This window comes from Loxodonta africana, chromosome 22 (assembly GCF_030014295.1).
Source record: "Loxodonta africana isolate mLoxAfr1 chromosome 22, mLoxAfr1.hap2, whole genome shotgun sequence".
Taxonomy (NCBI): domain Eukaryota; kingdom Metazoa; phylum Chordata; class Mammalia; order Proboscidea; family Elephantidae; genus Loxodonta; species Loxodonta africana.
This window is the reverse complement of record NC_087363.1, coordinates 310,298-382,386: the sequence shown is the minus strand read 5'-3', so window position 1 is coordinate 382,386 and position 72,089 is coordinate 310,298. Positions and strand designations below refer to the sequence as shown.

The 72,089-nt window shown below is 37.0% G+C and overlaps 3 protein-coding genes and 1 pseudogene across 3 annotated transcripts; 1 reads left to right on the top strand and 3 right to left on the bottom strand.

Annotated features, from left to right (window-relative positions):
* Positions 1-5,862: 5,862 nt before the first annotated feature.
* Positions 5,863-6,747, bottom strand: LOC135228509 (olfactory receptor 10AG1-like). The gene has a single exon (XM_064275146.1). The coding sequence runs from the start codon at positions 6,745-6,747 to the stop codon at positions 5,863-5,865; it is 885 nt and encodes a 294-aa protein (XP_064131216.1).
* Positions 6,748-26,139: 19,392 nt separating this feature from the next.
* On the bottom strand, positions 26,140-27,138 carry LOC100674209 (olfactory receptor 10AG1-like). Its single transcript, XM_003423132.2, has one exon. The coding sequence runs from the start codon at positions 27,136-27,138 to the stop codon at positions 26,140-26,142; it is 999 nt and encodes a 332-aa protein (XP_003423180.2).
* Positions 27,139-44,807: 17,669 nt separating this feature from the next.
* LOC100657890 (olfactory receptor 10AG1-like) lies at positions 44,808-47,490 on the bottom strand. The gene has a single exon (XM_023542149.2). The coding sequence runs from the start codon at positions 46,072-46,074 to the stop codon at positions 45,055-45,057; it is 1,020 nt and encodes a 339-aa protein (XP_023397917.2). The 5' UTR covers positions 46,075-47,490; the 3' UTR covers positions 44,808-45,054.
* Positions 47,491-63,610: 16,120 nt separating this feature from the next.
* LOC135228459 (olfactory receptor 5F1-like) lies at positions 63,611-65,002 on the top strand (annotated as a pseudogene).
* Positions 65,003-72,089: the final 7,087 nt, after the last annotated feature.

Sequence of the window (72,089 nt, the reverse complement as noted above, 5' to 3'; positions counted from 1 at the left end):
TGAATGCTGACCAATTCTTTTTGATATAATGACTCTGTGTGTTCCTTCCATCTTCTTTTAATGTTTCCTGCATCGTTTAATATTTTCCCCATAGAATCCTACACTATTGCAACTCGAGGCTTGAATTTTTCTTCTGTTCTTGCAACTTGAGAAACCCCAAGTGTGTTTTTCCCTTTTGGTTTTCTATTTCCAGCTCTTTGCACATATTATTATAATACTTTGTCTTCTCGAGCTGTCCTTTGAAATCTTCTGTTCAGTTCTTTTACTTCATCATTTCTTCCTTTTGCTTTAGCTGCTTTATGTTCAAAAGCAAGGTTCAGAGTCTCTTCTGACATCCACTTTGGTATTTTCTTTCTCTCCTGTCTTTTCAATTACCTCTTGCTTTCTTCATATATGATGTGTTTGATGTCATTCCACAGCTTATCTGGTCTTTAATCATTAGTGTTCAAAACATCAATCTATTCTTGAGATGATTTCTAAATTCAGGTGGGATATACCTCAAGGTCATACTTTGGCTCTTGTGGACTTGTTCTAATTTTCTTCAGTTTCCACTTGAACTATCATATAAGCAATTGAAGGTCTGTTCCACAGTCTGTCCCTGACCTTGTTTTGACTGACGGTGTGGAGCTTTTCCATCGTCTGACGGTGTGGAGCTTTTCCATCGTCTTTTTCCACAGATGTAGTCAATCTGATTCCTGTGTGTCCTATCTGGCAAGGTCCTCCTGTATAGTCATCATTTATGTTGGTGAAAATGTATTTGCAATGAAGAATCTGTTGTTCTTGTAAAATTCTACCATGCAATCTCCGGCATCGTTTCTATCACTAAGGCCATATTTTTACAACTGTGAGTCCCTCTTCTTTGTTTCCAGCTTTTGCATTCCAATCAGCAGTAATTATCAATGCATTCTGATTGTATGTTTGATCAATTTCAGACAGCAAAAGTTGTTAAAAATCTTCAGTTTCTTCATCTTTGGCCTTAGTGTTTGGTGCACAAGTTTGAAGGGTTTTATTAACTGGTCTTCTTTGTAGGTGTGTGGGTATTATCTTACTGTGTGTGGATACCTATCCTATTGTACTTCAGGATAGATCTTAAAATGTTCTTTTTGAGGATGAATGCAATGCCACTCCTCTTGAAGTTTTCATTCCCAACATAGTAGACCATATGATTGTGCAATTCAAAGTGGCCAGTAGCAGTTCCATTTCAGCTCACTAATGCCTAGGATATTGTTGTTTATGCATTCCATTTCATTTGTAATGATTTCCAATTTTCATAGATTCATACTTCGCACATTCTGCATTCCAGTTATTAATGGATGTTTGCAGCTGTTTCTTCTCATTTTCAGCCATGCCACATCACCACATCTTTTCACCACATCTATTCAATCTGTAGTCTGAGCAAAAAGAATATTTCAAGATCTATCCTGAAGTACAACGCTGTCAGTGATGGGATAATATCCATATGCCTACAAGGAAGACCAGTTAATACGACTATTATTCAAATTTATGCACCAACCACTAGGGCTGAAGATGAAGAAATAGAAGATTTTTATCAGCTGCTGAAGTCTGAAATTGATCAAACATGTAATCAAGATGCATTGATAATTACTAGCAATTGGAATGCGAAATTTGGAAACAAAGAAGAAGGATCAGTCGTTGGAAAATATGGCCTTGGTGACAGAAACAATGCCAAAGATTGAATGATAGAATTTTGCGAAACCAATGACTTCTTCGTTGGAAATACCTTTTTTCACCAACATAAATGGGAACTATACACATGGACCTCACCAGATAGAACACACAGAAATCAAATTGACTACATCTGTGGAAAGAGATGATAGAGAAGCTCAATATCATCAGTCAGAACAAGGCCAGGAGCCCACTGTGAAAGACCATCAATTGCTCATATGTAAGTTCAAGCTGAAACTGAAGAAAATCAGAGCAAGTCCACAAGAGCCAAAATATGACATAAAAAAATATACATACATATGTATAAATATGCAGTAAATGTGTATCTTGATATTGGGGCCTTCAAAGTGTCATCTTTCTTTCTCATCATCTTAAAGAGTTCTTTTGCAGCAGATTTGCCCATTACACTATATCATTTGATTTCTTGAGTGCTGCTTCTATGTGTGTTGATTGTTGGCCCGAGTAAAATGAAATCCTTGACAACTTCAGTCTTTTCTGTTTATCATGATGGTGTTTATTGGTCCAGTTGTGAGGATTTTGATTTCTTTATGTTGATGTGCAATCCACACTGAAAGATGTAATCTTTGATGTTCATCAGTAAGTGCTTCAAGTCCTCTTCACTTTCAGCAAGCAAGGTAGTGTCATCTTCATAATGCAGGTTGTTTATGAGTCTTTCTCCAATCTCGATGCCCCATTCTTCTCCATATAGTCCAGCTTTCAGATTATTTGTTCAGTATACAGATTGAATAAGTATGGTGAAATAATACAACCCTGACATATACCTTTCCTGACTTTAAATCATGCAGTATCCCATTGTTCTCTTTGAACCACAGCAGCATTGTGGTATCTAAACAGTTTTCTCATGAGCACAACTAAGTACTCTGGAATTCCCATTCTTCACAGTACATACAACCAAACCCAGTGCCATCGAGTCAATTCCAACTCATAGTGACCCTATAGGACAGAGTAGAACTGCCCCATATGGTTTCCAAGGAGCGCCTGGCAGATTCGAACTGCCAGCCCTTTGGTTAGCAGCCGTAGCACTTAACCACTACACCACCAGGGTTTCCATCACAGTACATATGCATATATAAGCCCAAAATTATATATGCATATATACATATAAACATATCTTTTTTTATACACATGTATATATGTGTGTGTGTATATATATATATACCAAAACCAAACCCATAGCCAGTGAGTCTATTCCAACTCATAGAGACCATATAGAACAAAGTAGAATTGCTCCATAGGGTTTCCAAGGCTGTAAATCTTTACAGATTGCCACATCATTCTCCTGCAGAGTGGTTGGTGGGTTTGAACTGTTGACCATTTTTTGTTATCTGCAGAGTCCTTTAACCACTGTACTACCAGGGCAAATAGATAGATAGATACCTAGATAGATACACATATGTACACAAACATACATACACAATAAATATATATAATTACCATTTTTAATAAATAATACAAAGTATATATATATATATATATATATATATATACACTAGTTGACCCTCTGTGTCTGTGAATTCTGCATCCACGGATTCAACTTTCTGAGATTAAATACACTCAGAAGAGAGAGAAAAAAAAAAACAAAGTTCCAGAAAGCAAAATTTGAATTTGCCACACTCAGAGCACCATGCTAAATTCATGCAAGTGAATTTATATGTAGGCATTCCCTGACATGGCCTCTCAGAATTTCACAGATTCTTAGTCTATCTCTCCAGGACTCATTGTTTGAGCAGTTTGCCCCTTGTCTTGGCATTAATCCCTAAACAATACAGTACTGTATACCAACTATTTACATTGACGTTACATTGTATTAGGTATTATAGGTAATCTAGAGATGGCTTAAAGTATATTGGAGGATATGTATATATTATATGAAAAACTACGCCATTTTGTAAAATGTATTTGAGCATCTTCAGATTTTGGTATCAGCAAGGGTCCTGAAAAAAATCTACCTCTGATACCAAGGGACAAATGCAGTTCAAATCCACCAGACACTTCTTGGAAACTCTATGGGGTAGTTCTACTCTGTCCCACAGGGTCACTATGAGTCGGAATCGACTTGACGGCACTGGGTTTGGTTTATATATATATATATATACACACACACACACATATACATGTATATAGAATATCAAATACCATCCCAGAATGCAGTAGACATCTACTTAATATGCTTCCATCTCATCTGATTCTTGTTTCAAGGCTGGGTTTACAGCCTTAAGTGATTTAAAGACTTGAAAGATTCGTTAGTACACTCACCAACCTCTACGCTGTTTTTCTACGATATTTGCATTTCTAATTATTCCTTGATTGTTTTCTAGTAAAACAAATAAACCAACCAACAAACAAAAAGCATTAAACCAAACCCCTTGCCTTTGAATCGATTCCTGCTCATAGTAACCCTGTAGGCAATAGTAGAACTGTCTCAAGTAGTGGCTGGTAGATTCTACCAGCCAAAGTGTTCTCTGCAGAAAATATAAAGCACTTGCATGGATTCCCATAGTATTTTGGATAATTCAGATTTCTTACCAGGGATTGAAAACTGCTATATAACTCAGCTGCTACCTTTATTTCTATGTTCATCTGCTAACACATTTTTTTTTTCCCCAGACTATTTGTTCTTTAGGACTCTAAGAGTGTAAAACTTAACACTCTTCCTTTGCTTTTGCATCTGCTTAAAATGTTCTTTAGTTACTCCTTCTATTTAGGACTCAGTTCAAATGTTACTTCTTCAGAGAGGCTTTTCCAGGTTTATCATAGAGACTATATTATTATTGTTATTGTGCCAGGACTACACTGAATCCATGCAAATGAAACGATGTGTAGGCATACCCAGCTAGCTGTAGCCTTCCACCACGTCACAGATCCTCAGTCTCTCTCTTCAGCACTTGTTGTCTGAGCATCGTTCACCTCGTGTCTTGTCACTATTCCCTAAACAACACTGTATAACAAATATTTACATAGCATTTGCATTGTATTAGGCATTATAAGCAGCCTAGAAATGATTTAAAGTATATAGAAGTTTCTGCATAGGTTATATGCAAATATTGTATCATTTTATATAATGGGCTTGAGCATCCATGGATTCTGGTATTTGTGGGGGCCCTGTAACCAACCCCCATGGATACCTAAGAAACACTTTATAGTTTTAATTAATGCATATTTCAAATCTAGTTTTTAAAATGGGTGTCACAACTGTATGGACACTCATGGAAATGAATAAGTTTTATGCTAAGTGATATAATAGATTATAAATTACAACTCACTAAAATAAATCAGCCTGAGCAAAAATTCTTATTGAGAAAGGACATTGAACAATGAAATTATAGAATTACCAATATAATGATTTGGTTTTGTTTTTTTTTTAACATATATACTACTTATATAATTTGACCAGAAAGTTCTGACAACATTACAAGAGATTTTTAACTTGGGAATGATTGTTTGGAAAGACAAGAAGTCTTAGTAATCTAGTGCTGCTATAACAGAAATACCCCAAGTATGTAGCTTAACAAAGAGAAATTTGTTCTCTCACAGTCAAGGAGGCTAGAACTCCAAATTCAGAGATGCAGCTCTAGGGGAAGATTTCCCTCTCTGCTGTCTTTGGGGTAAAGTCCTTGTCATCAATTTTCCCCTGGTCTAGAAGCTTCTCAGTGCAGGGACCCCAGGTCCAAAGAATACGTTCCCCTACTCGTTTTTCAATCTTGGTGGTAGGAAGTCCCCTGTCTCTATGCTAGCTTCTCTTATTTCAAAAGAGATTGACTCAAGGTGTAACCTAATGTTGTAGATTGAGCCCTGCCTCATTAACATTATTGCCTCTAATCCTGCCTCGTTAACATCGTAGAGGTAGGATTTACAACACGGGAAAATCACCAAAACAAACAAATAGCCTTCTAGAAGTTTCTGACTCATAAAACAAAGTGGTGGACTATCACACAACACTGAGAATCATAGCCTAGCTAAGTTGACACACATTTTTTCGGTGGCACAATTCAATCCATAACACAAGATATGTTAAAAGTATACATTTTTTGAAATTTAATTAAAAATACATAAGAAAGCAATTCTTATACATTTCACTCATTCTTTAATGAAGTGAATTACTTACATAGCAATTTTCTCAGTGCCATTATGACATCCTGTTCCTTAGAATATATATCATGGGATTAAACATAGAGGAGTTAGGATAGTATAGAAAAGAGAAAGTATTTTGTCAATTCCCTCTGAGTGTCTAGTGTTGGGTCTTAAGTAGGCAATAATCCCTGATACAAAGAATAACACCACAACCATTAGATGAGACAAGCAGGTAGAGAAGGCTTTGGCTTGACTTGTGGCTGATGGCAACTTCAGGATGATGGAGATGATTTTACTGTAGGAGCCCAGTATCAACAGAAATGGAACCACAGCAAATAACACAGCAACTACGTACACCAACATCTCATTTACAAAGGTGTCCCCACAAGTCAGTTTGAGTATTGGGGGAATGTCACAGAAGAAGTGGTTAATTAGTTTAGATCCACAAAATGGAAGAGAGAAAGTTTGATATGTATGCCCGATAGTGAGAGGGATTCCAGTGGTCCAGCAGCCAGTCACCAACTGAATGCAGACCCTGTGGTTCACGACTCGAGGATAGTGCAGAGGGTTACAAATGGCCACATAGCGGTCATAGGCCATCACTGCCAGGAGCAAACATTCTATGCCTCCGAACAGAAGGAAAAAGCTCATCTGTGTAGCACAGGCAACTAAGGGAATTCTTCTTCTCTGAGTCCCAATATTAATTAGCATTCTAGGGAGAGTAGTTGATACATAGCACATTTCCAAGAAGGAAAAGTTTGCCAGGAAAAAATACATATGGCTCTGGAGAGCAGGATCCATTTTTGTTATTAGAAATATGGTGCCATTGCTCATCAGGATAATGATACAGATGATTAAAAACAATCCAAAAAGAAGCCCCTGGAGATGGGGCATGTCAGCAAAGCCCAAGAGAACAAATTCAATGATTTCAGTTAGATTATCTTGTGGTGGTTTTCCTTGATGATTCATCTGTAGAAAAGGTAACTTTACGTGGGTATTTCCTTTGCCTACCTGTATCCCTTTGCCTCTTCTCTAAGGTGTACTGAGGAGTCTGGGTTGGATTTTATGATCACCGCAATGGTTTGCACTTTAAGAATGATACTATTTATGTATGTCCCACGTCCTCCTATTAAATCACAGTAAACAGTCCCCTCACATTTATTTTAAGATCACTTCCTTATACTTTGGAAGCACAGCCCAGGATAGATCAAGCTATACCTGACTCAGCACAGGCACTGGAGCAATTGGTAACTGCTGAAAATGGACCCTCAGCTTTACCATCTCACCTCACTTTAATTAATTACACATCTTGACAATCCTATTGTACTTCTCTATGCATTTTCTCAGTCAAGCTTCTCAAAGACTATGTCATAAGCCAACTTCTAACACACATTTTCAACTGCCTGTTTCAACATTCCCTTCTCCCATCCCTGATGATTTTAAGCATATACCCATACCATTGCCATTGAGTCAATTCTGCCTCACAGCTACTCTATAGGGACAAGTAGAATTACCACATAGGGTTTCCAAGGAGCCACTGGTAGTCTTGAACTATCAATCTTTTGGTTAGCAGCTGGACACTTAACTACTGTGCCACCAAGCCACCTTTAAGCATATAAGTTCTTATAATACAGTTCACATTAGGTCGTTTAGAAAGAAAAGTGTGAGAGTATTTCATTTTGCATATGGGAATAAAACAATTATCTTTCAGTAGGATGTTAAGTGGGCAAGATAAGAGGATTTTATTCAGGGAAATTGTCCAGGAACATTGATTCATATACTACTAATAAAAGTGGTCTCCCTGGAAAAGCAGGGGTAGTAGGAGGATATTCGTTACCTGTGTTATATGTGGGACAGTAGGAGGAATGATGTTGGCTGTTGTTATACCCATTGTGGTCTGTGAACCCGAGATTATGTTTGTTGCTTCTCAAAAAACAATTTAGGTAACTGTTTCTAAACTCACTTTTCTTTACATATAAAGATACTGAGACTCACTAAGTGTGGATAATTTGACCAATTGCATATAGATTTTGTGACTCCAAATCAGCATCTTTTTTTTTTAATGGATGAGTTTGACCCCTTTCTCAATGATTTATTATCTTTGCGATATCAAGCTATTATTTAAAGTTTCTGTTACCTCTTTGTGAGAATTAAATGAGATAATATTGGTAAAATGTATCTCCTACTTACCAATTTTAAGCTGATTTCTTTTTAGTTATGCGTCTATAATTATTATTATGATAATATGTTCTTTAAGCCTGTAGCCCTAGGATTTAACAGATTGCCTAGTTAAGTACTTGATAGCGATTTTGAGTTCCATTGTTGGATATTGTTTTCCCACCATTGTCTTTAGTCAGGGCCAAGATAAGGACTAATTAGTGAAGCTCCTAAGGTGCAAAATTTAAGGAGGCTTAGTCTCTCTTGCACTTGCACAATCCTGAAAGTAAATGCCTCCTTAAATTTTGCAAGAGGCAAGGTGCCTCTTGTCTCACCCTGATTTACATCTCTCCACCCTAACGGGTTTGCATCTTGTAAACCAAGTAGAGAAGAAGCATGGTGCCATGGTTAAAAAAAAAAACATTGCTAAGGAGTCAATTCTAACTCATAGCTACACTATAGGTCACAGTAGAACTGCCCCATAGGGTTTTTAAGGCTCTAAATCTTTAGGGAAGACTACTGCCATATCTTTATTCCACTGAGTAGACGGAGAGTTTGAACTGTTGGCCTTCTTATTACAGCCAAGTGCTTAAACACTGTGCCACCACTACTCTGTGCCATGGTTATAGATCAATATCTCCCAGATGGACTAAAATTGAATTGTAGCTCCAACATCTAGCTGTGTGATGACATCTTGTATGTTTATTAATCTTTCCATGTCACATTTTCTCTGCTGTAAAATGACTAGTGACTATATCAACATTAAGTGTTGTTAAGTAAAAGAAATCATTTAATATAAGTAAAAAATCTTGAAGAAGTTCTGGCATTTATAAAGCCTCTTACTATTGTTATCTATTATTGCTATTGTTATCAATACTTATTATTATCATCCATTTATTCTAATTATTATTAAAACTAAAGTTTTACTAGCACAGTGTAGAAAAGAGAAAGTATTTTGTCAGTTCCCTCTGAGTGTCTAGTGTTGGGTCTTAAGTAGCAATAACACCTGATCCAAAGAATAATACCACAACCATAAGATGAGACGAGCAGGCAGAGAAGGCTTTGGCTTGACCTGAGGCCGATGGCAACTTCAGGATGATGATGATTTTACTGTCGTTATACAACATGTACAATACTCTCTAACATATTTTCCTTTTCTATCACAGGATTACTAAGGGAATGAAGTGAGATCTTAAAAGGAATTATCAAAATGTTACAAACTCCAAAACTTTCAACTCAAAAGGTGCAATTTCTCCATGAATTCTCTGCCAATATTTGGATTTATATCATTATCTCTGCTTTGTGGACATGTAGCACCTATAGTACTCATCACTGCTCAGCACTTAGAATTGCAATTAGGGTAATAGCCTTTGCATGCATTTTCTTTTACTGGTACTAAACGATCTGAGTGGTAAAGGTTGTGACTATTGTACTACTTGAAATCAATACAGATCCCACAAAATGGGTGTATACCTAATGGGGTACTCAGGATTTGATTCTGAACTAAGATAAAGGAATAAAACCCAGTGCCGTCAAGTCAATTCCGACTCATAGCGACGCTATAGGACAGAGTAGAACTGCCCCATAGAGTTTCCAAGAAGCGCCTGGCGGATTCGAACTGCCAACTCTTTGGTTAGCAGCCGTAGCACTTAACCACTACACCATCAGGGTTTCCATTATTAAAATGAAAGCATCACCCTTAAGAGGGAGAGAAGAATTAAGATCAAAAGAAACAAATCTTTATGTATTTTGAATGATAGCATTTAATAAAAAATAATCCTTGTTAATTAAATAAAATGACTGTGAGTGCTAAAAGAAACAACATTTTTAATTGTACAAACTCAACTTTTTGGTGATGAAATTATCCATGTGTAATATTATATAAGATTTGTCTGTGTTTTCCTCAAGAGAACAGGGTAGAAAGAGCAGAGATTTACCCTGTATGTTCTCCCAAAACTATCTATGTTACTATTCTTGCTTGAAAATGTTTAAGTTGTTATTTAAAGGGAAATAAAACTTGATGCTATCATGTTTTTACTTGAAATCTGAGCATCCATTCCCTAGAAAAAAATCCAAATGATTAAGGAATACGTAACAAAACTGAAGGAGTCCCGGTTGTGCAGTGGCTAAGTGCTCAGCTGCTAATCAAAAGGTCGTTGGTTCAAATCCACCAGCCACTCTGTGGGAGGCAGATGTGACAGTCTGCTTCTGTAAAGATTTACAGCCTTGGGAACCCCGTGAGGCAGTTCTACTCTATCCTGGAGGGTGGTTATGAGTCAGAATCCACTTGAAGGCAGTGAGTTTGGCTTTGGTTAACAAGAGTCTGATTCAGTTAAGTATTAGTCATTGTCAATGCCCCCAATCTACCTAAACCTCAGCTGTGTTTGTATTTTTGACATAAATTAGAAATGTAAACCTTAAAATTAACTTGAAAAACAATATGAACTTAAAACTTTATATTATTTTATGAATTCTTTAACATAAAAATATTATTTTCTTTAAAATAAATGTTTCTTGGATTCCTCAATGTTTGTAGATTTATTTCATAGATTGTTTTATTTTAAATGTCTTATTAAAATATCAGAACTAAAATGCATAAATATAATGCTTATTTGCTACAAAGTCTTTGCTAGAAATGAAGTTTTCCTATAATATTATTTAGTATTCTTACAAAAACATAGCAATTTTTCAAATTGGCAGAGTTTCAAAGTTATTAATATCACTATTTAAAATCATTGTTTAAGGTAAATTATATTTAATAGAGTCAGAAATATAAATGAGCTGCTTTAGTAAAACAGTACATTTGCTACTGCATGTTAAACATTAATTTTAATAATATCATGAACTAAAGTTGAATACTAATTAAATATTACATATTTACCTTTCTTATTTTGGATAATAGGAGACCTGAAGGTGCTGTGGTTAAAGTGCTTGTCTGCTACCCAAAAGGTCTGCAGTTAGAGCCCACCATCTGCTCCATATGAGAAAGTTGTGGCCGTCAGCTTCCTTAAAGATTTATAGCCTTGGAAGCATGATAGGGCAGTTTTACTCCGTCCTGAAGGGTCCCTTTGGATAGTAATCTACTTGAGTGCAGTGGATTTGTGTTTTGGTTTGTGATAACCTTGTTTCTTCCTCACTGAAGAGAGTTTACATTTTATGTATTTAAATTACTTTGGCTGAAACACCTTCTTTCATCAATGGTACGTAATCCATCTGTAAAACACTGTTTATTTTGAACATGGAGTGTTCCTTAAATCAAATAAAATAGTTCTCTCCATCCTGTGGGATCTTTTCCCGCTGACACAGGTAAATTTCTAATTAAACAAATCTCTTTGGCACTCTCTGACTTGATTTATTTATTTTCCCAGGTAGTTCTCGCTCTACCCAGAATACTCTTCCTTGCCACCTCTCAGTGGAATAGAGTGTGCAGAAGGTCTTATTTCTTAGACTTGAATAAGGTTCTGGGTTGTCCTAAACTGAGTAATACCATTGGAAGCCATTCAAGATTGATCCAAATCCAATTCTTCCCTTATCTACTATGACTGCTTCATATGGGCCCTCTGTTCCTCTGAGGCTGAACTCCAGTCACATTTTCCTCAAGTTGTTTTGCTTATTTTCTCCTCTGAAGTGGGAGCCTTGATCCAAATTCAGAGGCTGGCCTCTGTAAGAGTTGTAAAAAATGTTCTGACAACAAAGAAGATTTTTACCTACAAATCTTATAATAAAAAATTTATTTCTTCAAGACTCCCTGGGCAAACTGAGGGCTGGCTGTTGAATATATTTAATCTAGTTCAAAACTTTTTTTTCTTTTTTAATTTTGGAAACCCTGGTGGCATAGTGGTTAAGAGCTATGGCTGCTGACCAAAAGGTCAGCAGTTCGAATCCACCAGGCACTCCTTGGAAACCATAAGAGGCAGTTCTACTCTGTCCTATAGGTTCGCTATGAGTTGGAATCGACTCAATGGCAGTGGTTTTTTTTTTTTTTTAATTTTGGCCCCAAGATTAATCACCACAAGGGAACTCTTATTTTGTTTACAATAGTCCATCATCCTTCCCCAATTTCATTTCCTCTGTGAACCCATTTTTAGGATGTGAATCCTATTAAACTTCATTTAGGAAAAAATGAGATGCTGATATAATTCCAGCCGATGTTAGGGCAAGACTCCAGGTCAGTAGTCTATTTTTATAAAATACTTCCCCTTCAAGACTTCATATCTGAGTGACTCTTAGGTGGTTTAGGAATATTGACTTGAAGCCAAATTTCGTCTTGTGAAAATAAGATTTTACTTCCTATTACTTAGTAAATAGTGATTCCTAAGTGTTTATAATTACCTCCATCCTTGAGGTTAGTAGGAGATTATATATATTTCCACTACAAACCTAAAGATTGTTTAAAGTATCTATCTACGTACCTGTCTATCTATCTGTCTATCTATGTACGTATCACCTAGCTACAGGAAAGGGAACTCCCTATAATATAATTACAGAGAGTGATTGGGGAAGTTAATTGAAAGGTATCAGGAACTATGACCTTGAAATCATGGAAGTTGAGTTAAGAGTATGTGGTAAGAAAGGCCTCCCACGGGAATCCAGTGTGGCAGAGCACAACAATGGAGTGACATGCCAGCCAGGTCTGCGCTACAGTAGGTGCACAGCCCAGAAGTAACTAAGCTAAAGGGGAATTCTAAAGTCTCATAATATGATCACGGTTATATTGTGCATTATTAACGTGATCTTCTGATGCCATAAATGGAAGACTCAAATACAAATGAGAATGTATTTTATAATAAAAATAGCAAATGAAATAGCTGAAATATGGACTTTTAAAATTAACTCTATTGGGATAATTGGGCAGTCTTGTAGAAAAAAAGATACATTTTCACTAGTGCTTTATACTATAGCAGGAAAGACTCCAAATGGTATACTAGTTTAAATATTTCAGAAAATTAACAAAATAATTCTAAGAGAAAGAATTTTTTTTAAGTATGATTTTAAGGTAAGGAAAATTTATCTAGTTATGACTAAAATTTTAGAATGCAGGACACAAATTATTTTTAAAAATCCAATTATGAAAAATTAAATAGTTCCCTATATTATAAATTTTAAAAATTTATTTATTTATTTATATTTATATAAACAAGCATAAAAAGTCATGTCAAAATATGGTTAATAAAGTTCGGGAAATAACTGTAGATCACACCTCAGATAAAGTGCTAATTTCCCTTATAAATAAAGTATTTTTGAGTATTAAGGAAAAGTGAAAACTACAAACAGAAAAATGGACCAAACATATAAAGCTTCACATAAAAAAGAGTAAAATCATCCCTTAAACATATGAAAAGGCATTCAACTGCATAAAAAATAGTGAAATTTTAAATTACACAGAAATTAGTATATAAAAATATTCAATTTCTTGTGAAAACATTCATTTTTATATACTTCTTGGAGAAGTGAAAAATGATTCAAATCCTGTGGAGAAGAATTGGACATCATTGACTAATATCACAGTTGTATATAGTGTTTTGTGGCATACATGGTTTGAACTTCACTACTAACCAAATTTTGGCAGTTTGAACCCACCCTGTATAACACAGCAAAAGAAAGGTCTGGTGATCTGCTTCTATTAAGAGTACAGTCAAGAAAGCTATATAGAACAGTTCTACTGTGTAACACATGAAGTCACCTGAGTTGGAATCTACTTGACACCAGTGGGTTTTTGGGTTAATTAGTCTTAGAGTCAACAAAACGTGCACACATATGAAATTATCCAGTAAATCTATATTGCAATATTGTTTGTAATTGCAAAAGACTGTAAGTCATTTAAGAGTGAACCTGTTTTTGGGTTGTCGTTCTCTGACTTAAGAAATGAGTTTACATTTTAATATTCTTATCAATCATTTTTCTTTCACAGATATTTGATGCCTCTAAAAATTATATAAATATTTTAAATGTATCCTGATTTTCTTAGTGGTTGAAGAAGGAACATTGGTTTGCTGTGATCCACTGAATCTTAACTAGAAAAGAAATTATTTCTTTGTTTGAAATCTTGTAAATTATAAGTGATTTGATTTTCAGTCTGTTCATTCACAAAAATTTTGATTTGTTTCTTCAAATTGGTTTATTTTACTATATTAAATTTAAATTGCTATTTATCAAAGGACATTCAAGGAGTGAAAAACAAAATGAATGGGAATAGTTTCTAGATATATAAGTGCCAAAGAGATCACATGCCTAGTATAAAAGAAAATATTAAATAAATAAGAATAAAAACAAATACTTCAAAAGAAAATTGACCAAATGACATCTAAAAGCACTTTACAAAAGAGAAAATCCATAAACATTAAGATGTGCCCTACCTTAATAATACCTCATATGCATGTGAGAGATGGACAATGAATAAGGAAGACTGAAGAATTGATGCCTTTGAATTATGGTGTTGGCAAAGTATATTGAATACACCACAGACTCCCAAAAGAATGAACAAATCTGTGTTGGAAAAAGTACAACCAAGAGAGGTGGGGCCAAGATGGTGGAGTAGTCAGACGCTTCCTGTGGTCCCTGTTACAACAAAGACAAGGACAAATGAGTGAATCGATTATATATATGACAAGCTAGGAGCCCTGAACATTAAACGCAAAGTTAAGAAATTGGAGCAGCTGGAGGAGGGTGAGACGGTTCAGAAGCAGCAAGGAGTTTCCGGACCTGACTCTGCGGGAACCGACACCTCTCAGCCCCAATCCCCTGGTGCAATCACAGCAGGGCTAGTGATAGCATTAGCTTGCATTTTCCACAAAGAGAGTGAGTGACACAGACTCTACTCATGCCTCTGGAATAGCAAAGAACAGTGCTCTCAGCAGAAGATAAGTACTTGCATCTAATTTACCACATGGATCAAAAAGAACCCCTTTCAAAAGAACTCTTTCCCATTTATCTGATCCCTCCTCACTCTACCCCAGACCCTGAGCTGGCTTCAGAGGCATTCAATTTCCCTGGGCCTGAGATATGTTCTGCTGTGCATCCTGAGCCATTCTCCCAGCCTTGGAGAAGGAACAAATTAACAAATGGGGAAAAAATAATCTGCTGACTCCCATAAACTGGGAACTCAGGGCAGAAGCGGCTCCTGTCCAGGCACAAGCAGTCCACAGATTTTGAATGACTTTCACCCTGGCATGGTCTTGTGTGGGCCCATTTTAGCAGCTTAGAGCCTTGTTGGCACAGTGCAACAGTGTATGTGTCTGAGGTTTGACTTCAAAGTTTTCAGCTGTGTAGTGGACAGGCCAGTTTTTGATGTTTGAAACCACTCTGCCTATAAAACAGGGTCCTCACCTACAAACGTCAGAGGCCCGAGGACTGGTGGCTCCACCTACACCACCTAGCTACCTGTGACAAGGGTCCAGGGATAATTGATGTCTTCCAGTACTTACAGCCAAAAGCATTGGGTGCCCATGGACGGGCTGTAGAACCCACCTGCCTGTGCAGTCTAGGGAACAGTGGCGTGCTTTCCTCACAGACACTCAGGAGAAAGTTGTCCTCTGCCTTGCTCAGAGTGTGACCCCCTGCTGCAACCAGACACTCGTGCCTACATCAATCACCCCTGCACCTCTAAGACTGTAAGTGAGAGCCTGCACCACACACTTGGTGACAGACTATCTGGACACCTTAGCTGAATACATACAAGAAAACGAATTGACTCCTAAGCTGTTATACATGGTAATAGCTCTATCCATCTGGTGACAGGACGTTAGAGCTTCAAATCCACCTATAATCAAGCTAGCTCACTTGAGAAGCCTATTTGGGAATATCAAAACAAAACAAAGCAAGAAGCTAGGACACAGTAAGCAAACATAAATTAAATTAACACAATAACTTATAGATGGCTTGGAGACAACAGTCAATATCAAATCACGTAAAGAAACAGACCACAATAGCTTCAACAAGCTCCCAAAATAAGGAACAAGGAATATTCCAGACGAAGAGATATTCCTGGAATTACCAGAGGTAGAATACAAAAGATTAATATACAGAACTCTTCAAGAGATCAGGAGATGGATCAAGCAAAACACAGAACAAGAGAAGAAACACACAGATAAAGCAGTTGAGGAAATTAAGGATTTTATTAAAGAGCATGATGAAAAATTTAATAAGCTGCAAGAATCCATAGAGAGACAGCAATCAAAAATTCACAAGATTAACAATAACATTTAAGAATTAGACAACTCAATAGAAAGTTAGGGGAGCAGAATTGAGGAAGTGGAGGTCAGAATTAGTGATACTGAAGATAAAACACTTGGCACTAATATATTCAAAGAAAAATCAGTTAAAAAAAATGAAAAAAAAAGAAGAAACCATAAGAATCATGTGGGACTCTATCAAGAGAAATAACCTATGAGTGATTGGATTACAAGAACAGGGATGTATAACAGAAAATACAGAGAGAATTTTTGAAGATATGTTGACAGAAAACTCCCCTGATATCATGAAAGACGAGAAGATATCTATCAAGATGCTCATTGAACCCTACATAAGGTAAATCCCAAAAGAAAGTCACCAAGAGATATTATGATCAAACTTGCCAAAAACAAAGAGAGAATTTTAAGAGTGGATAGGGATAAACCAAAAGTCACCTACAAAGGATAGTCAATGCAGAAACCAAACAGGCAAGAAGGAAATGGAATGACATATCTAAAGCCTTGAAGGAAAAAAAAAAAATTGCCAGCCAAGAATCATAAATCTAGTAAAACTGTCTTCAAATATGAAGGCAAAATTAAGACATTTCCAGATAAACAGAAGTTTAGGGAAATTGCAAAAACCAAACCAAAACTATAAGAAATACTAAAGGGTGTCCTCCAGAAAATCAGACAACAACCTAAGAATAGAATATAGGACAGAGCAACCAGGTATCAACCCATATAGGGAAATCACAAAAATAAATCAAGATTAAAAAAAAAACTCAAAACAAGGAAACAGCAATGTCATTATGTAAAAGATGACAACATTAAAACAATAAAGAGGAACTAAAAAATGTAGTTATAGATCTTTCATATAAAGAGAAAGTCAAGGCTATACAAAGAAACAAAGACATAAAACTTAGAAGAAACAAAGACATAAAACTTAGAATAATAAGGGTAAATATTAAGGGAACCACGAAGGGGACTAACAATCCTGCACATCAACATAAAATACAAGAAAAGCATAAAGACTTAACAAAAACAATCAACAACAGAATGCTTCAAGACATCAGATTTGGGCTCTTTCTTCTTTATGTATGTGTGCATTTATTCATATAAATTGACCTCTGAGCACTGCTTTTGGTGTGTCCCAAAGGCTTTGATAGGAAGTGTTTTCATTCTCGTTGCATTCTATGCATTTCTTTATTCCCTCCTTAATGTCTTCTATAACCCATTCTTTTTTGAGCAGGGTATTGTTCAGTTTCCAAGTATTTGGTTTTTTTCCTCTGGTTTTTCTATTATTGATTTCCACTTTTATGGCCTTATGGTCTGAGAAGATGCTTTGTAATATTTTGATGTTTTGGATTCTGCAAAGGCTTGTTTTGTGGCCTAATCTGTGATCTATTCTAGAGAATGTTCCATGTGCAGTAGAAAAGAAAGTATACTTTGCAGCTGTTGGGTGGAGTGTTCTCTGTAAGTCTATGAGGTCAAGTTGGTTGATTGTAGCAATTAGATCTTCTGTGTCTCTATTGAGCTTCTTACTGGATGCCCTCTCCTTCACCGAAAGTGGTGTGTTGAAATCTCCCACTCCAATTGTGGAGGTGTCTATCTCACTTTTCAGTTCTGTTACAGTTTGTTTTATGTATCTTGGAGCCCTGTCATTGGGTGCATAAATATTTAATATGGTTATATCTTCCTGGTCCATTGTCCCTTTAATCACTATATAGTGTTCTTCTTTATCCTTTGTGGTGTATTTAATTTTAAAATCTATTTTTTCAGAAATTAATATTGCCACTCCTGCTCTTTTTTGATTGTTGTTTGCTATATATATATTTTGTTCCATCCTTTGAGCTTTAGTTTATTTGTTCCTCTCAGTCTAAGGCGTGTCTCTCGTATGCAGCATATAGACGGAACGTATTTTTTTATCCAGTCTGCAACTCTCTGTATCTTTATTGGTGCATTTATTCCATTTATGTTCAAAGTAGTTATAGAAAAGTATGAGTTTAGTGCTGTCATTTTGATGTCTTTTTTTGTGTGTTGTTGCCAATTTCATTTTTCCACTTTTTTGTGCTGAGAAGTTTTTCTTTGTAGAATGTGTGTTCCTCCTTTCCATAGTAGTTGAATTAATTTTTTTGTGTCATTATGTTTATCTTGGTTTTTATTTTGAAGTACGGAATTGTTAGACCTCTTTGTGGTTACCTCAATATTTACCCCTATTTTTCTAAGTAAAACCTATCTTGTATCACCCTATATCGCCTTAGTTTCCTCTCCATATGTAAGATCTATGCCTCCTGTATTTAGTCTCTTTTTTTTTTTTGACTATTGTGAGCTTTTACATAATGATATCCATGATCACCTCTTTTGAGCATTTTTTTTTTTATTAATCTTATTTTGTTTTTGTGATTTCCCTATCTGAGTTGATATCAGGATGTTTTGTTCCATGACCTTGTGTTGTGTTGATATAATATCCTTTAGTAATTCTTGCAGTTTTGGTTTGGTTTTTGCAAATTCTCTAAGCTTGTGTTTATCTCTAAATGTCTTAATTTCACCTGCATATTTGAGAGAGAGTTTTGTTGGATATATGATTCTTGCCTGACAGTTTTTCTCTTTCATTACTCTATGTATGTCATCCCATTGCCTTCTTGCCTGCATGGTTTCTGCCGAGCAGTCCGAACTTATTCTTATGGATTCTCCTTTGTAGGTGACTTCTTTTATCCCCAGCTGCTTTTAAAATTTTCTCTTTATCTTTGGTTTTCGCAAGTTTGATAGTAATATATCCTGGTGATTTTCTTTTGCGATCTATCTTGTATTGGGTTCGATGAGCATCTTGAATAGATAACCTTTCATCTTTCACGATGCCAGGGAAGTTTTCTGCCAGCAGATCTTCAACTATTCTCTGTCTATATTCTGTTATCCCTCCATGTTCTGGAACAACCAATCACACGCAAGTTATTCTTCTTTATAGAGTCCCACGTGATTCTTAGGGTTTCTTCATTTTTTTAAAATTCTTTTATCTGATTTTTCTTCAACTATATTGGTGTCAGTTGCCTTATTCTCCAGCTCCAGCACTCTGCATTCCAATTCCTCTATTCTGCTCCACTGACTTCCTATTGAGTTGTCTAATTCTGTAATTTTATTGTTAATCTTTAAGATTTCTGAATGCTGTCTCTCTATGGATTCTTGCAGCTTATTAATTTTTTCACTATGTTCTTGAATAATCTTTTTGATTTCTTCAACTCCTTTATTGGTGTGTTCCTTGCCTTTCTTTGTAGATTGCCTTATTTCATTTCTGAGGTCATCCCTGATGTCTTGAAGCATTCTGAATATTAGTTTTTTATATTCTACATCTGGCAATTCCAGGAATGTATCTACATCTGGGAATGATTTTGATTCTTTGATTCGTGGGTCTGTAGAAGCAATCATGGTCTGCTTCTTTATGTGATTTGACATCAATTGTTGTTTCCAAGCCATCTATAAGATATTGCAGTATTTTCTTTTATATTTGCTCACTGAGTCTTATCTTCTTGTTTTGTTTTGTTACAATACACTCAGATAGGCTACTAGATTGTGCTATCTTGATTGCTGTAGCTTTTGAATCACTTATGTCCTGTTACCAGCTGGTCTGAGCTGTTGCCAGGTATATGACCTTATGAGCCCAGTCACTATTCTTGAATAGAATCAGCTCAGGTTTCCTAGTCCTCAGGGTCACCTAGTGTGTGGTATAGGCTCTCACCTATTAACTTAGAGGAGTAGTGGTGATGGTTGCATGAGCCAGTTTCTAGTAGTGGCAGAGGGTCACACTCTGAGCAGGGCAGGATGCGGACAGCCTTCCCCAAGTGTCAGTGAGGTTAAGAGTGACTCTATTCTCTAGAGCGCTCTGGTGGGTGGACTCTGCAGCTGTACCTTAGGTACCCAGTGCTTGTACCTTTATTGATTAGTAGGCATTAGTATCCTCAGCCCCCTTTAGCAGGTGGCCAGGTGGTGTGGGTGTAGCCTCAGCCTTCTGTTCCCTGGTGTGGGTCAGTGAGGGCTCTGTTTAATAGGCAGAGAGGTATCTGACCTCCAAAACTTACCTTTCCACTGCTCAGCTAAAACACAGTCAGATTTCTATCAGAATTGCCTTTGCATTATAATAGCCACCTGGTTCCCTGTAGGGATGAAAGCCAAAGACTGTGGGTCTCTTATGCCTGGATGGAGCTGGTTCTGTATTGTTATTCCAGTTTAGAGAATTCAGGGAAAGGTTTTTCTTTTGATTGCTAAATGTTGCTTTTCTCAGGCCAAGAGAATGGGTTAGAAAAGAAAGAAGAAGAAGAAGAAGAAAAAAAAACTGGCAGTGCACTTCACTCTCTGGCCCAGGGAATTCCAATGTTAATGAAGCCGGCTGGGGCAGGGATGAGAGGGATCAGATAGTTAGTAGAGAGTAGGGTGGCAAGAGAGGCAAAGTTACTTATCTTGTTTGATGAGGACTGTTTTATCTGAGATTCCAGAGGGGCGTGTAGCTTGTGTGCGCTGGCTGGTTCTCCACTGAGACTGCCCCAGAGGTTTAAGGCTGTGTCCCATGCTTGTACCATCTCAGGAAGCCGCAATCAGCTCCTCCACGCTTAGTCCAAAGCCCAGTGCCAAGGTTTCCCATCTGGGACGCTGCGCTCCAGGCTTCAAAACCAGCCACTACTTCCCCATGGTTTTTCATTTGCCTGTCAGCTGTGTCAGTGTGCAGCCTGTGTGTGCTGCCTGGGTCCCCTCCGAGGTTGGTCCTGAGGGTTATGCCTGCATCTGTGCTTGCTCCATCTCAGTAAGCCACAATCAGCCCCACCACTCTGGCACCAGGGAACTGCGAGAGCTCAAGGCTGTGGCATGGCACACTGGCTCCGGAAGCGGTTGCTGCTTCAGTGTGTGGCTTTTCTCTCCCCTTTCACTCGGGTCAACTGCTTAGTTCTGTGTTTTATGGTCAGGGTTAATAGATTGTCCTGTATGTAATTGATTCACTTTTTCTTTGAGTCTTTGTTGCAAGAGGGATAAGTGGAAACTTCTACTTAGCCAGCCATCTTGGTCCCACCTCTTATCTCCCGTTTTACTGTCTTTATGTTGTCACCATTTATAGATTTAAGTCTCTGTTTCCCTCTTTTAATTTTTTTTTTTAGATTTGTTTATTATGGAGTGTTCTTTACTTAGGTTGATATCTGACTCATGCTGTCGTGTGTCCTAGTCTGTTTATTGTCTGATGTTTGTTCTCTAACAGAATCTCTTTTGATATTTCTTGTAAGTTTGGTTTAGTGTTTATGGATTCCCTCAATTCTGTCTATTTGGAAGTGTTCTAATTTTGCCATAGTATTTGAGAGAGAGTTTTGCAGGATATATTATTCTTGGTTGGCAGTTTTTGTCTTTCAAGCTTCATATATGTCATCCCTTTGCCTTCTTGCCTGAATAGTTTCTGCAAAGGAATCAGAGCTTAACCTTACTGTTTCCACTTTTTAAATGACTTTTTGCTTTTCTTGTGCTTATCTCAGGATTCTTTCTTTGTCTTTGGTTTTGGCAAGTGCAATTATGATATGTCTTGGTAACTTTCTCTTGAGGTCTATCCTATACCAGGGTAATTGAGCTTCTCAGATGATCACCTTTTTGTCTTTCATGATATTTCAGAAGTTTTCTGCCAACAAATCTTCAACCATTTTCTCTGTTTTCCATTTTCTTCCCCTGTTCTGGAATTCTAATCACATGCAAATTTTTGCTCCTGATTGTGTCCCATATAAATTTTTAGGTTTTCTTCATTTTTTCTCTGATTTGTTTCTCAAACAAAGTAGCATCCATGAATTTATCTTCAATCTTGTGGATTCTGTATTCCATTGTTTCAAATTTGCTTCTAAAACTGCCTATAGATTTGTCAATTTCTGAAATTTGTTGTTTATCTTTTGGATTTCTGTTTGTTATTTTTCTATGATTTCTAATTGTTTACTTACTTTGACATTTTGTCCTTGTATTTTTTCCTTGAATTCTTCTATTGCTTTGTCTGTGTTTTCTTTGATTTTTGCAATATTTTCATTGGATTTGTCTGTTTTTTCCTTGACTTTGTCTATTTTATCCTAGGTTTTGTCTGTATTTTGTTTGCTCTCTTTCCTAATCAGAGAACCCTAAATATTAGTCTTTTGAATTTCATATCAGTTAGTTCCACTGCCTTTTCTTGTGCCAGAAGCTCATCTGATTCATTATTTTGGTCATTCACTGGATCCTTCACGTCCTTTTTTTTTTTTTTTTTTTTTAATGTGTTTTGATATTGTCTGCTGTCTCCCAGACATTAAGGTATTATTTTCTTTATTTATTGATTGCATGCTCATTTGTTTCACTCTACTTTTTCTTTTTGTTTTGATATGTCAGGGCAGGTTGGCCAGGTGTGGCTTGCTGCTTGCTCACCTGTGGACAGAATAGCTCTTGCCACCTTGACTGGGCAGGTGTGGCAGCAGCAGGCAGGGTGAGCTTGTTTCACAGTACATTGATTTGCAAGGTGGCTGAGGGTGGACTGGGAATGAGCTCTCTGCCTCCTATGTTGGTCCATAGGTTTGGGAATATTCACAGCACCTTGGCATAGGCTAGAGTGTCAGATGAGAGGTGGATGGGGCTAACTTCCCATCATTCAGGAATTGGTTGTCATGCAGCAGGAGGGAGGTTCAGTGTAGACCCTGTTGCAGTAATGGACCACATCTGGGGACACTCTAGCTCCAGCAGCATGGCAAGAGCTAATAGAAAGGGGAGATGGGGTAGAGTACTTTACAGGGCGAAGAAAGAAAAGAAAAGATAAATTAAAAAAGGTAGATGGCAGGTGGGGAATCTGACCTGGAGACCAACAAGATGGGGGCATAGTGGTGTATAGGGCTAGGTGGAAGGTAGGAAAAAAAAAAAAAAGAAAGAAAGGGAAAAAGAAAAAAATGGCACACAAGGAGCCCGTGTGTGGGGTGGGCAGAACCAGGGTGATGATGGGACAGTAGCGCTGTAGCCCAGAGGTGCCACATGGCCCTTTGGGAAGGTGTGGGAGTGGCATATAGAGCAGAAGGGTGAGGGGCAGGGAAGCAAGTTTTTCTGGTTACTGGGTGCTCTGTCTCCTGTTGGGAGCACTGTGAAATTGCTTGCTCGTATTCCCTGTCCCTGGTCACTGATGGCTGTGTTCCAAGATGGCAAAGCTATCCTGTCTTAGTTGGCAGGGGAGCTCTACTCCATATCTCTGTTTCCCTTCAACTTCTTCTTCCATTCAATATTTGATTTAGTTCTTTATCCCTTCATTTGTTGCTTAGAGTTCCCAGACTGACATTTGTATCTGCTTTGCTTAGTTTTTCCAGTGTTTGCTGTAGAGCGATGGTATAATGCATCTGTCTAGAATGCCATATTAGTTTCATCTCCAGTATTTAATCTTTTTCTAATTTATTTTCGCTTTGTTGTTTTTGGAATTTATTAAAATTATCTTTGTCAAAGAGCACATGAATAAATTTTATAAATATTTTATTGGTACAGGAAAAGAAATATATGCCAGTTCCTAAGTATACCACTTACATGATCTCTGAACATCATAAAATTATTTTTAAAGCTTTTATCTTCTTGATTTGACAAGTACTAAAAATCATGTTAGTATTGTTATAAATTTTGAATTTATATTTTTATCTTTTTTATTTGCTGGATACTGAAAAATCCTTCATTAATTCAATATTTTTTACATTTTCTCTTACTTTTTTTTGTTTCAAAGATTGTCTGTTTTTCATCATTCAAGCTCATTCATTTATTTTTAACTATGTTCATTCTTGTAATCTCAAATTTGTTGAACTCTGGTTCTATTGTTATATGCCTTTTATTTATTTTTCAAGGAGTGACCATAGATATTATATATTTTGAGTCTTTTTAGATGATAAACGCACAAACACTTATGTTTTTTCACAAAGAAAAGACATCTTGGTTGATATTGAAGTTTATCTGCTAGATGCTAGATTCTTAAGACATCTACTAGCAAGAAGAAAGAAAGAAATGGAAATATTTTCTTTGATTTTTCTTAGGTTATTTTCAGAATGAATATTGATTATTGCTTCCTGTGATATACCAGTTACCTTCTCATTGTAGTAAATTCAAACTATACCAAAAAATATGAAAATAAATCACAAATCATTTGAAATCTTGCCACTGCGAATAATCCAATGTTTCCTTCTAATCCACACTCACCCAAATACTGTTCATATACCTACCCATGCATATCCACTACTGACATGCAAATGTAAATAATTGAATGGTAGAATGGTATTATGGGTTGCCATCTTGCATTATAGGGAACCCTGATATGCAGTGGTTAAGCACTGAGTTGCTACCTGAGAGGATAGTGGTTCAACCTACCAGCAGCTCCACAGGTGGAAGATGTAGGAGCTTCTCCAGTAAAAGCTTACAGTCTTGGAAAATCTGTGGTGCAGTTCTACTCTGTCTTATAGGGTCGCTATAGTCAGAATTGAGTCATCGGCAATGGGTTTTTTTTTTTATTTTATTTTAACGGTTTATCTTTCATTGTTTTACAAAAATTAGGTAATGTTTTATAAATACATTTTAATTTCTTTTGCATGTCAGTTCATACTTGGAATATCTTCACAACAGCTCTTCTAAAATCTTAAATGCGCTGTATACTTTCATGGTATAGATGTACTCCAGTGTCTTAACACAATCTCTAATTCCATTTGCTTCTAATTTGTTTTCTCACTATAAATTTTGTGTTAAATATTCCTCAAAAACTGCATATTCATAATAGTCATTTTTGTACATGTGTTGTTATTTCTTTCAGATGGGCTGTCCTTTAATCAGTTTATAGAGCAAAAGGGTTAATGTTTTGTTTTGTCTCCACAAAGAAAAAAATGCTAAATCACTGTCCAAAAGGCATGCAAGGATAGACTAGAAGAATGATGAATTAGTGGAGCCCTGGCAGGATACACAAGTCATTCCTGATGACTTGAATTAAAGTACTTTAATGAAAGGGCTGGAAACCCTGGTGGCATAGTGGTTAAGTGCCACAGCTGCTAACCAAAGGTTCGGCAGTTCAAATCCGTCAGGTGCTTCTTGGAAACTCTACAGGGCACTCCTACTCTGTCACATAGGGTTGCAATGAGTTGGAATCGACTCGATGGCACTGGGTTGTTTTTTTTTTTTTGGTTAATGGAAGTGCTGTTTACATGGGTGTGGTTAGATTACCTGGAGAATACCAGATCCTTGCAAGTGTAGATAGATATTATAAAACCAAGGCCTGAAGCTAAAAGGGGAGGAAATAATGTTACCAGAGAATGGGGAGGAGTGGAACCATAGATGCAGCAATACTCTGCAGTATATGTATTCTTTAAGGGACATGGGCAGAGAAAAGGTATAGAAGCAGAGAAAACACACAGGGAAAACCCCAAATTCTCCCCAGCTGCCAACATCTTAGCTACTGTTGGTGTTGCTAATTGGGCTAATCCAAACAGAGGGACAGAGAAAGGCAGCAAATGCATCTGCAGTGAAATATAAGAAAAAAATTATCACTGAACATGACCCTAATTCCTAATTAAACAACACATTCAATTATCTTTCATCGTGTTATTCAAACAAGCTCTTACCTCACTTGTTCACAGTCAGAGGAAGGGTTGATCTTCAAGATTAGATTTTTGAACTTCAGTTAATTTGTGGTTTCATTACACAAAAGTAGTTAACTCTTTGGAACAAACGTCCCTTAACGTAATATGAGACTGTTAACACACCATTGATTATTTCTATTTAGGAATGTAGAAACAAAACTAGAAGATTTTTCTCAGTTGTGTTTTGGGTTTTGTAATGTAGATAAATTTTTTTTTTTTAATCTACGTTATAAAACCCAAAACCCAAACCAAAGCCACTGCCGTTGAGTTGATTCCAACTCACAGCAACTGTACAGGACAGGGTAGAACTGCCCCATAAAGTTTCCAAGGATTGCCTGGGGGATTTGAACTGCCGATCTCTTCGTTAGCAGCCGTAGTACTTAACCATTATGCCACCAGGTTTCTGTTATTTCAAGTTAGTAATTAAGTAGTAATTTCTTCAGTGCCACCATGACATCTTTGTTCCTCAGACTATATATGATGGGATTCATCATTGGTGTCAAAATTGTGTAGAAAAGAGAAAGGAGCTTCCTCAGTCCTTCAGGTTTATTTGATGTGGGCTGTAAATAATTGATAGCAGCTGTTCCATAGAATAAGACTACAACTGTAAGATGAGAAGAGCAGGTGGAGAAGGCTTTGGCCCTCCCTCTGGCTGAGGACAATTTCAGAATACTGGAGATAATTTTGCCATAGGAGGCAACGATCAACAGAAACGGAACCATTAAAAACACCACAGAAACTATATAGACTGCCATCTCATTTACAAATGTGTCCCCACAAGCAAGTTTTAGTATTGGGGGGATGTCACAGAAGAAATGATTAATTTTGCTAGACCCACAAAAGGTCAAAGAGAAAATTTGACATATTTGTCCAATTTCGACTGGAATTCCACTGATCCAGGAGCCAGCCACGAGCTGGATACAGACTTTGTGGTTCATTACTAGAGAATAGTTCAGAGGGTTACAAATGGCCACATAGCGGTCATAGGCCATCACTGTCAGGAGGAAACACTCTGTGCCTCCAAACATAAGAACAAAATACATTTGCGTAGCACAGGCCAAAAAGTAAATATTTCCTTTCTGGGTCCAAATGTCCCTGAGCATTCTTGGGACAGTGGCTGTTACATAACATATTTCCAAGAAGGAAAAATTGGCAAGAAAAAAATACATGGGATTCTGCAGAGTAGGATCAATTCTTGTTATCAGTATTATGATGCTATTGCCCAACAAAATCATCAGATATATGACAAAAAATATCCCAAAGAGAATCCACTGAAGATTGGGTATATCAGAAAACCCCACGAGTGTAAACTCTGTAACTGTAGTAGTATTTGATTTTTCTGCTTTTGATTTGCTTTCCATCTGTGGATATGGTAAATTCAAGATGATTAATTTAATCACAGTTTTTAAGAGCATTTTCACTTCTGTTAATTGGATACGTGCATGTGTAGAGCTACATATCTCTTAAATTAACTCGATCAACACATTGCTCCATTTCTAGGGAATATGATTTAAAACTTCAGCAATGAACTGATATGCTATTAAAGAAATTCAATGTATAAAATCCTGGTATATTTTATTAAACTTGGATTGTAATGACACCAGAGATATTGAGAAATGCACCCTGTTATTTAGAGCATATTTTCAGGAAAGAGCCATGATTATTTTACCCCAATAAGAATGTATCATTTTCTATTGCTTAATCTCAGTTCATGAATATTTTCTGTATGGATATCCGTATCCCAACTTCTCTGAAGTCAAAATTTTTCTATAAATTTTTTTTCTTAATTCTTTGCTGAAAATTAGTGTTAAGACTTTCCTTTTGTAAGACTCAGTTTTCTTAAACCAGTCCTTCATTTCTGTGTTAATAAATGTGTACATTTTTATTTTATCTTCTGTATTTCTTCCATCACTCATACAAAAAAAAAATGCCTTTTAACATCTCTTTTCAGTTTATGGTAAATGTTAAGTTACCTTTTTTTCAGTCAGAAGTATGACCCACTCTTCCTTACAACCAAATCTAACTCTGTCTGCCTCGTCCCCTTTGTAGTAATTTTGCTTTAAACCAATTATTAATCACTCTGGCCATGCATGAGGAAAGAGTGTGTGAATGAGACTGGACAAAAACACAATCATCTTACTTCACTCTATATTACTGTCCTCAGTTAAATAGTCACTGGACACTACTTGACAATTCACATGACACTTGTTTAATATTTACTCTCAACTTTTCAAAACAATTATTCTTCATTTTTTTGTCTCCTCAAACCTACTACGCCCCACTCCGCCTTTTATTCCAATCAGCTGATGATTTTGACTTAATAACTTCCAATGTAAAGGGGATCAGACAAGCATTCACTTATATTTTCTTATATCTATTAGTACTAGTTATCAAAATGAATATACAGGAATTACACCTATTTCTCATTTATTGACTATCTCATTATCCAACATTTCTCATTTACAACAATATTAAAAAATCTACTATCCACTCTTTGCCCGTTAATGAGATGGCGGGCACAGTGACAAAGGCTGATGAGCAACCCCTCCCTAGAGGCAGTCTCTGAAAGATCTCAGGGTGTTAGTCCATGCTGCCCCTCACCCTCCAACCTTCCTGCCTGTGGGGGTGTGATGTCCAACTGTAGCGTGGGGCTGGCCTTCTCTGTGGCCATGGCCTCCAGGCAGCCATGCAGGCAGCATCAAGTGTTGCACTGATGAGTACATCAGTAAATCCTAGCTGTTATTATTTCTACGATCATATTTTCTAGTAAAAAAAAAATCAAACAGAAGTCTGAAAACAGGAAAAAAATCCTCCATTTTTTGCATAATGCCAATTCTTGCATAATGACCTGGTATTTGGAAACCAAACGAGTTGATAAATGAGAAGTGGGTGTATTTTATTAAAAATCATAAATACTGCTGTTATAATCCTTTGCCATGCATTTAATTTTATTTATAATTTGGAAAGTTAAAGGGCTGCATGTGTTACCCTAATTAGTTAACTCATTTTCAAATACAGTTTTTTTGCAGAATTTCATGTTTTTTGTTTTATTAGTTGCATCTTGATCTTCAAATTAAAAAAAAAAAAATCCTTAAATAAAATAACCCAACAGTAAAATAACACCTTACCTTTAAAGATTGCATAAAGCTGTCTAGGAGAGTCTAGGAGTATTGTTAATATATATTCTTTTTAAGATTTTCACTTTTTTTTTTTAGTCTCAAGAAGTCACTTGGATTGTACAACAGCCTTTGCTTGCTTTCAAACACAAAGTGCTCTTAAAAAGGAAAGAGTTGCACTCACCCTGGGGGAAATCTCTCTTGTGTATCTACTTAATTTCTAGCAGAAAGCTTGTGTCTGGCAATCGGTGTGGTCTATTTTTCAAAACAATTTTCTCTGAATAGAGCTGACTTTTTCTGCAGCCCCTTTTTGGCATAAAGGCTAAGCAAACTTGTCTTCCAGGATATAGAGAGAGTGCTTGGAGGATTAATACTACTTACTCTCTAGCACTACTTCCATGGAAAAAGTTCATCTTTCTAGCTATTGCATTTCAGACCCTGGACAATTGATGTGAACTGGACTTCCTCATTCTTACAACTGTAACTCGTACAGATGGGTCCTTAGGAAAACATGTCATATCTTTTGTCACATGAACATGCTACCCTTAGTCTCTTCACTGTAATGGGTGCTTAGATTCAATTTTCTTTATTTCTTTTGTGTGTGTGTGTGTGTGCTATAGGGGAAATTTACAGCTCAAGTTAATTTCTTATTCAAGAATTTATACACACATTGTTTTGTGACATTAGTTACAATTCCCACAATGTGACAGCATGCTTCCCCTTTCCGCTCTGGATTCCCTATGTCCATTCATCCTGTTCCTATCCATTTCTGCCTGCTCTTCCTGTTTCTGGGCAGGAGCTGTCCATTTGGTCTCATGTATTTGATTGAACTAAGAAGCACATTTCCCCACATGTGTTATTTTTTGATTTATAGGCCTGTCTCCCCCCACACTTCTGTCAGTTTGTCATATATTGGGGGACTTGTGTGTTGCTGTGATGATGGAAGCTATGCCACTGGTATTCAACTACCAGCAGGGTAGCCCACGATGGAAAGGTTTTAGCTGAGCTTTCATACTAAGACAGACTAGGATAAAGGACCCCACGGTCTACTTCTGAAGGGAATTAGCCGGTGAGAAACTTGTGAATAGCAGCAGAACATTGTCTGATATAGTGCTGGAAGGTGACCCCCCAGGTTGGAAGGCACTCAAAAGACAACTGGGGAAAAGGTACCTCCTCAAAATAGAGTCGACCTTAATGATTTGGATGAAGTCAAGCTTTCGGAACCTTCATTTACTGATGTGGCATGACTCAAAATGAGAAGAAACAGCTAAAAACATCCATTAAAATTCAGAACATGAGTTGTACTAAGTATGAATCTAGGACAATTGGAAATCATCAAAAATGAAATGGAACACATAAACATCAATATCCTAGGCATTAGTGAGAAGAAATGTACTGAGATGGGCCATTTTGAATCAGACAATCATAGGGTCTACTATTCTAGGAATGACAATTTGAAGAAGAATGGCGTTGCATTTGTAGTCAAAAAGAACATTTCAAGATCTATCCTGAAGTGTAATGCTGTCAGTGATAGGATAATATCCATACACCTACAGGAAAGACCAATTAATACAACTATTAATCAAATTTATGCACCAACCACTAATGCCAAAGATTAAAAAATTGAATATTTTTACCAACTTTTGCTGTCTGAAATTGATCATACATGCAATCAGGAAGCATTGAGAATTACTGGTTATTGGAATGCAAAAGTTGGAAATGAAGAAGTATAGGTAGTTGGAATACATGGCCTTGGTCAATGAAATGATGCCAGAGATGCTATGATAAAATTGTGCAAGACCAATGACTTTTTCATTGCAAATACACTTTTTCAAAAATATAAATGACATCCATACTCTTGGACCTCACCTGATGGAATACACAGGAATCAAATCAACTACATTTGGGAAAAAAGACAATAGGAAAGCTCAATATCATCAGTCAGAATAAGGCAAGGGGCCAGCTGTGGAACCGATTATCAACGCTCATATCCAGGTTCAAGCTGAAGCTGAAGAAAATTAGAACAATCCATGAGAGCTGGACTAAGACATTGAGCATATCCCACCTGAATTTAGAAAGCATCTCAAGAGTAGATTTGATGCATTAGATAATAATGACTGAAGACCAGACAAATTGTGAAGGAAATCAAGGACATTATACATGTAGAAAGCAAGAGGTCATTAAAAAGAGAGAAAAGGTCAAAATGGATGTCAGAAGAGACTCTGAAACTTGCTCTTGAACATCAAGTCGCTAAAACTAATGGAAAAAAATGAAGTAAAATCGCTGAACTGAAGATTTCAAAGGGCAGCTTGAGAAGACAAAGTATTATTACGACATGTGCAAAGCCTGGAGTTAGAACACCAAAAGGGGGAAAACATTCAGCATTTCTCAAACCAAAGGAACTGGAGAAAAAAAAAAGAAATCAGTCGAGTGGCAATAGTGAAGAATTCTATGGATAAAATACTGAACCACACAGGAAGTATCAAAAGAAGATGGAAGGAATACAGAGTCAGTGTACCAAAAAGAATTGGTCGATATCAATCACTTCAGAAGGTAGCATATAGTCAAGAACTGATAGTACTGAAGGAAGAAGTCCGAGCTGCAATGAAGACATTGGTGAAAAAAAAAAAAGGCTCCAGAATACCAGTTGAGATGTTTTTACAAATGGAGGCGGCGCTAGAAGTTCTCACTCATTGTTTCAAGAAATTTGGAAGTCAGCTACCTGGCCAACCGAATGAAGAGGTCCATATTTATGCCTATTCCCAAGAAAGGTGATCCAACCGAATGCAGAAATTATTGAACAATATTATTAATATCTCAATCAAGTAAAATTTTGATGAAGATCATTCAAAGTGCCTGCACCAGTATATCGACAGGGATTACCAGAAATTCAACCTGGGTATTCAGAAGAGGACATGGAACGAGTGATATCATTGCAGATGTCAGATGGATCCTGGATGAAAACAGGGAATACCAGAAAGATGTTTAGCTGTGTTTATTGACTATAAACAGGCATTCAACTGCCTGGATCATAACAAATTATGGATAACATTGCAAACAGTAGGAATTCCAGAACATTTAATCGTGTTCATGAGGCAGTTGTTTGAACAGAACGAGGGCATACTTCATGGTTTAAAGCCAGGAAATGTGGGTGTCAGAGTTGTATCCTTTCACCATACCTAGTCAATCTGTATGCTGAACAAATAATATGAGAAGCTGGACTATACAAAGAAGAACAGAGCATCAGGATTAGAGGAAGATTCATTAACAACCTGTGTTATGCAGATGACACAACTTTGCTTGCTGAAAGTGGAGAGGAGTTGAAGAACTTACTGATGAAGACCAGGGACCAAAGCCTTCAGTATGGATTACATCTCAACATAAAGAAAAAAAAGAACCTCATAACTGGACCAATAAGCAACATCGTGATAAACAGAGAAAAGATTGAATTTGTCAAGGATTTCATTTTACTTGTATCCACAATCAACACCCATGGGAGCAGCAGTCAAGAAATCAAAAGACACATTGAGTTAGGCAAATTTGCTGCAAAAGAACTTTTTAAAGTGTTGAAAAGCAAAAATGTCACCTCAAAGAATAAGGAGCGCCTGACCCAAGCCATGGTGTTTTCAATTGCCTCATGTGCATGTGAAAGCTGGACGATGAATAAGGAAGACCGAAGAATTGATGCCTTTGAACTGTGGTGTTGACGAAGAATGTTGAATATACCATGAACTGCCAAAAGAATGAACAAATCTGTCTTAGAAGAGATACAACCAGAATGCTCCTTAGAAGCATGGGCAAGGCTAGGTCTCACATACTTTGGACATGTTATCAGGAGAGATAAAATTAGATTGGGAAAATATAGGAAATAGTAAAAGTTGAATGAAAACTTAGAACGTTTAAACAGGCTTTCTTTCAACAACAGTTGTGTTTTACGGTACACAGGCCTAATATAATTTCTAAGGCCTTTTAGGTAATTTATTGATGTTAAATCGAATTAGGTATTGTCATAATTTAAGCTTATATATTTTTGCTTTTTATGTCAAAAGAGAAAGGATATATATATATATTTGGGTCTGCTAATGGATGTGTTCATTTTTGCCATTTAAAGGGATGAACTATAGTAGGTATGCAACAAAGACAACGTTTAAGAGGTTTATTAAAAATAAATTTATTTCATATGGTCAAAAGATTCATCTGTCTGACTAAAGTTTAGGTTTCTTGCTGTTAAAATAACAAAATTTTCTTTGATTTCTGAGTTGAAGGTTGATTTAAGAAATACTATTGGAGTCATTATTCCCTGTTCTTGACCATAGCGAATGTGACCCAGCTGGAGCTGGGCTCACAAGAGCGCACAAAGATTCACAAGGACACATCAACTGGGCCCTGAGGTATAAAGACAATAGCTAAGATAATCTTGGAAAATACCTTTTGGGGAACCTTTCAGGTGAGCCACTACACAAAAGACTTTCCATTCTTATCATTTTCTATTAGCATTTAGTGAATAGAAAATATGTTGGAACAATGAAGATCCTCTTGACTGTCCTTACTGAAACCTGTACCAATGATTGTTGAAAGAGACGATTCAAAATGTAGGGTCACAGTTTCTACCAATCTGTGAAAAGGTGAAGCTTTCAAGGTTTTGCCCGTTTTGTAGTGTTAGTATATGCTGATGACTCTGTAATGTTCCTTGGACTCGGGCAGACATGGCTGTGGCAGCATGTCTGTCCATTTTCTCATTCTTGCTTATGCTGTAATATTTCCTTGGATTCAGGCAGACATTAGCTCTGGCAGCATGCTTGTCTGCTTCCCGCTTTTGCATTTTTGAATGTATGCAAATAAAATTTTCTTTTTGCTTTACTAAACTTTGTGATGTTTTTACCACACAAAGAGGGTTAATTTATTCTTTGTGTAATCTGCCTAGAAGACAAAGGTTCAGCCTCTTATTAGAATAGGATTCCTGAACGAAAAACCAAGCTGCATGGCTTTTAGAAAAAAAAAAGCCAAGGCTTTACTCTAAGATCTTTGGTTAAATACCTTAAGTATTGTTCCACGGTGACCTGTAATAAACTACTGACAACTCTGAAACTTCATGGAAAGCCACGTACTCAAAAAATTTTTTTTTTATAAAAGAAAAGGGCTAAAAAGTTTTATGTAATAAATTACATGGAAGGTGTCACAATCAAGAAAATCACCTGATTTTGGGGGGGTTAAGATTTATATGTTAGTATTTCCTCTTGTGTTTTTGCCTAATATTAACCAGCAAACACATAATATTATGCCATAATTTTGTTATTATTTCTTAATTGCTAACTTGGTCACAACTTTATCAAAGCCAATGGTTTGATTGGGGAATTCACATCATATATTTATGAAGTTTTTTTTTTTTTTTAAATTACTATTCAGCTACGTAGAGACTTGATAATCTTGGTGTATTCTTGATATAGCCTGTCTATATGGTATTATGTCTCAAGATTATTGTGCATTATACATGAAGCTCTTTAAAAATATGGTTAATAGTTATATTTATAAATATTTTTCTCTGAAGTGTTTTTTATTTTTTGTTATTTTAACTGATTTTATTTGGCCTTTACATTATGCTTATAATTAATTTCCATCACATCTTTTACTATGAGTATTATTTTTATAAGTTAATCACGGCCATATTAAGTTTTGTCATCTGCAGATAAGTTTTTACTTACCTGATTTGATGAAAACATTTGACCAAAATATCTCAACAAGAAGATGGACTATATTGGACCAGCAAAAAGGACTGTGACTAGACTGAATAAAATTTCCAGAACTCCTATGCAGGAGCACAGGGTGTGGCTGATCCAGAATCTCATGGAACAGAAATTAACTACATAAAACTGAGTAAACGAAAGGAAACTATGAGTTTTATGTGGGAACATTGCTGATGTCTTAAGGTCCTGCTTTCTACATTTTAAGAAACCATTTTCCTTTCTCCTAAATTATCTAATAGGTCTAGATATCATAACTCTTGAATTAGAAGTTCTTCTCTCATAAAAACAGTTTTGTGACTCTCCTGCTTCTGAGAAAGTGGCACATGACCGTTAATAGATAAACCAAGGAGGGACAGCTTGCCCTCGAGAAGAACACTTAGTATGTTTTAAACAGATTAACTGAAGACCTCCAACAGGAGAGGTCCCTACTATATCATTTGTTACTCATGTATTCATGCATTCTCTAGTGAAAACCTGGTTGTCACATGTGAATTTCTCTATACCTTTTGTTTCCTCTAGACAAACTTCGTGTGTGGTCAATCCAACTATTCTGGGTTTAATGATTTCTTTTCAACCGACAGTGAGTTTATGCTGGCAATCTCTTGTTTAGATTCCTGGTGAATGCATGGGCAACACACTTTGAGAATTTTAATATTATGTTTAGATATTCATAGTTATGCTTGCAATAAATATTGAAAAAGTAGTGTTAAATTGTTATACTTTACAAAAAGAAAGTCAAAAAGAAACTCATTGGTACAACTCAGGGTATAGTTGGTAGCTTTAGTTCTGAGTTATGGTACAGTTAAATTGGAAAAATCTTTAAGAAATTTATCAGTCATTATGGCACAAATAACAGATGAAGTTGCTAAGGAGATAAAAATGCAACACTAATCTTTGACCTCATTAGCCAAAGAGACATGAGACAACAAAATAGCCTTAAGATTTTCTTTTTAGCCCAAGAAAGTGTAGTCTGTGCTGCAGCAGATACCTCTTGTTGCATTTGGATAAATAACACAGGAGAAGTAGAACAGGATATATATAGAAATTAGACAGCAAGCTACTTGGTTACACACTGTAACACCCTTACAAATACCAGATTTATTTGGTTGGTTACCATCAGGAATAAGCACATGGGCTAGACGACTACTGCGTGGGATAGTAATGTTTTTAGTCTGCCTCCTGATAGTATGGGGCATAATAAAACTCATCTTACATTGTCTTACACACCTAAAAGGGCAAAAGAAGGCCTTGGGCTAAAATGTTGATGTACATTGAGTCTGCTTACTTCGGCAATGAGATTGACATTGCTTTTACTCAAGATCCTGGTGAAGAACCAGATGATATCTGGTGGAAAACCAGCAGCTTGAGTTTAAAGAGCCTGCCATGGCTGCCATCTAAGGGCTCAACAAAGTCCAGGTAGTAACACCTCCAGTCTCCAATCAAAAGAAAAGAATTATTTAGGAGATAATATTGGAGCCATTATTCCTCGTCCTTGAGCATAAAGAACGTGACCCAGCAGTAGCTGGACTCACAAAGACTCATAAAGACGGGTCAACTGGGCCCTGAGGTATAAAGGCAATAGTTAACACAATCTGAAAAAAAAAAAAAAAAAGGAGAATCTTTTAGGGGGACTTTCACATAAAATCCACTTTTTCTTTTAATATTTAGTAAATAATTATAAACCACCAAGACCCTTAAAAGTTACTTACCTACCTGCCCTTGGCAAAGAGTCTTGGCAGCAGCATCTACGACTGACTCCACTCCATTTCCTTGTACAATGAAATAAATGTGCATTTCCTATTCTCCGACCTCGGTCTCTCGTTTACAAGTCATGGCGAGTAAGAACCTGGGGTTTCCACCCGGTAACATATAGGTCTTTAATGTCTCTGGTTAGGTTTATTCCTAAGTACTTCTTTTTTTTTTTTTTAGGGGCTATTACAAATGGTATTGATTTGCTGGATTCCTTTTCAAAGTTCTCTTTGCTGGTGTGTAGGAATCCAACTGATTTTTGTACGTCAATCTTGTGTACTATAACTCTGCTGAATCTTTCTATTGATTCCAGTAGTTTTCCTGTGAAATCTTTTGAGTCCTCTGTGTATAGGATAATATCATCTGTGAACAGGGATAGTTTTATTTCTTACTTTCCAATTTGGATGGCCTTTATTTCTTTTTCTTTTTTTTTGCCTTATTGCTGTAGCAAGGAATTCCAGCACAATGTTAAATAAAAGTGGTGATAAATGACATCCTTGTCTTGTTCCTATTCTCAGGAGGAATACTTTAAGCCTCTCTCCATTAAGAATGTTAGCTGTTGGTTTTGTTTAGACTCCCTTTATTATGTTGAGGAATTTCCCATCTATTCCTATTTTACTGTTTTTTTTTTTTTTAAAAATGGGAGTTGAACTTTATCAAATGCTTCTTTCGCATCAATTGAGATGATCATGTTATTCTTTTCTGTTCTTTTTATGTGGTAGATTACATTTGTTGGTTTTCTAATGTCACACTATTCTTACATAAAAAAAAAAAAAATTCTTACATACCTGGTACGAATCCTACTTAGTCGTGGTGTGTTATTCATTTTTATTTTTTTGATATGATGGTGAATTTCATTGACTAGAATTTTATTGAGCATTTTTGAGTTGATATTCAAGACAGAGGTCTTTAATTTTCTTTTTTTTGTGGTGTCTTTGTTTGGCTTTGGTGTCAGGGTTATGCGGCTTCATGGAACAAATTCAGGATTATCCCTTCCTTTTCTATGCTCTGAAATAATTTGAGTCCTGGTGTGAACTCTTCTCAGGGATTTTATTTGCTGAAAGAATCTTATTACTTCTTCAGTCTCTTTTCTTGTTATAGGTCAGATCAGATTTCCTTAGGTACATAGTGTGTTTCTAGATATTTGTCCATTTCCTCTGTTATTATTGTTTTCAGGTGCAGACAAGTTTGTTCTGACCATAGTGACCCTGTGTACAACAGAAAGAAACGCTACCCAGTTCTATGTCATATCTACACCCATTGCTATGTTTGAGCCCATTGTTGCAGCCACTGTGTCAATCCACATAGTTGAAGGTCTTCCCATTTTTTGCTGACTCTCAACTTTACCAAGCATGATGTCCTTCTCCAGTGACCTGTCCCTCCTGATAACATGTCCAAACTACTTGAGACTAGATCACGCCATTCTCACTTTCAAGAAGCACTCTGGCCATACTTTTTCCCAGACAAATTTGTTTGTTCTTCTGGAAGACCATGGTGTGTTCAATGTTTTTTAGCAAAACTATAATTCAAATGCACCACCTTTTCTTCAGTGTTCCTTATTCATTGTGCATCTTTCCCATGCACATGAGGTGATTGTAAATATCATGGCTTGAGTCAGGCGCACCTTAGTCCTCAAAGTGACATGTGTCCTTTGCAGCAGATTCCCCCAATGCAATGAGTCATTTGATTTCTTGACTGCTGTTTCCATAGTTGTTGATTGTGGATCCAAGTAAAATAAAATCCTTGACAGCTTGAGTATTTTCCCCATTTTGTGATTTGCTTATTGATGCACTTGTGAAGATTTTTGTTTTCTTTATGTTGAGATGTAATCCATACCGAAGGCAATAGTATTTTATCTTCATCAGTATTTCAAGTCCTCTTTTCTTTCAGAAAGCAAGATTGTGCCATCTGTATATTGCCGATTGTTAATGAATTTTACACAAATCCTGATAACATGTTCTTTATATAGTATAGCTTCTTGGATTACTTATTCAGCACGTAAATTTAATAGGTATGGTGAAAGGATATGACACTGACACAAACTTTTTCTGATTTTTAAACCATGCAATATCCTCTTATTCTGTTTCAAAGACTGCCTCTTGTTCTTCACAAGCACAATGAAGTGTTTTGGAATTTCCATTTTTCACAATGTTATCCATAATTTGTTATGCCCCAAACAGTCAAATTCCTTGCATAGTCAATGAAACACAGGTAAACAACTTTCTGGTATTCTCTGCTTCCAGCCAAGATCCATCTGACATCAGCAATGATATCCCTTGTTCCATGTCTTTGTAATTGCCTTTTTCTTTCTTCCTGTATGATATCCTTGACGTCATTCCAGAATTTTTCTGGTCTTCGGTCATTAGTGTTCAATGCATCAAATCTATTCTTGAGATGGTCTCTAAATCCTGGTGGGATATACAGAAGGTTGTATTTTGTTTTTTGTGGTCTTGTTTTAATTTTCTTAAGCTTCAATTTGAACTTACAGATGAGCAATTGGTCTGTTCCACATTTGCCTCCTGGCCTTTATCTGACTGACCATATTAAGCCTCTCCATCATCCCTTTCCACAGATGTAGACAATTTAATTCCTGTGTATTCCATGTGATGAGATCCATGTGTATAGTCACTCCTTATGTTGTTGAAAAGAGTTATTTGCATGGAATAAGTCTTTGCTCTTGCAAAATTCTACCACGCGGTCTTCAACGTCATTTCTATCACCAAGGCTATCTACGATTTCTGACTACAGATCCTTGTTTCCAACTTCCACATTGCAATCACTAGTAATTATCAATGCATCTTAATTGCATGTTTGATCAATTTCAGAATGGTGAAAATCTTTAATTTCCTCACCTTTGGCCTTACTGGTTGGTGTGTGAATTCAAATAATAGTCATATTAATTGGCCTTCATTGTAGTTGTGTAGCTATTTTACTGTCACTTACAGTGTTGTACTTCAGAATGGATCTTCAAATGTTCTTTTTCATGATGAATTCACACCATTCTTTTTCAATTTGTCATTTCTGGCATAGTAGACCATAATTTTGCCTGATTCTAAATGTCCAGTACCAGACCATTTCAGCTCACTGATGCCTAGGATATAGATGTTTATGCGTTCCATTTCATCTTTGGAGATTTCCAATTTTTCTAGATTCATACTTCATACATTCCATGTTTTGATTATTAATGGATGGTTGCTGCCTTTTCTTCTCATTTTTAGTAGTGCCACCTCAGCAAATTAAGGTCCCAAAAGCTTGCCTCCACTCACGTCGTTAAGGTTGACTTTATTTCGAGGAAGCAGCTCTTCCCCAGTCGTATTTTGAGTGCCTTCCATGCTGGGGGGGCTCACCTTCCAGCACTATCAGACGATGTTCTGCTGATATTCATAAGGTTTTCACTGGCCAATTTTTTTCAGAAGTAGATTGCCAGGTCCTTCTTCCTGGTATGTCTGAGTCTGGAAGCGCCAGTGAAACCTGTCCACCATGGGTGTTCCTGCTGGTATTTGAAATCTCTGTGGCAGAACTTCCAGTTTCACAGCTTCATGCAAATTAGTATTGCCATTCCTGCCTGTTTTGGTTACTGTTTGCGTGATATTTTCTGTTACACCCTTTGAAATTAATATGTCCACGTCTTTACATCTAAGGTGTGTCTCTTGTAGACAGCACATTGATGTGTTTTTAAATACATTCTGCCACTCTCTTGTCTCTTTAAAGGTGCATTTAACCCATTTAAATTCAGTGTGGTTTTTGATAGGTATGAGTTTATTGCTGTGGTATTGTTATTCTTTTTTTTTTTTTTTTTTTGGTGCTGAGTTTACTTTGTTCCTATTACTTTCCTGTCCTGAATTCTTTTGGTTTGTGGATTGTCTTTTTTTTTTTTCGTGGTTAGAGATCTTGTGTTTATAGAGACTTTACGTTTTTCTTATTTTTTATACTGATGAGTAGGTTTCTTAATTTTTCTGTAGTTACCTTGAAATTTGCCCTTTTCTTCCTAAGTTTGAACCAGTCTTTTATTATTTGGTACCCCCTTGATTTCCCTCTGTTTGAAAGTTATATACCTTCACCATTTATTCCTCCTTTTAATGTTTTGATGTTGTCATCATTTATAGATTGACACCTCTGTTTCCCTGTTTTAAATCTTTTAGTTTGTCTTATTATTGAGAGTTCTTTACCTTAGTTGGTATCAGGCTGATGTTGTCCTGTGTCAGAGACTCCAGTCGTTGTCTTATGTTGTTGGATCTCTGACCGAAGGACTCCCTTTAGCATTTCTTGTAAGTTTGGTTTGGTTTTTACAAATTCCCTTGATTTCTGTTTATATGGAAATGTCCTAATTTCGTCATCATATTTGAGAGAGAATTTTACAGGATATAATATTCTTGGTTGGCAATTTTGTCTTTCAAGGTTTTATATATGCCATCTCATTGCTTTCTTGTCTCCACAGTTTCTGCAGAGTAACCACAGCACAGTCTTACTGTTTCCCTTTTGTAAGTGACTTTTATTTTTTGTCGAGCTGCTCTCAGGATTCTTTCTTTGTCTTTGGTTTTGGGGTGTTTGATTATGATATGTCTTGGTGACATGCTTTTGGGGTCTATCCTATATGGATATATGTAGACATTGAGTTTCTTGGATGGTTAGTTTTCCACCTTTCATGATATTTGGGAAATTAAACCCAGTGCCATTGAGTCGATTCCGACTCATAGTGACCCTATAGGACAGAGTAGAACTGCAAAGTTATCTGCCAGCAAATCTTCAACAATCTTCTCTGGGTTTTACATTTTCTTACCCTGTTCTGGAACTCTGACAACACACAAATTATTGCTCTTGATTGAGTCCCAAATAATTCTTAGGGTTTTCTTCAATTTTTTCTCTGATTTTTTTTCTCAAGCAAAGGGGCATTCATGGATTTGTCTTCAATCTCATGGATTCTGTCTTCCATTGTTTCAATTTGTTCTTAAATCATTTTATTGTGTTGTCCATTTCTGAAATTTTGTTGTTTATCTTTTGGATTTCTAGTAGCTGGTTTTGTATGATTTCTAATTGTGTATTTATTTTGGCATTTTATTCTTGTATTATTTTCCTGAAATCTTCTATTGCTTTGTCTGTGTTTTCCTTGGTTTTGTCAATGGTTTCTTCTGTGTTTTCTATAATTTTGTCGATTTATTACTTTTCTTTGTGTGTGTTTTCTTTGATCTCTTTCCTAATCTCTTGGAGAGCCCTATGTATTAGTCTTTTTAATTCCCTACCATGCAATTCCAGTGCCTTTTCTTCTGCCAGAAGGTCATCTGATTCTTTGTTTTGCTCATTTGCTGGAACAATCTTGTCTTGCTTTTTTATATATTTTGATATAGGCAGCAGTCTCTGAGACATTAAGGTATTATTTTCTTTATTTATTGACTGTATCCTCATTTGTTTCATCCTGCTTTTTTTTGTTTTATTTTGATATGTTAGGGCAGGTGAGCTGGGCATGTTTTGTTGCTTTCTCATCTGTGGGCATGACAGCTCTTACCACCTTGACTGGGTGAGCAGGGCAGCAGGCATGGTGAGCTTGTTTCATTGCACACTGCTTTAGCCAGGTGGCCAAGCTTGGAGTGAGTGGGCACTGTCTGCATCCTGATCTGGTCCATAGATGTAGGAGCAATCAAAGGCCTTCGACAGAAAGCCTGGGGTATCTTACAGAGAGAGGTATGGGCTCTCTTCCCACCATTCAGCAGCTAGTTAAATGGTGGAAAGGGAGGGACAATGCAGGCTCGTTGTTGCAGTGGGCCTGAGTCCAGGACACTCTAGTCACAGTGGCACAGCAAGGGCTAACAGGAAGGGAGGGTAGTATACAGGGTTGGTTGGGAGGAATACAGAAAAAAAAAGAGAGAGAGAAAAAAATGTGTAGCCAGCAGGTGGGGATGTGGTGTACCTGTGGACTGGCAAGAAGGAAGGAAGGTTGCATATGGAGATAGTTGTAGGGAGAAAGAAAAGGGAAAAAAAAACAAAGAAAAAAATATGGCATGGTTTGAGCTGGTGGGTTGAGGAGGGTGACGGCATGCCGGTAGCTCCCCAGCTAAGTGGGCATGGTGTATCTCATTGGGAAAGGTTGGGAGAGTTATGGGGCAAAAGGTCGAGGGATGGGAAAGAATGTTTCTCTGAATATGAAGTGTTCTGTCTCCTGTTGGGAACACCATGAGGTTGTCTTTCTATACTCCCTGTCTGGGGTCATTGCTGGCTGTGCTCTATGATAGCAATGCTGTGCATGTTAAATGGCAGGGGACCTCTACTTCGTTTCTCTCCTCGTTCTCTATTTTCCTTCAGTTTTTTTCTTCCATTCAGTGTTTGATCTAGTTCTTTATCCCTTCATTTGATGCTTAGAGTTCCTGGATTGACATCTGTATCTGTTTGACTTAGTTTTTTTACTCTTTGTTGCAGAGGGACAGCATGATGTGCCTGCCTAGGGCTCCAAGTTAGCATCAATTCCTGTATTTAATCTTTTGCCAATTTATTTTTAAGGTGTAGTTTTTGGAATTTATTGAAATTATCTTTGTCAGAGACTGCATTAACAATTTTTTTTAATAAATATTTTATTGGTACTGGAAAAGAGATATATGCCCAGTTGCTAAGTATGTCATTTACATGATCTTTGAAAATCATACAATTGTCTTTAAAGTTTTTATCTCTTTGATTCCTCAAGTACCAAAAAATTATATTTGCCAGGAATGTTATACATTTTCAATTTATATTTTTGTCTTTTTTAATTGCTGGATACTGATAAATCCTTCATTAATTCAGTATTTGTTGACAATTTCTCTTTGTTTTCTTTTTGTTTTAAAGATTGTCAATTTTTCATCATTCAAGCTCACTGATAGTCATTGATTCTTAACTATGTTCATTCTGTGATCACAAATTTGTCTATCTCTGGTTCTACTGTTACATGCCTTTAAGGTATTTTTCAAGGAATGACCATTGGTATTATTTATTTTGATTGCTCTAGGTGAAACATGGACACACATATTTTGTTTGGTTTAAGTGATTTGTTTCTTTTACAAATCAAAGACACCTTGGCTCATATTGAAGCCTCTACTAGATACTAGATTCTTAAGACATATAGTAACAAGAAGCAAGGAAGACATGCATATATTTTCTTTTTTTTCCTTATGTTATTTTCAGAATGAATATTGATTACGCTTTCCTGTGATATACCAATTATACTTTCATTGTAGTAAATACAAACTATACAGAGAAATACAAAAAATAAAGAAGAAAACATTTGAAATCCTGCCACTGTGGGCAAGTCAATAATCCTTTCTAATCCATACCTGTACCCACCACTGAAATGTAAATGTAAATAGTTCAGTGGAATTATGTGGTACCATCTTTCGTTATAGGGAGTCCTGATGGTGCAGTGGTTAAGTGCTCAGCTGCTATCTGAGAGGATGGTGGTTCAACCCACCAACAACTCCACAGGAGAAAGATGTTGAAACCTGCTCCAGTAGAGATTGCAGCCTTGGAAACCCTGTGCGGCAGTTCTACTCTTCCTGCATGTTCACTATGAGTCAGAATCAACTCATTGGCAATGGGTTTGTTTTTTACATGTTTATATCTCATTGTTTTACAAAAATGGGGGATGTTTTATAAAGAGATTTCAATTTCTTTCATATGTAAGGATATGCTTGGAATTTCTTCACCACTGCTGTTCTAAAATCTTCTTAATGGGCTATGTAATTTTATGGTACAGATGTACTCCAGTGTCTTAATACAATCTCTAATTCCATTTGTTTCCAATTTTGTTTTTTCACTATATTCTTTTTTGGTTAAATATTCCTCAATGAATGTATATTTAGAATAGTCATTTTTGTACAAGTATTGCTATTGTTATTTCTATAAAATGGGTTTTCCCTCAATCAGTTTATAGATTAGAAAGGTTAGTTTTTTTTTTTTCTTTCAAAAATAATAATTAAAAAAAGAAAAAAGCTAAATCATTGTCCAAAAAGTATGCAAGAATAGAATGGAAGAATGATGTATAAGTGGGAGACTGGAGGACATAGAATTTATTCAAGATGATTCCAATTAAAGTACTTTAGTGAAAAGGCTATTTATCTGAGTATGGTTAGATTATGGGAAAAAATACCAGATATCACAAAACCAAGGCCTGTAGCTAAAAGAGGAGGATATAATGTTACCAGAGAATGGTGAGAGATGGAACATAGATGTGGGTACACCCTGAAGCACTTGTAGTCTTTCAGGAACATGGGCAGAGACAAGGTATAGAAGCAGAGAAAAAAATGTGGAGAAAACCCCAAATCCTCCCCAATTCCCAATATCTTAGCTACTGCTGATGTTTCTCATTTGCTGAATCAAAAAAGACAGGTAAAGAAAGGCAGCAAATGCATTTGAAGGAATGGAAAATATAAGAAAAAAGTATCACAGAGCATGACCCTAATTCCCAACTATGCAAACAATTTATATCTTGTATTATTCAATCTCTTACCTCACTTGTTCACAGTCAGAGGAAAGATTGATCTTAAAGATTATATTTTTGAACTTCAGTTAATTTGTGGTTCGATTACACAGAAGTAGTTAATTCTATGAAACAGAGGTACCTTGACAATGTGAGATTGTTAGCACATTGTTAATTATCTCTATTTCAGAGTGTAGAAACAAAATTAGAAGATTTTCCAATTGTATCTACATGACAAAAACATAAGCACATGGTTTCTATAATTTCTGTAATTCCCTCATGTTAATAATTAGGTAGTAATCTCTTCAATGCCACCATAACACTCTTGTTCCTCAAACTATATATAATGGGATTCATCACCGGTGTCAAAATGGTATAGAAAACAGAGAGCAGTTTCCCCAGTCCTTCAGATTGATTTGATTTGGGCTGTAAATAATTGATAGCTGCTGTTCCATAGAATAAGGTTATAACTGTCAGGTGAGAAGAACAGGTGGAGAAGGCTTTGGCCCTCCCTTTGGCTGAGGACAGTTTCGGAGTCCTGGAGATAATTTTGCCATAGGAAGCAACAGTCAGCAGAAATGGGACCATTAAAAATATCACAGCCAATATATAGACCACCATCTGGTCCATGAATGTGTCCCCACAAGCAAGCTTGAGTATTTGGGGGATGTCACAGTAGAAATGATTAATTCTGTTAGACCCACAAAATGAGCGAGAGAAAATCCAGCATGTTTGCCCAATTTCAACTGGAATTCCACTGACCCAAGAGCCAGCCACTAACTGGGTATAAACTTTGTGGCTCAGGACTATAGGATATTTCAGAGGGTTACAAATGGCCACATAGCGGTCATAGGCCATCACCGTCAGTTCCAAACACTCTATGCCTCCAAACATAAGCACAAAACACATTTGTGTAGCACAAGCCAAAAAGGAAATATTTCCTTTCTGGGTCCAAATGTCCCTGAGCATTCTTGGAACACTGACTGTTACAAAACATATTTCCAAAAAGGAAAAATTGCCAAGAAAAAAATACATGGGGTTCTGAAGAGTAAGGTCAAGTCTTGTTATCAGTATTATGATGCTATTGCCCAACAAAATAATTAGGTACATGATGAAAAATATCCCAAAGAGTATCCACTGCAGATTGGGTACATCAGAAAACCCAGTGAGAACAAATTCCATAATTGTAGCGTTATTTGATTCTTCTGCTTTTAATTTGCTTTCCATCTGTATATATGATAAATTTAAGATGGTTAATTTATTAACTATTTTGAAAAGCATATTAACTTCTGTTAATTGCATTGGTACTTGTATAAACCTACATAATTAATGAATTAATTCCCCCATCACCATGCTCCATTTCTAGAGAACGTCACCTGAAACCTCAGCAATGAACTGAGATGCTATTAAAACCAATTTAACAAATAAAATCCTGGTATATTTTATTAAACTTTTATTTTAATGATACTAGAGAAATTGAGAAGTATACACTGTTAGTTAGAGCTTATTTTTCAGGAAAGAGCTTTGATTATTTTACCTCAGTGAGAGGGTGTCTTTGTCTCTTGTTTAGTCTCAGTTCTTGGGTTTTTTCTCTGTAAACATCCCTAATCAACTTTTCTCAAGTCAAAACATTTTCGTAATTTTTTTTTTTCACTTCATTTTTCATTCAAAGATTAAGACTTCTCCTGTATATTATACGACTTGGTTTTCTTAAACCACTCCTTTGTTACTGAGGGAATAAATGTGAGCATTATTAGTTTTCTATTTTTGTATCCCTTCCGTCGCTAATACAAAATATAAAAAAACATGAAGCTCAGGATGCTGTTCAGTAACATTATCATTTAACACACCTATTCAGTTTATGATAAATGTTAACCTTTAATTTAATCAATAAATATGACTCACTCTTCACAATATTTTTTTCACTCCTTACCCACCTAAGATTCTACTTTACAATGTCGTATAATTTTCTTGCAACCAAATCTAAATCCCCCTCTCCTTCACTCCTTCATCATAATTTTCATTTATAAAAGCTTAACTCTGATTACACCCAGTTATTACTTACTCTGGCCCTGCATAAGCACTGAGCATGTGAATGAGACCTGAGAAAAACACAACTGCCTTGCTTCACTTTCTGTTATTGCCCTCAGACAGGTATCAGTCACCGACAGGACATTACTTGACAAATTCACATCATGCTTGTTTAATATTTAGTTTCCAGCATTTCAAACAATTATTCATGCATTTCCTTCTCTCCTCAAATCTACTACCCCCTACTCCACCACGTAGTCCAATCAGCTGATGATTTTGAATTAACTTTCAACGTGAACGTAATCAGACAAGCATTCTCTCATGTTACTTTATTAGCAGTTTTGTTGCCGTTGTTAGGTGCTGTCGAGTTGGTTCCGGCTCATAGCAACCCAATGTACCACAGAACAAAACCCTGCCTGGTCCTGCACCATCCTCACAATCTTTGTTATGCTTGAGCCCATTGTTGCAGCCACTGTTCCAACCCACCTCGTTGAGGGCTTGCAGGGTGGGAGTGGAGCCCTAGAGGCAGCTTCATGATGGAAGCTCTGATGCAACACTCCAAACCAATGCCATTGAGTGGATTCCAACACATATCAACCCTACATTACAGAGTAGAACTGCTCCATAGGGTTTCCAAGGAGTGCCTGGGAGATTTGAACTGCCAGCCTTTTGGTAAGCAGCCATAGATCTTAACCACTACACCACCAGGGTTTCCGGATGAGGAAGGTGAATTGGTTAAGCCATGGGCCCTCCAGTCACACAGCCCCAAGCCAGCTTTATCCAGCTTTGTCTCTTCCAAGCATCCTTCTCCACAGAGGCATAATCCATAATTGGACTTGCCACAGTGATGAGCACATCAGTAAATCTTAGCTGTTAGTATTTCTATGCTTATATTTTCTAACTAAAGAAAATAGGACAAATTGATACGTTCTGAAAACAGAAAAAAAGAAAAAAAACCAAAACTCCCCATTTCCACATAATGGCAATTTTTGTATAACGACCTGGTCTTTGCAATCTAAACATGTCCATAACTGAAGAGTAGGTGCTTTTATAATAAATAATAAATGTTGTTATTATGACCATTTGCCATGCATCTAATTTTATTTAATTTATAATTAGGAAAGTTAGAAGGCTGCGTGTGTTATCTTAAGTAATTAACTCATTTTCAAATATAGTTTTAACCAGAATTTTGTGTTTTTTTCTGTTTTATTAGTTGTATCTTGGTCTTCAAATTTAGAACTATGCTTACATAAAATAGCCTATCAAAATAATGACAACTTACCTTTGAAGATTGCATAAAGCCGTCTAAGAGAGTCTAGGTGTTTTGATAGCGTATACTTTTTTTTTTTTTAAGATTTACGTTCTATTCCCGTGGACGTCACTGTGATTCCACAATAGACTTTGCTTGCTTTCAAACTCTAAGTGCTCTTAAATAGGAAAGAGTTGCACTGTCCCTGGGGGAAATCTCTCTTGGGTATTTACTTAATTTAGAATAGAATGCTTCTGTTTGGCAATAACTCTGGTTTATTTTCAAAACATTTTTCTCTGAATAGATCTGACGTTTTCTGCAACCATTTCTTGGCATCAATCTCAAGCAAACTTGTTTTCCCAGTTAGGGAGAGAGTGCACGCAGGAGTAACACAACTTACTCTCTAGCATTATTTTATGGACAAAGGTAACCTTTCTAGCTATTGCATTTCAGACTCTTGGATATTGATGTGAACTGACCTTCCTTACTCTTACTGCCATAATTCATCCAGATGGATCTTTAGGAAACTCTGCCGTATGTTTTGTCACATGAACGTGCTTTGCTTGGTCTCTTCCCAATAACGGGTGCTGAGAGCCCGTTTTAGAAGTGGAACTCTGTGTTCCTATGTTAACTTTTGAGAAATTAAAAGCATTTCTGCTCACAAACACAGATGGTTTAAATAATGCTAGGATGCCCACTCAGACATCATGGAAGGTATCTGGCTGATTCAAAGTGCCATGTCACCTCAAAAATAAAAATTTTCACCAATATTACTTAAAACCAAAAATAAAAAATGAAGAAGCTTTCCCCTCATAATCCTTTTCCTATTTCAGCTTCCTCTAGGTGTACATGGAGATGAAATTTCTCAGGCTTGAAATCATTAGCTAAAAATCTGCACCTATTTGTGATTTAATTTGTTTCTTCATGATTTGGAGTTCTGTGACTATTCATCACTCATCTGTCAGTTTGTTGTACTATGGTGGCTTGCGTGTTGCTGTGATGCTGAAAGCTATATCACTGGGATTTCAAATACCAGCAGGGTCACTCATGGTGGACAGGTTTCAGCTGAGCTTCCAGACTAAGACAGACAAGGCCAAAGAATTTGGTGGTTTTCTTTTGAAAAAAAAAAATTGGCCAGTAAAAACCTTATGAATAGCAGGGGGCCATTGCCTGATATCTGGCCAGAATAGGAGCCCCTCAGATTGGAAAAGACTAAAAATACAACTGAGAAAGAGCTGCCTCCTCAAACTAAAATCAACCTTAATGATGTGGATGGAGTAAAGCTTTGAGGACCTTCATTTGTTGATGTGGCATGACTCAGCATGAGAAGGAACAGGTGCAAATATCCATTAATAATTGGAATCACGAAATATATGAGGTAAAAACCCAGGAAAATTGGAAATTTTCAAAAATGAAATGGAACACATTAACATCAATATTGTAGGCATTAGTGAGATGAAATGGACAGGAATTGGCCATTATGAATCAGACAATCATAAGGCTTACTACACTGGGAATGCAAAATTAAAGAGGAATGGCGTCACATTCATTGTCAAAAAGAAAATTTTGAGAACTATCCTGAAGTACAACGCTGTCAGTGATAGGATAATATCCATGAGCCTATAAGGGAGATCAGTTAATATGACAGTTACACAAATTTATGCACCAACTTCTAAGGCCAAAGATGAAGAAATTGAGGATTTTTACCAGCTTCTGCATTGTGAAACTGATCAAACATGCAATCAAGATACATTGATAATTACTAGTAATTGGAATGCAAAATTTGGAAACAAACTAGAAGAGTTGGTATTTGGAAAATATGTACTTGGGGACAGAAATGACTCCAGAGATGGCATGATAGAATTTTTCAAGACCAACGTTTTCTTTAACAATACCCCTTTTCAGCAACAGAGGTGGTTGCTATACAAATGGACCTCGCTAGACTGAATAAGCAGGAATTCAACAGACTACATCTGTGCTAAGAGATGATGTAAAAGCTCAATATCACTGGTCAGAACAAGGCCAGGGGCTGACTGTGGAACAGATCTTCGATTGTTCGTATGCAAGTTCAGGTTGAATCTGATAAAAAAAATTGAAACAAGTCCATGCAAACCAAAATAAGACCTTCAGTATGTCTCACCTGAATTTAGAGACTGTAGCAAGAACAGATTTGACAACTGAGTGCTAACGACCAAACAGCAGACAAGTTCTGGGATGACATCAAACCTGAAGAAAGTAAAAGGCCACTAAAAAGACAGGAAAGAAAGAAAAGACCAAAATGGATGTCAGAAGACACTAGACTCTGAAACTTGTTCTTGAAGGTTGAGTAGTAAAGGGAATGGAAGAAATGATGAAGAAAACGAGCTGAACAGAAGACCTCAAAGGGCAGCTTGAGAAGACAAAGTAGTGTAATGATATGTGCAAGGATCTGGAGTTAGAAAACCAAAGGGGAAGAACACACTCGGCATTTCTTAAGCTGAAAGAACTGAATAAAAAATTCAAACATTCAGTTGCAATTTTGACAGAATCAAGGGCAAAATATTGAATGATGCAGGAGGAATAAAAAAAACAAGGTGGAAGGAATACACAAAGTCACTGTACCAAAGAGAATTGATTGATGTTCAGCCATTTCAGGAGGCAGCAGCATATGATCAGGAACTGATGGTCAAACCAGAAACCAAACTCAGGGCCGTCAAGTCAATTCTGACTCAAAGCAACCCTACAAGACAGAGTGGGACTGCCCCGTAGAGTTCCCAAGGAGCGCCTGGCGAATTTGAACTGCTGACCCTTGGGTTAGCAGCCGCAGCACTGAAGCACTACTCCACTAGCGTTTCCAAGAATGATGGTAGTGAGGGAAAAAGTTCAAGCTGCACTGAAGGCATTAGTGAAAAACAAGGCTCCAGGGATTGAGGAAATATCAACTGAGATGTTTCAACCAACAGATGCATATGGGAGCACTTGGCTGAGCCCAACGCAGGCTGGATGCCCACTAGAAGCTGTACTTCACAGGACCGTGACACAGAGGGTGTGAGCTTCTGTGAATTTTTCTTTTCGCCAAAGGTAGAAAAATGTGGGAAGCAAGAGAGAAAGTTTATTACTCTAAGATGTGAAAATAGGATGAAGCATCTTTCTTATTTTTCCTTAGGTAGTGCTTGTTTTAGATAGAAAAATGCCAGAGGTCGTGATTTTTGTCATCCTAGTTCCCAGCTTAAATGTAGAAATGCAAATTTAGGGACAAAGTTTGAAAGGGAAAGACCTCTGGCAAGAGGTGTCCCTAGACAGGGATGGTGTGGTATCGGAGTGGAAGCAGTCAAAAACAATTGTCCTTACATGGAGTATTATTATCCTGAGGTCCAGAAGGACCAATGTTACACTGTATACCACAGCACTAAGGATGTTCCACCACTCCATGGGGGCTACTAATGCATTCCTTATTCGTGACAACTCTGTAACACTTCACACTCAAACATGCTAATATATATATTATAGGCATATTGTAGTATACTAGGGGAAATTTTGATCTGATTTCTACTTCCTGCTGAGAGTGCTGTTTCCAGGGGTTTCTAGCTTTTTGTACTCATTAGTACAAACTTCCTTACTGGAAGGTCTCTCCCAGATGCATAACTTTGGTCATCTTTTTTTGAGATCTACATTTCCAATGTTGACAACTGTTTTCTCAGTCTATAAGTGTAGAACTTCAAATGTGTGTCATATGAACATCTAACACTTTCCTCTAAGTAGCTGTCCTTTGTTTTAGGATACCCGCTTCCATCAAGTCGATTGGCAGCTTTGTGTAGTTCAGAGTAGAACTGTACTCCATCAGATTTTCAATGGCTGTGATCTTAACGGAAGTAGATGACCAAGTCTTTCTTCTGAAGTGCCAACTGGTAGATTCAAAACATCAACCTTTTGGTTAGTAGCTGAGAGCAAACTATTTGTACCACCCTGGAACAGACAGATACCTCTTTATGGTCCTAGATTACTTGTAGGTGAGAGAAAACATGCTACTTTGGTTGAGATTAGAGGAAAGATTTATGAAATTTTGAAAAGACTATGAAGGCAGGGTCTTGATTTTTTTCAGGCTGCTGTAATTAAAATGCATAACTTAAGGCCTGGCACATAGTAGGCTGTATAAGCTGTATATATATATATATAAATATATATATATATATATATATACACTGTTGTGCAAAGAAGGAGAGAAGAAAACATGAAAGAAGGAATAAGAGGACTAGAATATACAGAGCAGACTGTAAGGAGGTGATCATGAGGGTATATGTAGAATATAAAGTAAATGTCTAACAAAAACAAAGTCAAATCACAGCAAACTTCCAAAGGAAAATGTTGGAAGTGGGAATCATTGTATGAAGTAGCAGTAATTTGGTTAAAAAAATTGGGGGGCATAGCATATACCACATAAAATATACCTGTTTCCCTTCCTCTTCCATAAATGAACAAAGCTTCAGTTGGTAACATTTCCCAGCTTTATCAAGGAATCGTTTGTTAGACTCTCTCCCATTGACGTGGTGGTATTAAATGTGGACAAGGGAAGATGTAATGTGTACATTCTGTTTTCTGACCCCAGGCTTCTGTCATAGTCTATTCATTGTCCTCAAATCCTCCCTATGTGGAGTATACACTTAGGTATTCTTTTCTTATGTAGATCATTGGACACCACATAAATCTGTGTTGACTTGTAGTCACAGTCTTACTGACAAACGGTGTATTACACAACAGGTTAGCACTAAGGTTCTCATTGGCGCCTGCTGCCTAATAACTGTTGTAGTTAGGTGCCCTCAGAAATAACATAGAGTAACCCCAAGCAGCAGAGTCCGGAGCAGCTCACCAGGTCTTTCTCCCCCTCAGCCACTGGGTTGGTTTGAATCAACAAACTTTCAGTTAGCAACTGTTCACTTAACCATTGGGCCACCAGGACCGTTAGCCCCAAAGCAAGTGGTGAAAGTGGGAACACGCTATTTGAAGTGAAATAATACAAGCCCTTATTCTGTCAATCAGTGATTAATTCTGTCTCTCTGGTCATGGAGTAGGGACAGGGGATGCTTTGTCCCAGTCATTGAAAGTCAGACACTGGGAATACCTATCACCTCCAAATATAATTATAGTGAAAGAATTGAGAGAGAGTACTACCTCATGTTGTTCTTGTTAGGTGCCATGGAGTTGGTACCGACTCATAGCCACCCTGTGTACAACAGAAGGAAACACTGCTCAGTTCTGTGCCATACTTACAATCCTAGTACTTGAGCCCATTGTTGCAGCCACTGTATCCACTCATCTCATTGAGGGTCTTCCTCTTTTTCGCTGACTCTCTACCAAGCATGATGTCCTTCTCCAAGGACTGATCCCTCCCGAGAACATGTCCAAAGTATATGAGTCATAGTCTCACCATCCTTGCTTCTAAGGAACATCCTCTTTTTTCTTCCAAGATTTGTTCATTCATTTGGCAGTCCATGGTATATTCAATATTCTTCACCAACACCACAATTCAAAGGCATCAATTCCTCTTCAGTCTTCCTTATTCTTGTTCCAGCTTTTGCATGTATATGAGGCAATTGAAAACGCCGTGACTTGAGTCAGGCAGACCTTAGTCTTCAAGGTGACATTTTTGCTTTATAACACTTTAAATAGGTCTTTTGCAGTAGATTTGCTGAATGCGATGGGTCTTTTGATTTCTTGACTGCTGCTTCTAAGAGCCTTGATTGTGGATTCAAGTAGAATGAAACCCTTGACAACTTCACTCTTTTCTCTATTTACTTGTATGTGATATTAACAATATTGTTTGATAATTTCCACATTCGGTTTGATCACCTTTCTTGGGAAGAGGCATACATATGGATCTCTTCCAGTAGGTTGACCAGGTTGCTGTCTTCCAATTTTCTTGGCATAGATGAGTGTGCACTTCAAACACTGCATCTGTTTGTTGAATCATCTCAATTGGTATTCTGTCAATTCCTGGAGCCTTATTTTTCATCAATGTCTTCAGTGCAGCTTGAACTTCTTCCTTCGGTACCATCAGTTCCTGATCATGTGCTACCTCCTGAAATGGTTGAATGTCTACTAATTCTTTCTGGTGTAGTGACTCTGTGTATTCCTTCTATCTTCTATTGATCCTCCATGCATTATTTAATATTTTCCCCATAGAATCCTTCAATATTGCAACTCAAGTTTTGAATTTTTTTCTTCAGTTCTTTAGCTTGAGAAATGCTGAGTGTGTTCTTCCCTTTGGTTTTCTATCTGCAGGTCTTTGCTCATGTCATTGTAATACTTTACTTTGTCTTCTCCACCTGCCTTTTGAAATATCCTGTTCAGCTTTTTTTCTTCTTCATTTCTTCCTTTTGCTTTAGCTAGTCGACATTCAAAAGCAAGTTTCAGAGTCTCTTCTGACATCCATTTTGGTCTTCTCTTTCTTTCCTGGAACAAACCTGAATGTCAAGATGTTGTTGAGGGCCTTGAATTCTATAGTTGTAACGTGAGTCACAGTGCATGATACTGGCAAAAGATGTTGCTCACAAATGGGTCCTGGATAGAGGAGAACCCACAGAGATCAGATGCCTAGTTCTCAGAGGCAGTTAAAGCAACAAGAGAAACCACTGAGGGCCAGACAGCCAATCAATATTACCAGAAGGAGGAGTAGGCCAGAAGATAGAGTAAAAACTTGCTGTGAAAACAAGGCACCAGTCAGGGGGGAAAAAAAAAGTAAAGTATATATATATATATGTACATACATATGCATAGGCACACAAACTCTTGGATATATATATATATGAAACAAATAAATATTTATTTTTAGTGTTTTTAAAATCAGTTGTTTAGTTTACATTTAGAATTGAATTTGTCCTTGCTATTTTTTTTTTTTTTTACCAGCTAAAAGGGAGTCCTGGTGGTGCAGTGTTCACAAACTTGGCAGCTAATCCAGATGTCAGCCATTCGAATACACCAGCTGCTCCTTGGAAACCCTATGGGGCAGTTCTACTCTGTCCTAAAGGGTTGCTATGAGTTGGAACTGACTTGATGGTAACTTGTTTGTTTGTATGTTTGTTAATTTTTTGAAGCATTATTTTGGGTGAATGAAGATTGAAGAACCTCTACATTTAGTTAAGTTCTTCCACTGGAAAACCTGGCATTTGATATGATTTTGTTTTGATTATTTGTAAATGCATTTTCTTTATTGTTAATAATTAGCCCTTAGCTGTCTGGAAGAGCAACTCATCCTTTCTTGGAATGAAAAAATGTTAGAGCTTTGCTAATCAAGAACCTTCTGGCCTAAATGGGGAAACTGAGGATACAGAGCTAAAGATTTGCTATTGATCAGATACCAACTGTGAAATAGTGTAATTTAAAGTATAGTCTTCACCTGATGGATTTAAAAAAGTGACTGGCATTTTTCCATGGATGGTGCCATACCTAAACTCTCCTCTACCAAAACCTTATGGTTTAGTTAAAAAAAAAAAAAAAAAAACCTGTAATATAATAAATTTTCTAGAAAACAGCTAAAATCTATTTTTGTCCAAGCTTTCTGCAGTAGGCTTTTCAAAAGAAGTTTGCTGTTTTTTATGCCCTCATTTTTATCTCTGGGTCATAAACCTACTAAGCTCATATATGTGAGGGCCGTTGCATGTAATATTGTGACAGCATCTTCAATAGATAATGTTCTTCAATGCTTTCTTAAAAACCACTTGTTCAAATTGGGCATCTGTCAAACACCCAAGACTCTCTTGAAATTATCTACTTGAATTGATATAGATCCTTGCATAGATGCTTTTGGTAACTGCCTCTTGATAGCTAACTACCTTAGTTCAGAATGAAGGTAGAAGAAAGAAAAAAAAAAAAAAGACTGTAAACACTCATTAATTCCCAGTGTGCTCATTCAGAATTTGTTCTCTCGGGGCCTGACTATAATCGTCTTTGTTCAATCAGCCCTTCACTTAAAAGAAGTACAAAGTTAATACAGTCATGTGCTGCATAACACCCTTTCAGGTAACATTCGACTGCATGTAAGTCTGTGGCCCTACACGGTTGTAGTAGAGTTCAGAAATCTCCATCAGAAAATGGGACTTGGTGGACATAACTGGACATAGGGAACACAACACCTTCCTGCCTGCAACATGTGTATCTCATATTCTTTGTATACAAAATGATCAGGCTGCCAGGCTTACAGTGGTACAAAACCTATATATAACCTATAATACATATGTCTTGATAATCATAATAAATGCCCATTTTACTGACTTGTGTGTATACTGTACTATACTTTATATCATCCCTGGGTTATCAATGTTCAACTTACATATAACCCATAGTTACAAACCCACTCCCATAAAGCCCATTATATTAAAAAGCCAAGGTACATACAATGGTTGATAATAAAAAAAATGAGTGTTACTTTTGATGAACATCAAAATATTATTATTATAATATTATATTTAACATGTTTTAGAGTATTTGGAAGTATTTATTTTTTATGCATAAATATATACTATATACTAATACAAACATTTGGCTGACATTAGATACAAACCGTACCTGTTCTGACTTATGTACACACTTGACTTAAAGACAGACTTTGGAAGAGAACTCATTCTTAATCCAAGGACTGCCTGTATACAATATGATGTTTGTACAATGTCCGAATCACATAAAATTCTATTTCACAGAAATTATCATGGATGTTTAAAAGGCACATGACTGTATTAGTCTTTCAATAATATTTTTAAAATTTCAGACTAAACACACTGATTTTTATTAACCCAAATCATTGAGTATCATGATTTCCCCAGTATGAAAAGTATAGAACACCCTTAATCCATTGCCACTGAGTAGATTCCAAATCATAGTGACCCTATAGGGCAGAATAGAACTACCCCACAGGGTTTCCAAGGAGCAATTGGTGGACTCAAATTGCCAACCATTTAGTTAGCAAGTTAGCAGCTGAGCTCTGAACCACTATGCCACCAGGGCCCCAATAAAGCATAAATAATATTTAAATTACAAACAATTCTTACATGTCTATTAAGTTAATTTCAGATTATTTCCTGAGCATGATTTTTATTACACTGGTTTTAGCTTACAATGGAGTCATGTACTTGTGCAAGCATTAAGTTACAAATTCTAAAATCTGCCTATAAGGTGAAAGTTGTGCATTTTCAAAATAACCTTAAAATTACATTAAATCATCCATAACATTCAGTTGTGGCTGTATAAACATACTCAATATAACTAATTTTTCCTCAGCAAGATAGAAAAAAAAAAAAAAAAGGAGTAACTCTTTCCATCTGAACACCCAAGGGAGTTACTGGCTTATGGTTCAGCTGCTATGGCTACACATAAAATTACTCCAAAAGTTAGAGGTTTAGAAGAACAACTTTGTTAAGCTCACAGATTCTGTGGGCTAGGAATTGAATGACAACAGGAATGGGTCATCTCTACTAGACAGTGGAGCCCCAGCTAGAAAGACCAGAAGGTTGGGAATAATTGGATTACTGAGGACTGGCACCATCTGAAGGCATCCCTCACAGGACTGTATGTTGGTTATTGCACGTGGACCAAAGCAACTATACATGGCCTCTCCATGTAACTAGGTTATACACAACATGGGAGCCTGAGGGAGTTGAAACATCATACATAGCAGCTCCGGGCTCCCGAAACAAGTGTCTTAGCACACAGTGTGGAAGCTGTATAGTCTTCCTGGCCTTCCCTTGGGAGTCATGCAAAGTTACTTCTGTTGCATTCCATTCTTAAAAAAAGTGAATCAGAAGTCCACTCAGAGGCCGGGGCGGGGGCGGGGGGAGAGACAGACCATGTTTCTTAACAAAGCGGTGAAAATGTCACATTGCAGCATAGCACGTGGAGTGAGAGATGATGTTGCAATCAACATTGGAAAACACAATATGGCACAACTTGGGTTTATTTTTTGTTGTTTCGTTTATGTTGATTCTTTTTGATTTTTTGCTCATTTAACCAAGGGTTATAGTTGTATCTGTTTATATTAAATATATGTAAGATATATGGTTTGAGAGAGATTTACTTTGAAGATAATAGAGCTTGCACTTCAAGGTGCCTTTCTTGCCCAAGTCCTTTCCAACTTACCTAGGCGGTACCGTACTATTCACATACTTACATATTTTGTAAATTTTGCAGAAGTTATTTTAATCACGGCATTAATGTCTACTGTCTCTGTCCTCTCTGACTCCCTCTGTGTCCACAGCCACTTTTGTAGTGTGATATATTAGTGATTACAGGTATTACAGGTTCTGGATGAAAAAAAGTAAAGTTGAGGATATATTTAGTTTGGGGTTTATGTTGTTTGCAGAAACTCTGGATATAGTTAGTTTATTGCTAGCAAGGTTTCACATAATTTATTGCTAGGATTAAAACTGTCTGACTCTGATGCTAGTAGTCTTAATATCATACTACTGTCACAGGGATCAGGCTTTTGTATCTTTAACTTGAAAAGAGTATAGTCTATCCTCAGATATTTATAAACCTTCCCACTAGTTGTCACCTCACTATTTGAATCAACACATCTTTCTGCTCTTATTACTCACTATGACCCCACCTGTCTGTGGTACTTGTTAGCTTATTTGGAAGTATGCAATTAATTGTGAGTTATTTCCTCTTTCAGCATTTCATATATAATTTTGAATTTGGAATGCATTTTTTTTTTTTCCTAAAGGCAGCCAACAGAACTTTATTAACTTCATTTGCCAATTCACTTGGGTTCATCCTTGACTGCCATTTATTGATTCAAATGAAAAAGTCTTTTTTTTTTTTGGTTACAGTGTATAGTCAAGCATTTTTTGTTAAGTGTTTTTTATTTCTTTTATTCTTTGGTAATTGAGTCTGCCTTCTCACATTTAATGTGATTTTTTTTTAATACAATTGTCCAATTGCCTAATTATATGTCAATTATTATTTGTAACCCTTTGTCTAAAAGTAGACTGAAATATCTTTAAGTAAGTTCTAAGCTACTGGTGACAGTAAATATTTTTTCATAGCTGGAAAATGCATTGCCTATTGTATAGGTCAACAAAGGGAACTCAGCTCTTTGAAGCTCAAGTTCCATAGAAAAATGAAAGATTGTTTTTCCTATTTGCTTGAAATCTCAGCTCTCACTCAACTCTCACATTCCAGATATGGACTTAATATGTTGTTGTTGTTGTTAGCACTGACGAGTTAATTCTAACTCATGGAAATTTCATGTCTACTGAGTAGAACTGCTCTATAGGGTTTTCTAGATTGTGACCTTTTGGAAGAAGGACACTAGTCCTATCTTCTGAGTTGCCTTTAGGTGGGTTTGAATCACTCAACTTTTGGCTAGTAGTTGAGCATTTAACCTTTTTTTGACACTCAGGGACTCCTGGACTTAACATAGACCAAGCCCATTGCCGTTGAGTTGATTCTGACTCATAGTGATCCTATAGGACAGAGTAGAACAGCCCCATAGGGTTTCCAAGGCTGTAAACTTTATGGAAGCAGACTGCCATGTCTTTCTCCTGCAGCCTCCCTCAAATACACTGAATTAATGAAGTTAATTGCATGTCAGAGGGTCTTGTTCTAGAATGACAGCTTGAGAAGCTCCACAGACCTGGTCCCCAGCAAAACACAATAACTGATAGAATTACAAAATCACAACCATTTAAAGTCTCTGTAACTTGCCCAAAGAGCACAAAACAAATGAGCAAACATTTATTCAGGAAAATATATACTAAACTTTGGTAAAAACAGTGAAAGTTTGTGGTTTGTGAGCCATGAGCCACTCCTTGCCTTCCTTTCTTCCAACTCTTCATGATAGAAGCTCTAATTTTGGTAAGTGTGGACATGAATATTGGACTCTCTCCCTACTCAACTCCCAGACAAGGCCAATGGTATTTCCCCAGAAGTGACAGTCTGCCACCACCTTTTATTCTCACCAGCTACATGTTGCAGAGACTAAATTCCAGATGAGTGAGTCCAAGAAGTTAGGGACTGCCTTCTTCTCTCCAGCCAACTGACACTTACAAGGTGGAAACTCTACTCCAGGCTTGATGGATCAAAAATACTGAGGACTCATACACCTTTCCCAGTTAACTTTTAAGGTGGTGGTTCCACACTGGGAGAGGCAAGATTAGAAGAAGAGAGGCTGCCATCCCAGCTCAGCATCATGGTTGTAAAGCAGGGATGTCACTCTAGAAGAAATGTACTGTTGCCTCTTCTCCAAGCTGGAAACTCTTTCTTGCCCAGAGAGAAAGACAGACAGTAAGAACAGGAAGCTCCAAAGCTCTCCTCAAAGGAATTGGATTTATTAGGAATAGAATGTGAGGGAAGTGCATTCCTGAGAGTGTTATCAGAAATAAAAGAGATTCTGGAGGTAAGCATGAAAGCAACAGGCAAACAACAAGGCAGCTAGTTTACCAGACAAAATCAGGGAAAGATATAATTAGGCAGAGTTGTTCTGGATTCAGTTCAATCTCAAAGACTGACCTCAGTAACTACCCCTGTAAAGGGGGCCAAATTAAATTGTGGAGAAATTTGTGTCCCAGGGCATTGCTAAAAAACAACAGAGCAATCAGTTGGTAATTAGCGAAGTCTAGCAGTTGAGACTGATGGACAGATTGGCCAACAGCTTAATAGAGACTTCAGGGAAAGATAGTCAAAGAAAGTCCTGACAACCATCATGCCAGGGCAACTGCACATATGCCTTGGTTATGCCCTCTGAGGAGCAACACCAGAGGCTTCATAATGAAGGGAAAATAGGTTTCAATAATATACTCCAACCAAGTCAGCAATAATAGACAAGCAAACAAAACTAGTAAGCCCTAGGACGGGTAAGTATCCACAGTTTTTACAACATATTATCTAAAATGTCCAGTGTTCCATTATGAAATGTTCGAGATCACTAGCCATTAGAGAAATGCAAATCAAAACCACAATGAGATATCATCTCACCCTGGCATTACTGGCATGAATAATAATAATAATAAAAAAACAGAAAATAATAAATGTTGGAAAGCTTGCAGGGAGATTTGAACTCTTATGCAGTGCTGTTGGGAATACAAAAGGGTACAACCATTTTGGAGAATGATATGGAGCTTCCTTAGAAAGCTAGAAATACAAATATCATGTGATCCAGCAATCCCACTCGTGGGAATATATCCTAGAGAAATAAGAGCTGTCACATGAATAGACATATGCATGCCCATGTTCATTGCAGCATTGTTCCCAATAGCAAAAAGATGAAAACAACCTAGATGTCCATCAATGGATGAATGGATAAACAAAGTATGGTGCATACACAAAATGGAGTATTACACAACAATAAAGAACAACAATGAATCTGTGAAGCATCTCACAACATGGATGAACATGGAGGGCATTATGCTAAGTGAAATAAGTCAATCAAAAAAGGACATATATATGAGACCACTACCATAAAAACTCATGAAAAGATTTCCACACAAAAAGAAACAATCTTTTATGGTTACTTGGGGGGGGGGGGTGAGAATGGAAAATCACTAATTACACAATACTGGGGAAGCCAGCACTCCTTGTCCAAGGCAAGGTTGTGGAAGCTCCATAGACACATCCAAACTCCCTGAGGGATCAAAGTAGTGACCTGAGGGCTGTGGAGACCATAGTGTAGGGAACAAGTCTCTCAATTGCCATAAAAGGATTTATAAAGAAAACATTCTGCATTCTACTTTGGGTCTTAAAAGCTTCTGAGCAACCATCAAAGATAATTCATGGTTTCACCCCATCTGGAGCAAGGGGGAATAAAGAAAACCAAAGACACAAAGGAAATATTAGTCCAAAGACTAAGGAACCACAACCACCACAGCCTCCACCAAACTGAGTCCAGCACAACTAGACGGTGCCCGGCTGCCACTACTGACTGCTCTGACAGGGATCACAATAGAGGGGCCCAAACAGAGCTGGAGAAAAATGGAGAACAAAAATCTAACTCACAAAAAAAGATCAAACTTTCTGGCCTGACTGAGACTGGAGAAACCCTGAGAATATGGCCCCTAGAAGCCCTTTTAGCTCAGTAATGAAGTCACTCCTGAGGTCCACCCTTCATCCAAAGATTACACAGGCTCATAAAACAAAATGAAACTAAAGGGACACACCAGCCTAGGGGCAAGGACTAGAAGGTAGGAGGAACAGGAAAGCTGGTCACAGGGAGCCGAAGGTTGAGGAGGGAGAGTGTTGACATGTCGTGGAGTTGGTAACCAATGTCACAAAACAATATGTGCACTAATTGTTTAATGAGAAGCTAGTTTGTACTGTAAATCTTCATCTAAAATACTATATATATATATATGTAAGTAAATAAATAAAGTGTCCAGTGTTCAGTAAAAAATGTTAAAGCATGCAAAGAAACAGATTAGTGGGAACCATACACAGGAAACAAGGAGACAACAAAACTGCCTGCGTGAGAGCTCAGATGTTGGACTTAATAGACAAAAGACTTCAAAGCAGCCAATATAAATATGTTTATTAAAGAACTCACATACAGAAACAGTAACTGTGGGGAAGATACGAATTTGATATTTTGCTGTTTATGTGAGATAATCTAAAAATACCAAAAATGAGGCAATATGATTAATTAATTAAAATTATTAAATTGACTTTGGTGAAAGGCTTTAAAATTACACAGAGATCAGAGACCACCTTATGATGCAAGCTCCACATAACTTGGAACCCCAACAGCTTTGAAGTACACTTGCATGTGCTCAGTGTCATATTTGCTTTGAGACTAGAGTTTCTGCCTTTAGAGAATTGATACCACAATTAATACCTACAGACAACCACCACAGTTCCCCAGTCCCCCTGAGATAAAAGAAAATAAAAGTGTCTCACCATGTATTTACTCAGAAGGAAACTCAAAGTGGTAATTTAACATTATACAGCATTTTCTAAAAATGAAGTTTTTCATCTTTTTATGTTTTCACCCCTACCTAAGAACTCCTAATATTAAAGAAAATGATAAACTACACAGGTGAGACACTATCTGGGAAGGAAGTTCAAAGGATCTGGTGATGTCATTCACTGGGATGGGGAGATACCATGACTATTGCTACCTGGCACAAATTTGATATTTGGACCAGCCTTTTAAATAGAAACACAATTTGGCTCACATTTGAAAATTGCAAGGTTTTTCATGACTATATAAAGTACTCTAAAATATCGCTTAGCTGAGAGTGTCACTTTTTTGCTGCTTGGGGTTACACAAAAGCTATTTCTAGAGGTAATGCATGAATTTTGGAAAATATTGCACAAAGTAGTTTTAAGGAATAGAAACTATTATCCTTGAATTAAGTCCATGTACTTGTTCAGAGAATTGGAGAGACTTCAGCAAGAATATTTTTATCCTTTGCATTTGATTGTAGGCTGGTATAAAAAAAGAAAAAAAAAATCTTTTTTTCTTTCAAAATACATGTTGCATTTTCAAAAACACAGCAGGAATCTGAGGACTCAGAGAAGTGATTTTGAAGGCCTACAACCCAGATTCATTACAGATAATTGCTTATTAAAATCAAATGCCTTTTCCATTTGTCCTCTATTTGTTTTCTCTCATTTCATTAATTCCATTTACTATACTATATTATCCTAGGTAATTTTTTTTCACTATGTGTGAATGTCTTCATTAGCATTTCTACTTCTTCCTACAAAGTTTTGCAGAGGAAACGATTTAAACATAATACAAAGTTTAAACAAATATTTGTAACAAATGACCAGAAAAAACTGTACCTCACTGACTGAGTTCATCCCGCTGGGATTAGGAGACACCATGGAGCTACAGATCATCCTCTTTTTGCTCTTTGTTGTGATTTACACACTCACAGTCCTGGGGAATGTGGGAATGATCCCGCTAACCAGGGTGGACTCTCGACTTCACACACCCATGTATTTCTTCCTGGCTAACTTGTTCTTTGTGGATGTTTGCTACTCATCCACCATCACCCCAAAGATGCTGGTAGATCTATTGTCTGAGAAGAAAACCATCGCCTTTGCTGGCTGCTTCCTGCAGATGTATTTCTTTATCGCCCTGGCAACAACTGAATGCATCCTCTTTGCGTTAATGGCCTATGACCACTACGTGGCCATATGTAACCCAATCCTTTAATCCTTAATCATGTCCAGGACAGTCTGCCTTAAAATGGCAGCTGGGGCCTTTACAGCAGGATTGCTGAACTACATGGTTAATACAAGTTATGTAAGCAGCTTACCATTGTGTGGTTTCAATATCATCCATCACTTCTTCTGTGACACCCCCCCTCTTTTTAAGCTCTCTTCTTCTGATGCACACCTGAATGAAAACATCATTTCCACTTTTGCTGGTGTGAATAGGGTTGGAACTCTGCTTGTCATCCTTACTACCTACTCCTACATTCGCTTCACCATCTTTCGTATGCATTCAGGGGAGGGGAGGTGCAAAGCATTCTCAACTTGTGCCTCCCACTTGACTGCTGTAATTCTGTTCTATGCAACCTCCATCTATACTTATTTGAGACTTAGTTCTAGCTACTCCCTGAGTCAGGATGAAGTGGCATAGGGTTCTACACAGTGGTTATCCCCATGCTGAACCCTCTGATCTACAGCCTCAGGAATAAGGAAGTAAAGAAGGCTTTGTGGAATGTGATTACCAGGAAAAGCATCTTTCATTTCTGTCATTGCCTGGTTTATTTTCTGAACTAAACAGAGTAATTAACTCTCAAAGCCTAGTTCAAACGTAAGGTTTCCATTAGAATATTTTCAGAGTAAACACATTCTGTTAATACTCAAGTATCTGTATCCGATTAGGGATACGATTCATTAGAAGACTAATACTGGAACATGGAATGTTCATGTTATAATCATTCTATGTTCTCACTGGGTCTTTAAAAATAAAGTTTATTTATAACGAACTCTTGGCTGTGGAAAAAAGAAGATTAAATGTTCAGAGACAAAAGTCACAATATCACATGGAGCTAATCATATAGAATATTTTTGACCATCCATTCAATCTCTTTTTACCACTTCTAAGATAAACATTACCTAAGATAAATGTTACCTATATAACATACATTTCATAAATGCTTTAGAGTAATAATGGATTTTCCTTTTTAATTGATATATATCATGGAGGGGATGCTTAAGTTAAACTTCAGGGCTATAGTTTTATTACCACTCTAAACTTCTGACTTTTTATCTCTCTTTCCCTATCCATACACACATACGCTTCTTAAAGAATAAACGAGAGTTTATACAAAAACTTTCTGTCAAGAACAATGCTGACTGATTTGAATGTATGACAGCACTGCCTGGGTTCCTTACCCTTCTCCTCGAAATTTTCTAAATCCTTTTTCCCCTTTATCTCTTCTGGACTCTCACATGCACAAGTATTCAGGTGCACACCCACACACACACAGCAAAAACAAAAGCAAAACGAACAAACAAGCACATACAACACACTCAGCTGCTACAAAGAGTTCGAGAGACGCACACTTTTAAGGAGGTAGATCAGTCTTCAGTGGATGAACCTGACCCATTTTCTTTAGTAGGTTCATGAGTTTCCTCTTCATAGCGATAGTCTCTCAATTGTCAATAAAAAGCAATTGAAATCTATCTCAATATTAATGTTAAGCGCTATTGACGTGGAATAAAGCATCAAGGTTTTACTTACAATGTGTGTTTTAAGGGAATCATATGTTGATCACAATATTGTGCATTAAATAGCAAATTTATGTTCCTTCCCGTGTAAAATTTAGGGTTAGAAACAATGTTTTGGAGATGAAATAAAGTTATGCTGAAGTTTGAGGTTTTCAGCACATCTTCATTTAAACCATGTTCTCTGCTATGTAATTCAGCTGTCCTCGATCTGATTAATCTCATTTACAATGTCTACAGATATTGCCAACTTTGGAAGCTGGCACTGGTTCGTGATGCTGTGTCCATTTCAATTCATTGTATATGTGTTTTATGTAAATTTTGGTACTTTCTCGAACTCATAGTTACTTGTAGTAAAATGTTTTTTTTTGTTCTCACATGCCCTTGTTTATTGTTCAATGTATTTATGTGGAAAAAAAAAATTTTCTCTAACTCAAAAGAACTTTAAAAGCAACAAGAAGTGCTAGCTATTAGATATAATGTGATTTCTTCATCTGACTCATTCCTTAACATATAACAACATTTATTAAATCCTCTTTTATGAAAGGTAATACTTGTCTCTTTGCTATAGTATCTGTTTTTTTGTTTTGGTTTTAATTTTTATTTCCCAGTCTCTTTCGTTTTCACTTGGCTATTTGATGTTACACCCTTCCCAAATATGCACAATTATCAATTAATGTTTTGTCTTTGCTCAGTTTTTTGGAACAATGAATTTGTTAATTAAGGGAATTTGAAATCTTGCCACTAGGTTAGGTTCTGCTCAGGATATTAATTAGTAATTAGGTAAGGCCAAAATAGAGACTTGTTTATAAAACATGGAAACGTTACAAAGCTGAAAAAGTAAACAAATAAGTTAGAAGAAATAAAGGAATTCAAGAATCACATGGATGCCAATAGTAGACCAAAAACAATAAGGCAATGTTATTAAGAGACAGAGTTCCATATTTTGATGGAAAATAAATGTGTGCAAATGATTTAATATTAATGTACAATTTTTTTGATTCACTTAATTAAATGTCAAATAACATGCACAGCATACTTAACATGGTTTTATTAAATATGGGAAGTCATGCTTCTCATTATAAAATTAGTCTAATGCCCTAGTTAATTGAAGTAATGATTCCATTTAAATTCACACTCGTCAAATAAAACCAACGATGCTGTGTTAACCGATAGCAAGATGTTTCAGAGGACGGAAATAAACACTATTAAGAAGGTAGTACCCAAATTGGTCAGGTGTCTAGGAAAAAGTCAAATTAGAAGTGGTTGAGTTAATCTGAGAATATTTAATCTGTAAAACAGGATTTCACAAATGATGTAATAGCTGTACTGAAAATATAGAATATATTTTAAATAAAACCAAAAAACCAAACCCATTGCTGTCGAGTTGATTCTGATTCATAGCGACCCTATAGGACAGAGTAGAACTTTCCCACAGAGTTGCCAAGAAGTGCCTGGTGGATTCGAACCGCCTACCTTTTGGTTAGCAGCCATAGCACTTTACGGCTCTGCCGCTAGGGTTTCCGTATGTTAAATACAGAATGTCAAGCAGAACCTCTGATACCCAAAAGTAAAAATGCAGTCGCTCTAGCTAAACTTAATAAAATTTACTACTTCGCTGGGAACTTTGTAGATACTATCGTTAAACAGTTAAACGTATTTTCATTAAATTTTGATAACTTCAATGGTTCTGTGAAAATGTTGCATATATCCATTACATCAGATGTGTTCGGTAACTTAACAAAAATGATTGCACCCAGCTTTGTTACTAATGTAAAAAACAAAACAAAACCCGTTGATGAGTGGATTCCGACTCATAGTGACCCTATAAGCCAGAGTAGAACTCCCCACAGGGTTTCCAAGGACTGCCTGGTGGATTTGAAGTGTCAACGTTTTGGTTAACAGCCGTAGCACTTAACCACTACACCACAGGGTTTTGTTACTTAGGTGGGAGGTGATAAATACTGACCCTGTACAGAATTTTGCATTTTGCAAGCCAAGGATCAACCTGATTAAGGTCTAAGTCAAAATGTCTCCGAATTTTTGAATTGGGCTGCAAGCCCTCAACCTCCAGAACTTGTATGAACATTTAAACTATGCATATTGTCAAAAAGAAAATGTAATTTTTTAGCTGAGTTTTTATTGAGGACATGTCTGATTTATTAATAAACTAGTAGTAAAAGCAGCAAGATGAGAAAAAAAAAAGCATGATTTGGAGGGAGCATGGGGTTAGAAGCTTTATTTTTGTGGGAAACAGTATGCTTATGTCAGCAGCATGGGGAAAAGAAAATAAAGTGAAAGGAGTTGAAGTTCTGCTCCGCGAATCATAAAATCCTCCTGCCCAGACCCTGTGTCACAGAAGGAGACTGTGTATCAGAAGCATTAGAAATGGTAGACTTGGGGAACATTAGACAGAAGCAACAAACAGCACAGTTAACGAGCAAACGGTAAAGATGTAACTGTGGCTGCTCGTAATGCCACAGCTGCATTCCCTGGGGCAGTTTACCAGCTGACCGTGGGCTCATAAAGTGACGTCGGAAGCAGAGCAACACGCAACAAGTACTGTTTTTAAATGGACCATTGCCACTACTTTATTTCCTGTTTCTTCATTATTACTCTCCCTTTAATAATATTATATATTTCCTTTTTTCCCTGGGCATAGGCTGATAGTTTCGTATGAGACTAAGCGATGCGGTTAGCTGCCGTTAAGTTGGCCCTGGACTTTATGCAACTCCACGCTCCGCAAAATGGGACGCTGCTTGGTCCGGCCCCGCACCGTGATCGGTTGTGGGTCAGATCATTGTGATCCATAGGGCTTTCTGGAAGTCGATCACCTTTCTACCTTTCTACCCAGCACGTATTAATCTGGAAGGTCTGCTGAATCCTGTTCAGCATCACAGTAACACACGAGCCTCCACTGACAGACGGGTGGTGGCTGTGTATGAGCCGCACTGGCTGGGACTCAAACCCAGGTCTCCCTCACAAAGGGAAGGTGAGGGTTCTACCACTGAACCGCTATAAAAAACTCTATAATGCATATTTCTTTTCATTTCTTCTTTTAACTGATTTAAAAAAGCCATTTTATATGTATATGTATGTGTATGTGTATGTGTATGTGTATGTGTATGTGTATGTGTATGTGTATGTGTATGTGTATGTGTATGTGTATGTGTATGTGTGTGTGTGTGTATGTGTATGTGTGTATGTGTGTGTGTATGTGTGTGTGTGTGTGTGTGTGTGTGTGTGTGTATGTATATGTACATGTATATGTATATAAACTCTATGGGGCAGTTCTACTCCATCCTATAGGATCACTATGAGTCAGAATCGACTCGAGGGCACTGGGCTGGGTATGACTTAGGTTGGGCCTACAAAATGTAGAAATGTAATGTATCTGACAATAACAGCACAAAGGTATGTGGGAACAAAGCTGTAGAGGAGTAAGGAGGTAATACCTGATGGTAGCTGGCACAAGTCTACTGGAACAAATGACGAGAACCAGAAATGGCAAATAAGACGGTTAATGCAGGAAACAGTATAAATACATACTTCCCCATTTTTTTTTCTTTCTTTTCTCAATCTCTTTAATTACATAAATCTACATAAAGTAGTGGGCTCAACACAGCAAGTGTTGTGAAGATGGCACAGGAATGGGCAGTGTTTCATTCTGTTGTACTTGGGTCACTATGAGTCAGAACAGACTTGATGGGTACCTAACAACAGCAACCAACATATAAAGTAATAATTATAATAATTTATTTTGGAGTTTGTAACATAAAGAAATTCAAAAAATATAACAATAATAGCCAAAGAGGGGAAAAAAGAGGGTAGAGCTATACAGAAGTATAGCTATCATTGTTGTCAGGTGCCGTCAAGTTGGTCTCAACGCATGGAGACCCTGTGTACCACAGAACGAAACACTGCCCGGTCCTGCACCATCCTCACAATCATTGTTACGCTTGAGTCCGTTGTTGCAGCCACTGTGTCAATCCACCTCTTTGAGGGTATTCCTCTTTCTGCTGACCCTGTACTTTACCAAGCCTGATGCCCTTCTCCAGAGACTGATCCCTCCTGACAACATGTCCAAAATGTGTGAGATACAGTCTCACCATCCTTGCTTCTAAGGAGCATGCTGGCTGTACTTCTTCCAAGTCAGATTTGTCCGTTCTTTTGGCAGTCCCTGGTATATTCAATATTCTTCGCCAACATTGCAGTTCAAAGATATTAATTCTTCTGTCTTCCTTATTCATTGTCCAGCTTTCGTATGCATATGATGTGATCGAAAATACCATGGCTTGGGTCAGGTGTACCTTAGTCTTCAAGATGATGTCTTTGCTTTTCAAAACCCTAAAGAAGTCCTTTGCAATTCCTGTCATTAGAACTATGTTAATACAAATTTGAAGGAGTCACTGATAAGTTTAGGTGTATATTGTAAACTCTAGAGCAAATGCTAAGAAATAACTCAAGAAATGGTAAAAATATTATTAAAAGTTATACTAGAAAATTACCCAAGTATTGCAGAAGAAGGAATGAAGAAGCAAAAGCAACATGAGATATATAGAAAACCAAAAGTAAAATGGCACTAAATGTAAATAGATTAAATGATTCAGCCAAAAATCAGAGGTTGTCAGACCGGAAAAAAATAGAACTGAATGTCAGCTACCTATAGGTGACATACTTAAATTCAAAGACGGAAATAGATTGAAAACCAGACAATGGTGTTTGCATAGGCATTGTCTACTTTGCCCTTCTCAAAAAGTGATTGCTTTTAAAAGTAAGAATATAACCAAAAAAAAAAGAGAGAGAAAAGGAAATAGATCTGTAAGTTTCCAGAGAGAGACAGTCGATGGGGCTCAAAGCTCATAATGGAAAGTTGAAAAATTTAGCCACAGGCAGAAGTAGTGTGAGTTCCTCTGTTGTAATCAGAAGGACAAGAATGGGCAGATGTTTTTGTAGGTGCCTGTAGATTTTCGTATTTATTACCAGGCGTATGAGCACGTTCCTGTTTGATAGCTTCTATTTCCTTTTTTAACATAAAGGTAAGGAAGCTTAGTGAATGGAATGGGAGGAAGGGACATCAGAAACTGTAGAATAGCAAAAAAGATTTTGAAATATCCATAGCTGAAAGACTTTGTTTAGGCCAGTGCGGCACACTGAAAGACCCAAATAGAGTTTGATGAAGGGATTATTCAGAAAATGCGAACAGGGATAATGTGATTTTCAGGCAGTGAGATGTCATCACCAGAGTTACCACCAAAGAAGCAAGAGGAAGAACCTGTTCTGGAACCTGGAGAGGGCTGTACCCAAAGGGGAGGAGCTGCATGATAAGATATATGGCCTTAAATAGGGAAAAAATGCCACCACAGATGGTCGGCACGACTGAGAGGAGGTGAGGAAAAATTACATTACTCTTTTTCTTCTCAACTTTTAATCTCTTACGTGTGGCTTCCATTGGCTGAATTAAAAAAAAAAAAGGATAAAAGGTTGCCATCAATTCTAACTCATGGTAATTTCATGAGTATCAGAGAAGAACTTGCTCCATATGGTTTTCAATGGTTGATTTTTCAGAAGTATACCAGTACACCAACGGGCCTTCCTCCTGATGAAACTTTGGGTGGGTCGAATTTGCAAACTTTCAGTTAACAGCTGTGTGCACTAACCTTTGGCATCACCCAGAGCCTCCTCCATTGGCCAAAGCCAATCAGAAGCCAAAGTCCAAGGAAGCCTGAGTGATCAAAGCCACAGAGTTCAGCGACACAGGACACACAGCTAGGCAGAGCTGGGTGGGAAATGGAAGTGATACTGCAAAAAGTTTTCTAGAACATTTTACCTCTTTTGATTTTCAGTGTCCACACTTGTCTTTTATCTTCAAATGGGAGAAAAAAAAAAAAAAAACAGGTGAAACACAAAAATTCTACCACTACCATCTTGTAATCAGGTGACGTAAACTGTATTCCTCTCATTTGGAAATTAAATGGGCAATGTAGCCTACACGAGACTTCTTCACATAAAGCAGCTGGAGAAAACAGAAAAAAGTAATAATCAGCAAAAAATATAAATGCATCTGTAGCTGATGAGGCCAGTTTCACATTCCCCATTGCTCTTCGCTAGAACTAGGTTGGTCAGTTTTCTTTTCCATTGTTATTTTTTTAATTTGGGGTGTGCATGTGTGTGCTGATTGCAAACTTCATTCTAATAGACTTTAAGTCTTAATGACCCTTTGTTTGTCCAGTTGTCTTAGTTTTCCATTCTTCAGCATTTTGGGACATAGGGATATGAACAGTTGATCCAGTAAAATCCACGGCTTCAGGTATGCTCCTCTTTTCCATCCTGTAGCAGAAACACATATTGAATAATCGTCCTAAAGGCTGGATGTGAGGGGAGTCACAACATT

Bases quoted from the DNA above. Each gene is read 5' to 3' on its own strand.
- LOC100674209 (XM_003423132.2), bottom strand. From the start codon at position 27,138: ATGCTCTTAAAAACTGTGATTAAATTAATCATCTTGAATTTACCATAT.
- LOC100657890 (XM_023542149.2), bottom strand. From the start codon at position 46,074: ATGCAATTAACAGAAGTTAATATGCTTTTCAAAATAGTTAATAAATTA.
- LOC135228509 (XM_064275146.1), bottom strand. From the start codon at position 6,747: ATGAATCATCAAGGAAAACCACCACAAGATAATCTAACTGAAATCATT.